This window comes from Aedes albopictus, chromosome 1 (genome assembly GCF_035046485.1).
Source record: "Aedes albopictus strain Foshan chromosome 1, AalbF5, whole genome shotgun sequence".
Lineage (NCBI taxonomy): Eukaryota > Metazoa > Arthropoda > Insecta > Diptera > Culicidae > Aedes > Aedes albopictus.
In genome coordinates, this window is record NC_085136.1 from 66,790,762 (window position 1) to 66,862,850 (window position 72,089).

At 42.0% G+C, this 72,089-nt stretch overlaps 3 protein-coding genes across 3 annotated transcripts in view; 2 read left to right on the forward strand and 1 right to left on the reverse strand.

Annotated features, from left to right (window-relative positions):
• Positions 1–5,272: 5,272 nt before the first annotated feature.
• Positions 5,273–39,692, forward strand: LOC109414711 (serine-rich adhesin for platelets; the record flags this gene model as incomplete). Its single annotated transcript, XM_062844718.1, is given in 4 exon segments — positions 5,273–5,395; positions 5,500–5,557; positions 29,180–29,689; positions 38,104–39,692. Coding segments are annotated over 4 exon segments (900 nt in total), but the record flags the coding sequence as incomplete, so codon positions are not given.
• Positions 11,157–12,825, forward strand: LOC134284985 (uncharacterized protein K02A2.6-like). Its single transcript, XM_062844717.1, has one exon. The coding sequence runs from the start codon at positions 11,163–11,165 to the stop codon at positions 12,444–12,446; it is 1,284 nt and encodes a 427-aa protein (XP_062700701.1). The 5' UTR covers positions 11,157–11,162; the 3' UTR covers positions 12,447–12,825.
• Positions 39,693–50,554: 10,862 nt separating the features above from the next.
• The window catches only part of LOC109414694 (activin receptor type-2B), a 32,170-nt gene continuing 10,635 nt past the window's right edge, over positions 50,555–72,089 (reverse strand). Inside the window, exon 7 of the mRNA XM_062851457.1 lies at positions 50,555–51,621. Coding sequence (XP_062707441.1) covers positions 51,436–51,621 — 186 coding nt within the window. The 3' untranslated portion in view covers positions 50,555–51,435. The remainder of the gene's footprint in view (positions 51,622–72,089) is intronic.

The window sequence follows — 72,089 nt, forward strand, 5'->3', positions numbered from 1 at the left end:
GAGAGTGGCGATCGTCGGTTTCGCCGAAGAAATTTCGCTGAAGGCCTACGGTGAATGATGGAATTGACTGCAGCCCACTCGTTCGCAGTTGTGGGCGAGTGGATGAGCTCCAAGGAACTGGAATTGGCTCACCACAAAATTGAGGTGGGAGTTGTGAACAACCGAAAGTTGGATCAGTAGGCGGTGATCAGTGTAGGCGATTGCACTATCACTTCGAAGCGCTCCGTCAAACTTTAGGGGATGATGATCAACGATAAGCTTACCTTCGGTAGAGTTGATTTTTTTTTTTTTGCAAGACACCCTCCACAGCTATAATTACACTGTCCCAGATAATGTCCAATAGCGCTGCGATATATGCCAGTAAACGCAAGTTTCCTGTAACACAGATACATGCTGACTTGTACTGCAGATAGCGTATCGAAATCGGCGATTTTCCTACCATTGCTAGTGATTGCATATCGTACGGCAAGTCATATCACATGGCGACCATGACATGTTTACTTAACCAGTCAGTGACTCACTGACGTCCTAATAGATTGACAAGAGTTGGCTGTTTGAATTGAATTAAGTTCAGCATAAGCGAGTGAGAAGGAAGGCGTGATTCGGTCTTATGTCCGAGCTTGAGGGATCTGATCTATCCTCATTTTCAATGCATCTCTTGATGCAAGGATTCCATGTATAAAACTGTCAAGGTAACTCGTCACGGTCGCCATGTAGTATAGCATACTGTATGATAGGGAAAAGCACCAAATGAATGTAATATATCAATAAAGTGGATTCAAATAAGATTTTAGTGTCATGTAATGAATGATTGCTACAAGTTCGCACTCTTGTGGTAAACATGAGTATCTTAGCATGCATTATTGATTATACGTTGGGGACCATCCATTAATTACGTACGTTTTTATGGGAGCATGATAGTTTGAGAAATCTTACGTGCCCTTGCCACACAAAAAAATTATAAATGGAGGGAGGGGGGTATCTAACAATCGGAAAATTTCCTTATGTAACAAATGATCAAGAAAATAAACGAAAACGAATGAAAACGAACAAAATAATTACGATAATGATAATGATAATGATAGCTCATATTTTCGTTAATCAGCTTTCAAATTGCTCAAGAGGCTGGCTGATTAAACTCCATATTAAACTCCTTCAGTTCATGCGTATTCGATCGATCGCAATATACGCTGATTAAAAATCGATGAACAACACAGATAGAAATAATGACATTTATACGTCATGTAGACTTCATTTTAGTCATGTAAACTTAGTGTTATGATGGTTTACATGATATATCATGTAAATTTGTGTTATATGTCATGTAAAATCTCAGAGTCATGCGGAATTACATGACATATAATGAAAGTTTACATGATATTTTATGACTTTTACATGACATGTCATGTAAACTTGGGTGATATCACACGCTCCAAACATGTGCATCAGATGTCACAGAATTTTACACTCTTTTTTCGATCTGTGAAGTGATGTGTGGGCACGTTGTATTCGCGGCATTCCTGCAACACCCGACGGATGGTGAACATCTGGTCCGTTGTAGCGCGTTCACCCATGATTCCAGCATGATATTGCTCCATGAACTCTCTTGCAATCGGTGGTAGACGGCGGCATGAAATTTGAGAGAGTATCTTGTAGGCAGCGTTCAGTAGTGTGATCGCGCGATAGTTCCCACATTGCAACTTGTCGCTTTTTTTTGCAGATGGGACACACGATATCTTCCATCCATTCCTCCGGTAATACTTCCTCCTCCCAAATCTTGGTAATGACCCAGGGCTTCTCCACCGTATTTTAGAAGCTCGCTTGGTAGTTGATCTGCTCCAGCGGCTTTGTTGTTTTTCAACCGGCCAACCTCCTCCTCAATCTCTTGGAGGTCAGGGGCCGGAAGTCTTTCGTTCTGCGCGCGTACTCCTAGATCTGTTACCACGCCGCCTTCGGTGCTTGCAACGTCGCCATTGAGGTGCTCATCGTAATGCTGCCACCCCCTCTTGACCACCTCACGCTCGCTCTTGAGAATATTCCCGTCATTATCTCGGCACATGTCGGCTTGTGGCACAAAGCCTCTGCGCGAGCGGTTCAGCTTCTCGTAGAACTTTCGTGTGTCCTTAGCGCGGCACAGCTCTTCCATCGCTTCGCGATCTCCTGTCAAATTATATATTTCTTGTTTGTTGATTTTTTTTCGGTGAAATTAGATTTCCACCCCAGGTAGCATTTTTTAGTACAATAGACTAGACGAGGCTCTCAGAACCATCATAAAACCAAAATGAAAGGTATGAGGTTTTATGACGGTTTTCTAAACCTCTTTAATACTAATTGGTCATCGAATTGTTACTTCGGCGATGCAAATCGCAGAGGAAGTTGCTCTAAAAGACCTTGAAGTAATAAAAAAACCCGCAGGTATTCCTGGAGAGAATCTTGTGTGCATCCCTGAAAAGGTGATGGAAGGATTTTTGAAATTTTTGGAGGAACTCCTGAATAAGTTCCCAAGATCCCAAGAGGAATTCCTAAAGGAATCACAAGAGGAATTGCTGGAGTAATCCCTGGAAGAATTTCCAAAGCAATCACAAAAAAACTATCTGGGAAACCCCTGGAGAAATTTTTGAAAGATTCCCTGAAGGAATGCCTGGAGGAGTTATAGAAGGAATCCTTGAATGAATTCGTGGAGAGCTCTTTTGAGGAACTCCTGAAGACTCCCTGGACTAATTGCTTGAGAAATCAATAGAGCGATTCCAGGAGGAATCTCAAAAGCAATGCCTGGAGGAATTCTTGGAGAAATCTCTGCAGGAATTCCCAGAGAAATTCTGGGTGGAATTCCTAGAGACAACCCTGGAGGAACTCCGTGGAACCTGGAGGAATCCCTAAAGGAATTTTAGGAAGAATCCCTTGAAACTCCTGGATGAACTCTTGAAGGAATTCCTGGAGAAACTACTTGAAGAATTCCTGAAGGAATTCCTTGAAGACTTCCTGGGATAATGGCTGGAGAAATTTCTAGAGCAGTACCTGGAGAAATTCCTTAAGGAATGCTTGGAGGAATCCCTGAAAGAATTCCAAGAGGAACTCCTCAAGAAATCCCAGGAGAAATCCATAGAGGAATCCCTGGAGGAATCCCTGGAGGAATTTCTGAAAGAGTCCCTTAAGGAATGCATGGAAAAAATCCTAAAAGAATTCCTGGAGGATTTTTTGAAAAACTTTCTGGAGGAATGCCTGGAGTAATTCCTGGAAGAATTTCTGAAGGAATTCCAGGAAGAATTTCTGAAAGAATTCCTGAAGGAAATCTTGAAGGAATAGCTGGGTGAACCCCTACAGGAATGCCCAAAGGAAAGCCTAAAAGAATGCCTGGAGGGGTTCCTGGAGGACTCCCGGGAGGAATTTTTATAGCAATCCTTGGAGGAATTTCTTGAAGAATCACTGGAGAAATTCCAGGACAAATCCCTGTAGAAATTCCTGGAGGATTTTCTGAAAGAGTTCCTGGAGGAATTGCTGGATGAGTTATTGGTGGAATATTTTGAGGAATTCCTAAAGGAATTCCTGGAGGGAATTTCGTAGGAATTCTTGGAAGAATTCATGGAAAAATCCCTGAAGGAATTCCTGGAGCCTGAAGGAATTCTTACAGGCATTCCTGGAGGAATTCCTACAAAAAGGCGTGGATCTGGGAAAATACCTGGAAGAATTTCTAGAGGATTTCTGACGGAATGAAGGAAGGAGTTCCTGAAAGAATGCTAGGAGGAATGCCAAGAGGATTCCCTGGAGGTAAAAATCCTGGATGAATTCCTTGCAGAATTACTGGTGCAATTTCAGGAGGAATCCCTGGAACAATTGTTGGAGGAATTCCCCTGAGGAATTCCTGGAGGAATCTGTAGAGGAATTCCTGGATCAATATCTGCAGGACTTCCCGGTGGAATCCCTAGAGGAGTTCCTGGGGGAATTTTTGCAGGAATTTTTGATTTAATCCCAGGAAGCTCCTGAATAAATCCCAGGTGGAATCCCGGAAGTAATCTCAAAGGGAATTTCTAAGGGAATGCTTAAACAATTCCAGGATGAATACCTGTGAATACCTGGAGAAATTCTTGGAAGAATTCCTGGTGGAATCTGAAGAAGAGTTCCAGGAGGAATTTTTAAAATAATCCCTGGAGCTGTTCCTGAAAAAATCCCAGAAGGAATTCCTGAGAGAATCCTTGGAGGAATCCCTGAAAAAAAAAATTGCAGGAGGACTCCCTTAGGAAATCCCAGAAGAGATTTCAAATAGAAATCCTAGAAGAATTTCTGTAGGAAACCCTGGAAAAATGATATGAAGGAATTCATGTCTGCAGTAATTTTTGGATGAAATATTAAAAGAAATCGTTGGATAAACTCATAGAGGACTTTCATAGAATATTTTGATGGAATACCTAGTTTAATTTTTGAATAATATCTGGTAAAATTTTCTGAAAGTAGTACTGGATTCTTCAGAAATGCTTCGAATGATTCCAGTTTGAATTCTTGAAGATATGGAGAGAATATGGAGAAATTCCTAAAAAAAATCTCTGAAACGATCTAAAACAATCGCTGGTAAAATTCCTGAAAGAATCCTTGAAAAAAAAACATTGGAACAATCACTGAATGAATCTCTAAAGATATCGCAGGAGAAATTCTTCGAAGCATCTTTTTCGAAGTTTCTTTGAGAATTTTGAAGGAATTGTGAGGGGAATTCCTGATGCATTTCTTGAAACAATCACTATCGGAACCCCGCAAGACGTCCATGGAGGAATTCACGAAGGAATCCCTAGATAAATACCTGAAGAAATTACTAAAGGTGTCCCTGAAGAAATTCAAAATGATATCCCAGGTTTGTTTGCTCTTTGCATGGCGTTTGTTTGGATTGTATATACCGTTCAACGATATGTTTCTGCTTTGTTTCAATGTGGTTGTTGTATTCACATTCATACAATATTTATGTGGTCAAGAATCACCTGATCGTTAAGATAGTAATTACTTAAGAGTTAGTAATTCTACAAGACCTATCCATGTCACTCTGCAAATATCCACCCACACCCAGTTCCACATTCAATTAACCACCGTAATCTAATCGCACGTCCATAAATTTCGCCCCACCTAGACGTACCTGGACGAAGCCAACGGCAACACGCTGTTGACCCATCCTTCCTCGCCTTCATCGACGGCATCACTACCAACGGCAACAGTCCTAGACCAAGTGTCGCCCAGCAGCACAACTATCGTCGGAACGACGACGACGCCGTCGAAGACCGCGAGCACACTGGTAGCAGCCAACGAAACCCTCATCATTCAATCACCCTCGAACGATGACCTCAGCCAGAGCCTTTCCGAGTACACCGATGCGGACGAAAGCATCTCGGCCCCGACCGAACTACTCGCCGAGGTATGTAGTATGGATTGAGAATTTGCATATTTTATTTGGATATCGATATCACGATAACTATTTATACACTCGATTTTGCTCTATTTTCCCCCACATGTGTGCAGTTCTTGTCCGCGGTGATGTTACGCGATTACGTGAACGCGCTCAAATATTGCAAGCTAAGTATGTGTACACGTTGTAGGTGTAGATAATAGCCCAAGTAACCAGAAGTTCGGATAAAATAGTACTTTTAGAGCTGAGCAGCTCGTTATAGGTAGCTAGAAGGTGAACTAGAAGGTTTTAAGAGCATTTCAGGAAGCCTCCAGGGTTGTTCGCCGGATTTAGATGGCTTAAGAAGAAAATTAGGGTGTTTGGGGACCTTCAGTTAAAAAGGATTTCAGTGGGATTTAGTGGGGTGGGAGGTTTCAGCTGGTTTCATGGAGTTAAAAGCGGTCAAACTTAGATTTTAGAGAATATCAGGCGCGTTTAAGTGCGTTTTACAATAGGTTACAGATGCTTTCAGGCTACTCTACGGATGTTTATTGGTGATTTCTTTGGAGTTTCAGGTGTCTTTCGGGGACGTTCCACGAGGTTCCAAAAGGCTTCAAGGGGATTAAGGAAGTTGGGAGGTTTGAAGGCTTTTCACGAGAACATTTCTGGCAGTTTCGGTGGCGTTTCAATGAGTTACAGAGGGTTTCAGTGGAATTTGGTGGGCTCCATGCAGATTCCAGAAAGCTTCAGGAAGTTTCAGGAAATTCTAAGAGATTACAGTCAAGTTTTAGACGGTTCAGGCGCGTTTCAATGGGTTACAGGAGGTTTGCAATGGTTTCGACGGTTCTAACAGAGTTCTAACAGGGGGTTCCAGAGTTCATCAAAGGATTCAAGAGTGTTTCATGTGGTTTCGTGGGAACTCTATAGAAATACTGGCAGATTTCAGGGGCATTTCAAGGGATTTTAGGGTCACTTTATGATTGCTTCAGAATGGTGCTGGTGCCCCCATCTCTGCAGTGGCAGTCTCTTGATGCCCTGAAGTCCCATGAGATCCCTGAAATTCCGTTGAAGTCTTTATTGAAGTTATCTTCACGAAATACCATACAAGTGTAGGGAAATGTAGCTGCCATAAGGCCATTGATTCAAGTTAGAATTTCAAGAAGTTTTCTGGGATCCTAAGGAGTCGAGATTCTCAGGGGTTTTCCTGGACTCCAGGAGTTTAAAGACGGTTTCAGTAATTAGGAGTTTTAACCTCTATGAGCCGGATTGTTTCTCCTGTGCTGCCGCAACCTCGCTTGCCTCGAACACGTTTGTTATATTCGGTATAATCGCCGGGGTCATATATAGCCTCTCCGGTCTCAAAGGGCTGAAGAGATTTGAGACGTTCCAGAAGAGTTTTAGTGGGATTCCAGAAAACTTTCAGGGAGCTTTGAGGCTTTCCACAATTTCATGTGGTTTCGTGGAGTAATTGAGGATCACAGTGGTGTTTAAAGGGTTCCAGGAGCGCTTCAGGGCTGCAAAATGGTGAGTAGGCCGTCCCTATTTTTTGCAAAATTTGTAAATGTTAAAAGTTCAATTTTGCAAAACGATCGTTTGAGCTAAAAAACCATCATGCAAAAATTTGAAGTCCGTATCTCAAGACTAAGTGGTCCCCCACGGGGCCTAAGATTCTCAAAAATTGTATGGGGTCACAAAAATCATGCATTGTTTTCAACGAAAAAAATACCCTATTCTACTACAATCGATGACCCTAGTGGGACCCTAATGGGCCAAAAATGTGCTCAAAATTGCAATATCTCTTTTCGTTTCTGAGATATTGACGAAAAACTACCTAAAAATGAGCATTTTGACCATTTTCATGAGATCTCTTAGAAAATCTGCCAGATTTTGACCGATAATCCAGAAACTAAAAGAGATATTGCAATTCTGAGCACATTTTTGGGCCTTTAGGGTTCTAAAATCACCGACTGTAGTAGAATAGGGTATTTTTTTCGTCGAAAAAATTTCATGATTTCTGTGACCCCATACAATTTTTGAGAACTCCGTAGGGGACCACTTAGCCTTGAGATACGGACTTCAAATTATGGCATGATGGTTTTAGCTAAAACAATTGTTTTGAAATATTGAACTTTAAACATTTCCAAATTTTGCAAAAATAGGAACGGCCTAATGGTGAGTCGAAAAGGAGAGCGTCAAACATATCTCTGGTCCTCACAATTTCCTACCTCATGCTTCCACGGGTCAAGCGATGACAAAGACCGCCAGCTAAGAGTTGTGAGCTTAGCTGGTAGTGCAGTCTGGGCACTGTTGTCCTTCTGACTTCAGCTAGATTGAGGAGGTACATCTCGAGCGTCTGTTCACCAAGGAGGTGAGGCTCAAACAGCGACTATTTTGGTATCCAGCGGCTGAAAATGAAATTATCCTCCACCGGAAGCTATACCTAAGGTGGCAGCACCACCGCGGTGAATAGGGGACCTTAGGCCAACAACCTACTGTTTCCGAAACCCAAAAAACCGTTACAGAATCCGAAAATAAAAGATTACGAAGTGATTCGACGGCAACGACTTTTAGCGCGAAACAACGTTCAAGAATTGGAACTTGGAATGTATTAACCCTAGCCCAGCAGGGTAAACTGGCACAACTAGCCAATGAGACATGCCGTATGGAGCTTGAGATCCTAGGACTGAGCGAAGTCCGTTGGCCGAACTTTGGAGAACACAGATTGCGTCGGGTCAAATTCTGCTTTACTCTGGCCTATGAGGTGAACACGCTCCTCGCCACCGTGGAGTTGGTTTCCTGCTCAGCGCTCACGCCCACGCTGCGCTCATGAAGTGGGAACCTATTAATGAGAGGATAATTGTAGCCAGATTTAGAACACGGGTTCGAAACCTTACCATACAGTATGCGGCAGGAAAAAATGCTGTAGCAGAGCATGCCATGACTTTGGTATGCTGACAGCAAGCCTAGATTTAAGATTCATTCTATTTCCAACCTTCAAACAATAAAGATAGAACATAACAGTTGGCGACGAGAAGAAAGAAACCCTCGCAAAACCCTCATTATTTTCAAGCTCTTTTCAACCAAGCCAGCCTGAAGATGTCCAACGACGACCTCAAGAACGCTATTCTGCACCTGACCCAACTGATTTCCCACCAGCAGCAACAAATTTCTGCCCTTCAACGGACGAACGGAACGACTGACGGAAGCGAGAAAATCATTGAGTCACTGGCCAGCGGAATTCAAGAGTTCGATTTCGACCCGGATGGACCCATCTTCTTCAACGACTGGTACGCAAGGTATGAAGACGTTTTCAAAGAGGATGGACGGCGCCTCGACGACGCGGCTAAGGTCCGGCTACTTCTTCGCAAGCTAAGCGGTCCGGTGCACGAAAAATACGTCAACAGTATACTTCCCAAGCATCCCCGTGACTACAAGCTGGACGAGACGGTATCCAAGCTCAAGAAGCTCTTCGGCAGGCAGAAATCCGTTTTCCACGCTCGGTATCACTGCCTCCAATACTTCAAGAGCGAAGCGGACGATTTCACTTCATATGCGGCAATGGTGAACAAACATTGTGAAGCCTTCCAACTCTCGAAGCTCTCAAGCGATCAATTCAAGGCTTTGCGATTCATCTGTGGACTCCAATCGCCGAGAGACGCAGACATCCGTGCCAGATTGATTTCCAAGCTAGAAGCAGACGAGATAGCGACCGCAACTGAAGGAACGGCAAGCAAAGTCACGTTGGAGAATGTAGTGGAAGAATGCCATCGGATGGTGAATCTTAAGCAGGATACGCAGATGGTGTAAAGCAAGGATACCCGATGTGTCAACGCCATCGCTCGAAACCAAAAGAAGCCTTCGAAGAGGATTCCCAAAACCCCCTGCTGGAAATGTGGTGATTTTCACTACATTCGTGACTGCCCTTTCATCGATCACACTTGTGGGAAGTGCAAACGTCAAGGTCACAAGGAAGGTTACTGTTCCAGCGACAAGCCCCCCACCTCGAAGAAGCCCACAAATACAAAACCGAAGGAACAATTGAAGTCCAGGAGCATCCACATGGTACGTAACATCAGCAGTAAGCGCAAATTCGTTCCAGTTCATCTCAACGGCGTCAAGATTCAGCTCCAACACGATTCCGCATCTGACATTACCGTCATCTCGGAGCAGACATGGTACATCATCGGAAGACCAACAGCTTTCGCCACTGAAGAGCTAGCGGTATCAGCATCCGGTGATAGTCTCAAGCTTCTCACGGAAATCTGGACGGACATCACGATCGGAGACGCTACCAAGAGAGGAAGAATTTTTGTTGCTGATAACCCCGATTTGAACGTGCTTGGCATCGAAACCATGGACCTGTTCGACCTCTGGTCCATTCCGATCAACAACCTCGTAAGTTCAGTCACCCAACGGCCAGGAGATTCCGTGGAGCAGCTCAAGCGACAGTTTCCTGAAGTTTTCCAAAGCACCCTCGGCCGATGCACCAAGGCGCAGGTGAAGCTTTACGTCAAGCCAGAAGCACGTCCAATCTACTGCCCGAAGCGTCCTGTAGCCTACGCCGCAGTACCGAAAGTAGAAGCGGAGCTCCAGCGTCTCGAAGACAACGGCATAGTTTCTCCTGTTCAATTTTCTGACTGGGCAGCACCAACAGTCGTCGTACGGAAAGCAGACAACATCTCGGTTCGCATTTGTGGAGACTATTCCACCGACCTGAATGAAGCGTTGCAGTCCGACCGTCATCCGTTGCCCCATCCAGACGATATTTTCGCATATTTTCGCTGGTTGCCGTTACTTCACCCATCTCGACTTGTCAGACGCCTACCTGCAAGTTGAGGTCGAAGAAAGTTCAAGGAAACTACTTACGGTGAACACTCATCGAGGACTTTTCCAGTACAACCGTCTTCCACCTGGAGTCAAGTCGGCGCCCGGAGCGTTGCAGCGCATAATCGACAGCATGGTTGCTGGTATTCCCGGAGTCAAACCCTACCTGGACGATATCCTCATTGCTGGCCGAACCAGGGAAGAACACGACAGGTCTCTTCAAGCAGTTCTGGAACGAATACGTGAGTATGGTTTTCACCTGAAGATCGAGAAGTGCCGTTTTGCAATGCCGGAGATCCAGTTCCTCGGGCATATCGTGAACAAAGATGGCATCCGCCCCGATCCAGTGAAGACTGAAGCCATTTCTGAAATGCCCCCACCTCAAGATGTTCAGCAGCTCAGATCCTACCTCGGCGCCGTGAAATATTACGGCCGGTTTGTCAAGCAAATGAAGGAGCTCAGATCGCCCATGGACAACCTGCTCAAGAAGGACGCTCGATGGATTTGGTCGGAAGAATGTCAACAATCTTTCGACCGGTTCAAAACCATTCTCCAATCGGACCTGCTGCTGACCCATTTCGACCCTTCCAAGGAGATCATTGTTGCCGGCGACGCTTCCAAATACGGATTGGGAGCCGTTATAATGCATCGTTTCCCAACTGGAGAGGTCAAGGCCATCGCACATGCATCTCGTTCATTGACGCCAGCAGAAACCAACTACGGCCAGGTGGAGAAAGAGGCTCTGGCGCTGATTTTTGCGGTCACGAAATTCCACAAGATGTTATACGGAAGACGCTTCGTTTTGCAAACCGACCACCAACCCCTCCTCAAGATTTTTGGATCAAAAAAGGGCATCCCAGTTTACACCGCGAATAGACTGCAGCGATGGGCCCTCACTCTTTTGCTGTATGACTTCGAGATTTAGTATGTTTCTACGACGAATTTCGGCCACGCTGACGTCCTATCCCGATTGATGACATCACAACGCCGACCGGATGAGGACTACGTTATTGCTGCCGTCCACGTGGAAACCGAAATCAGAGCGATTCTCGAAGACACCCTGCGGAACCTACCAGTGACGTTCAACATGATTGCAGCCGAGTCACAGAAGGATGCGACCCTCAAGCAAGTTTCAAGTTTCGTTCAATGCGGCTGGCCGTCGAACGTGAGTCAGCTAATGGATCCTGCTGTGAAGAAATTCTACGCCCGGCGTGATGGACTCCAGCTCATCGATAACTGTGTGATGTTTGGCGACAGGATCATCGTTCCTCAGAGGTACCGCAAACAAGTTTTGAAACAGCTACATAGAGGACATCCGGGCATGGAGCGCATGAAAGCCATTGCTCGAAGCTATGTCTACTGGCCGGATGTGGATGGCGATGTGGAGCAATATGTACGTCAGTGCAGAGCCTGTGCTGATGCTGCAAAGTCACCAAGGAAAACTACTCTTGAATCTTGGCCGATTCCTACCAAACCCTGGAGCCGGATACACATTGACTACGCAGGACCGATCGACGGATTATACTACCTGGTCATTGTGGACGCCTTTTCCAAATGGCCCGAGATTTTCCGAACGCGTTCCATCACCGCCTCCTCTACAATCGAATTACTACGAGAGACGTTCGCTCGTTACGGTAATCCAAACACGTTAGTTTCGGACAACGGAACACAATTCACTTGTGAAAGCTTCAAGAACTTCTGCTGCATCAACGGAATTACGCACATCCGTACAGCCCCGTATCACCCACAGTCCAACGGGCAAGCCGAAAGATTTGTGGATTCTTTGAAGCGAGGACTGAAGAAGTTAAATGAGGGAGGAAGACCATCAACTCCAGAACATCTTCAAACCTTCCTTTCCGTGTATCGATCAACACCCAACAAAAGCTCACCCCAAATGAAGTCTCCAGCGGAAGTTTTCCTGGGAAGACCAGTTAGGACCACTCTGGATTTGCTCAAGAAACCGATTCCTGTTCCTGCAATTCCGAACGAAAAACAAAACATCCAGTGCAATAAGCGGCACGGAGCAACCCGCCGTGAATTTCAACCAGACGATATGGTGTTTGCTGAATACCATCATGGCAATCAGAAATCATGGAAACCCGGAGTTATCATCGAACGCAAAGGATCAGTAAACTACAATGTGCTCTTGGACCTTGGTAGACGACAGAGACTAATCCAGTCTCATACGAATCAGCTTCGACCACGTGCAGACAACGATCAACCGGAAGCATCAGTTCCAGACGTTCAGCTGCCTTAGGAGATCCTGATTGAAGAATTTGCAGCTACAACGATCCAGGCAGTACCAAACGATGAAGATGCTCAACCGATTCTTCCTCCGGATGCCAATGACAATTTGGACGAAAACAATGTCGTTGAACCTGATGAACAGCAATCAATTATGTCCCTGACGGATGAATCCGCTGAAGAAGATCTTCCGACTGATCAAGGTTCCTCGGAAGTAGTCAGAGAACAGCCAGCGCGCAACAGAAGACTTCCGTCGTGGTTGGCCCCATACGATATCTTCTAGGAGGGAGATGTAGCAGAGCAAGCCATGACTTTGGTATGCTGACAGCAAGCCTAGATTTAAGATTCATTCTATTTCCAACCTTCAAACAATAAAGATAGAACATAACAAATGCGAAAGTGTTTTTCAACTTCAAACCTCATTTTCGTCCATTTGACATTAACCAATCTATGTTTCAACGTTCCATGATCTATAATAGGCTAGTTTTCTGAAAAGTTAATTAAAAAATTCCCATTTTGGTCACTAACCTTTACAGGGCGGCGCCTGAAGATGAAGACAACCAGAATTTTCAAACCGCAGAAAATCGCACAGGTCGCTAAATTCGCATCTGATAAAACAAAAATTTTGATTTTCTCTACAATATCATCAAATATATGTACTTATTTCATCTGGTATGTGAAACTACATGGTTCTGGATCAGTGTGGTCTGGTTGTTCATCGAATTTGAGCTAATTTTGTTACTGTTATAGTCATTTTGTTTAATGACCATTGGGCGCGCAGTTTATTGATATCCGCTTATTAGGCCTACATTATCACATGTTAAACATCAAATATGTTCTTTTTTTTCAGTGCTAGAATGTAGTCTTTGACTGATACACTGTCATGAAAAAATAGTCATATATATCCCATATTTAGCGTGTAATAGTGCCTTGAACTTTTCGCATTTTTTCCTGCCGCACCCTGTAATCCAATGTTACGCGCCAACCGGTGCTGCCGAATTGCAGGATAAAGAGAACTGTTACAGTCAACTGAATGCTGTCGTGGACAAGATTCCGAAAGGTGATATCAAGATCCTCATGGGCGACTTCAACGCGAAGGTTGGTTCCGACAACTCGGACTATGAGCACATCATGGGACGCTATGGTCTCGGAGAAATGAGCAAAACGGAGAGCTGTTTGCAGAGTTTTGTAGCAACAATGACATAGTGATTGGGGGATCGCTTTTTCCTTATCGACCAGTGCACAAAGTGACATGATGGCGTCACGGAAAATCAAATCGACCACATCTGCATCAGCCGAAAATGGAGACGGAGTCTTCTTGATGTGCGGAACAAACGTAGCGCCGACATTGCGTCCGACCATCATCTCCTAAGGCGAGATCCGACTGCGCATTGCCAGGATCCAGCGGCAGGGGGAGAAAATCGGGCACCGGTTGAACACACACCGACTGGAAAACGCTGCGGTGAAAAGGTACTTCGCCGAGGACTTAGAGAACCGTGATGCGAATATTCCAGAAGGTGGAAGCGTAGAAGATCAATGGAGCGCCATCAAGAACGCCTTCATCGCCACCGGCGAGAATAATTTGAGTGAGCTACGCACCCGGAGAAAGCAGTGGATCACAGGGGAAGATAGAGGTGCGAAGGAACGCCAAAGCCGCGATAGAGCACGCGAAAACACAAGGAGCCAAAGCCGAAGCCCGTCAGCGCTATTCAGCTCTCGAGAAGGAAGTGAAACGCTCATGTAGACGGGACAAAAGAGCGTGGGCGGACTCCCTAGCCGACGAAGGCGAGAAAGCCGCAAACACAGGCGACATCAGTCTCCTCTACGATGTCTCACGTCGCCTTAGTGGGACTAAGATGAATGCTACGATGCCCGTGAAAGACACGCCTGGACAGTTACTGACCGACCCGTGTCGTGGCACAGTTCTCCCACAAATCTCATAAATCTCGTTTCAACATTTCTCGGACTTTATCATAAAACAATATAACTTTCCGTCATAAATTAAACACTTTCTCAGCGTGACACAAAAAACCCGAAACCTCCATCCAAATTCTTTGCCTACCAAAACATGCAGTCAGTAACGAAACCTTTTCCTTGTTTCCATAACCTTCTTAAAGTGCTTCCATATGCGCGCAATAAATTACACGCATATGCAAGACTCGAGTAGTTTACCAAACAACTCTAGCGCGTCGTTCTGCCATTCTTGTTTAACCTACCTACTTCCTATTTTCTGCTGTACTCAAAACTTAGTTCTTAAGTGTCAAGTAAAATAAAATTCATTCCTATTCGTAACTCCACACCGAGTAGTCGCGTTGTGAAGATATATCTCTGTATCCGAAGTCCGACATGCCTCATGGCTGACCGTGACGAGAGATAAGTGATTAAAGTGCGCCTTCGTATAAAATCCATGCGACAGAAGTGCAAAAGTCGTCCAAAAATAATAACCGTCAAAGTGCAGCTTAAGCTATGGGAAACGAATCGTCAACCCCGAAACCGGTGACTCACGAGCAGATCGTGAGTATCATCAACGCCAGCAACGTAAAAGAAAAAGTGCATAGTGAAAAAACCGCCAAATCGGTAGAATTAATCGCATACATTCTACTAACGGTGATATGTGTAGCCACCTTGTTCCTAGTGTATCGACTCATCGTCAAGTACGAGCGAATCAAAAATAAAAGGGTCGTTGATCGGGCAATAAGCCTAAATAACGTCACCACATCTACGGCACCAGCGCATTAATCGAAGAACAAGAACAGACAGTGGACAAAAGTACGCGAACATTTAGACGCTAAACATAGAGGGAGTCAAATTAGTGAAGAGTGAAGAAGAACGATTTAAGTGAACTGACAACATAAGACGAAATGAGTGAAAAGATGAAGATCTGGCTAAGCGTAGCAATTTTGCTAACATCATTAATAGTGGGATACCTTCTGTGGGTATTCCTAAAGGAAGAATTTAGTGACATTCACATCTTACGATGTTGAACATTTACACAACCAGAACCCGAACATAGTGCAATGCGTGTGTGTCAAACCGCTCGAGAAGCATCGGAAAGGTAGCATTGACCAAGAGCAGACTTATGCCGATGTCAGCTGAAACCGCCGCTCTTCCAGAACCAGCACATGCAGCGAAACAACAGGTGGCGATGGACACTGGCAGTAAACGATAAGTAGAACAAATCTTTATAAATCTCCTAATGTTATGCCGAAAAGGGCCATTATCGAAAAAGTAGGAATTCTACTAAAAATAGAACAGCATTTTAGAAAATCTATAAATCAAAATATTTCCAGTAATACTCTTGACGCACATTTTAATAAGGCTATCATTTTATTCGCTGAAATAGATGAGCTTCTTTTAAAAAACCAAGACGAAATTCCAGATAAAGAATTTTTTACTTTTACTAGACAATCAAGAAACGCAATAGAATATATTAAAGAAAGTGTCCGAGTTAGGAAAGTAACCAAAATTAATAATTTAAAACAAGTGGAAATGGCCACCGAAAATCCTTTTGATGCCAAGCTAGCTGCATCGGTCTTGATGCCATTCGACGGCGATGCCGAAAAACTTTCCGCTTTCATTGACGGTGTAAAATTTTTGAAAAAGGTGTATACCCAAGCACAACACGGAACGTTAAAGCTATTCCTTTTAACGAGAATTTCAGGTAAAGCCCGAGATGCATTACCTAACAATATCCAAGAGACTACTATTGATGCGATGATTGATCTCATCAAATCTGCCTGTGAAAGTAAAACTACTGCAGAACAGATATTGGCAAAAATTAAATCAGTCAAACGCGGATTGTCAAAACAACAATATTGTCAAGAAGTGGAAATTCTTTGCAATAAGCTTACCAATATTTACGTGAGAGAGAATGTTCCTCACGCGACCGCTAAAAAGTTAGCCACCAAAGCAGGTTTGGAAACTTTGATTAACAGTACATCTAACGAGACAGAAAAAATAATACTGCAAGCAGGAACATTTTCGACAATCGAAGAGGCAATCCAGAAAGTAAATGAGCTACCGGATAGTGTCGAGTCCAGTAACAGCATGAATCGTGTATTCCACGTAAATTCAAAAAGAATCATGCAAAAACGACAAACTCAGAACCGAGGGAACTATAATGTTGCTCCTCGTGGTTCCCATCAAAGTAATCAGCGTTACGGATCATACCCGATACGTTTTAATAACAATCAAAGTAGACCGTTCCCAAATAACAACAACTACCGTTACCGAACAGACAACCGTGGTCATGCACGCGGTTATCCGCGACAATTTAACAGAATATATTTTGCTGACAATCAATCGAGCTCACCAATGCAAAACGTTTTTCCCAATCCGCCCCCGGGCGTGCAAAGCCAAGGTCAGCATTTCGCAAACGCTAATACAGTACAACCACCGAATATGACTCAACCAAATCAACCTTTTTTTGGAACAGTAGGGCAGTATACACAATCAATGTAGCTGCCTCCAATTTCATTAATGTGCCAATTAGCGTATCTAATAAAAACTGTTCGTTCCTGGTAGATTCAGGAGCAGACATTTCATTATTGAAAACACGATGTATCTCACGTCCAATATCAATTAATCAAAATAATACTTGCGTTTTACGCGGAATAACACCCGGTGAAGCTACTTGCAGAGGAACAATCAATTGTTTTTCTTATATACAAAATACAGCTGTGAATAGCCTGTTTCATCTGATAGAAGACGATTTCCCGATACCAACTGACGGTATACTGGGAAGAGATTTCCTTACTACATACCGATGTGAAATAAATTACGATACGTGGATTTTAGCAGCATACGTAAATAACATCCGACTTGAAATCCCAATTTGCAATAATCTAAATGGGTCTGCGTGGATACCAGCTAGATCTGAAGTATTTAGATTGATAAACAATTTTAATGTTCATGGAGATGTCATAATTAATTCCGCTGAGCTTGCACCAGGCGTGTTTTGTGCCAACGCCATTGTGAATAGTTCCGCACCTTATGCTAAAATTATAAACACTAATGAATATCCTGTGCAACTTGCAAATTTTAATTTAAAAACTTCCAATCTTAACGACTTTTACATAGCTAAAATTGACTGTAATAATACAGATAGAATCGAAAAATTGAATGCAGAACTAAATTTTAACGATATACCTGCATCCGCCAAACAATCTTTACAACAATTATGTCACGAATACAATGATATATTTAGTTTAAAGGATGATTTATTAACGTGTAACAATTTTTATCAACAAAAAATTAGCCTAAAAGATAAATCACCGGTATACATTAAAAACTACCGGAATGCACAGTGTCACAAGGAAGAAATCTGTCGTCAAGTAGATAATTTAATTGCAAACGATATAATTGAACCTTCGGTGTCTAGTTACAACTCACCATTATTACTTGTTCCCAAGAAGTCAACTACTTCCGAAAAGAAATGGAGATTAGTAGTTGATTTTCGTCAATTGAACAAAAAATTGCTTGCGGATAAATTTCCTCTTCCAAGGATTGACGATATTCTCGATCAACTTGGCAGAGCCAAATATTTTTCGACGCTTGATCTCATGTCAGGTTTTCACCAGATTGAGATCGAAAAAAATTCCAGAGAGTTCACCGCGTTCTCGTTGCAGGAACGTGGACATTTTCAGTATAAAAGATTGCCGTTTGGACTAAATATAAGCCCAAACAGTTTCCAACGAATGATGTCAATAGCACTCAGTGGCTTGAGTCCCGAGTGTGCATTCTTGTACATTGACGATGTTATTGTCGTAGGTTGTTCAATTGAACACCATCTGAAAAACTTGAGGAATGTTTTCGAATGTTTCAGGCAAAGAAACCTGAAACTGAACCCTTCAAAATGTAATTTTTTCAAAGCAGAAGTTACATTTCTAGGTCATAAAATCACTGATAAAGGTATCTTGCCTGATAATTCAAAATTTGATGTAATAAAAAATTACCCACAACCTCAAAACGCAGACCAAGTTCGAAGTTTTGTAGCCATGTGTAATTATTACAGGAGATTTATTCCTGGTTTTGTAAATATTTGTTGTCCTTTGAACAAATTATTAAGAAAAAATACAGTTTTTGTGTGGTCAGAACAATGCAAGTCCGCCTTTGAAACATTAAAGACTATGCTACTTTCACCACAAATATTACAGTATCCAGATTATCAAAAACCATTTATATTGACTACAGACGCATCAGATTTCGCTTGCGGGGCAGTTTTGTCCCAAATGCATGGAAGCAATGATCTACCTGTTTCTTTCGCCAGTCGCGCGTTTACAAAAGGCGAAGCAAATAAGCACATCATTGAGAAAGAATTAGCCGCTATTCACTGGGCTATCATGCATTATCAACCCTACTTATTAGGTCGTAAATTTTTGGTGCGTACTGATCACCGACCGTTAGTTTACCTCTTTGGAATGAAGAACCCTTCTTCAAAGTTGACGCGAATGAGGATTGATCTCGAAGAATTCGACTTTGAAGTAGAGTTCGTCCCAGGTAAAAGTAACGTTGTGGCTGACGCATTGTCTAGAATTAATATTACATCAGATAAATTAAAGTCAATTAACATTTTACAAGTACAGACCAGGTCAATGCTACGCAAACCTTGTTTAGTCAACAATAACATACAAAGCAGATTACCGGAGCCTGATCAACTCCACGTGTATGAAGCAGTTAGCAATGAACAAATACATAAACAAAAAAAATTGCAATTTTCATTACATCAAAATAAAAATAAATCAACTATGGCAATTCTTCTCGAAAAAAATTTCAAAACGAGTCTAACTCTAGCGTTAGGTCTCACAATTAACAATGTTAACTTGCCAGAAATATTTAAGCTGATTGAAAAGGGTACCCTACAATTAATGAAACAAAATAAAATCGAAAATGAGTGTATTGCTATTTCGACTAGCGATACCATATTTAATTATATAAGTATCAATGATTTCAAAACAATAGGAAATCAAGTTTTGAAAAATATTAAAATTATCATTTATCATCCTCCTAGAAAAATAAACAACCCAAACGAAATTCAAGCTATTTTACAACATTACCATAGTACACCAATCGGAGGTCATGTTGGTATTAACCGATTGTACAAAAAATTGAAAAATTTATATATTTGGTCAAATATGAAATATTTAGTTACTAAATATGTCAAATCCTGCGAAATTTGTAAAAGGAACAAACATTTTTCGTCGGTTCAAAGTAAAATGATAAAAACTTCAACTCCATGCAAATCATTCGACATAGTTGCAATAGATACGATTGGACCATTCACAATGAGTAGCAAAGGAAACAGATACGCAGTTACTATACAATGCGATCTGAGTAAATACGTCATAGCTATACCTGTTCCGGATAAATCAGCTGACACGATTGCCAGAGCAGTAGTGGAAGGATGTATTTTGATATACGGACCAATGAAAGCAATTCGAACAGATCAAGGTACAGAGTACAAAGGTATCTTTGAATCAGTTTGTAAACTGCTCAATATCGATCGCATTCTAGCAACAGCATATCACCCACAAACTTTGGGAGCGTTGGAAAGGAATCACAGATGTTTAAACGAATATCTGAGAATCTTTGTCAACGATCTTAAAGATAATTGGGATGAATGGTTATCTTTTTACTGTTTTAGTTATAATACTACTCCCAACTCGGAACACAATTACAGCCCTTTTGAAATAGTATTTGGAAAGCCCGTAAATACATTTGATCAGATAAATCTAGACCAAATCACTCCTATTTATAACCACGACTCATACGTAAATGAAATAAGATATAAACTACAGTTTATACACAATGAAATCCTAAGAAAAATCGAGAATGTCAAACTATCAAGAACAGAAGAAGCAAATAAAGATGTAACACCAACAAAATTGAGCATTGGAGATAAAGTGTATTTAAAATTGGAAAATAGAAGAAAATTAGATATTGTACAAGATGGTCCCTATATAATAATAGATCTAGATGAATCAAATGCTACTATAAAACATCAAACAACTGCTAATATTTTGAAAGTCCATCGAACAAGATTAATTAAGCAAAAATCCTGAAAAATCAAGAATAACAGAATGCTAAAACGACCGCATAAAGCCTATAATTTGTCTCAAAATTTAGAATGGTTACACCATTCTTCCTAAGGAGGGAGGTGTCGTGGCACAGTTCTCCCACAAATCTCATAAATCTCGTTTCAACATTTCTCGGACTTTATCATAAAACAATATAACTTTCCGTCATAAATTAAACACTTTCTCAGCGTGACACAAAAAACCCGAAACCTCCATCCAAATTCTTTGCCTACCAAAACATGCAGTCAGTAACGAAACCTTTTCCTTGTTTCCATAACCTTCTTAAAGTGCTTCCATATGCGCGCAATAAATTACACGCATATGCAAGACTCGAGTAGTTTACCAAACAACTCTAGCGCGTCGTTCTGCCATTCTTGTTTAACCTACCTACTTCCTATTTTCTGCTGTACTCAAAACTTAGTTCTTAAGTGTCAAGTAAAATAAAATTCATTCCTATTCGTAACTCCACACCGAGTAGTCGCGTTGTGAAGATATATCTCTGTATCCGAAGTCCGACATGCCTCACCCGGCTGACCAGTAAAAACGCTGGTTCGAGCACTTTGGAAACCTTTTTCAAGTGTCGGTCACGCCATCAACACCTCAGCATGATCCGCGAAGGGTTCAACGCATTACCCGTGTCAACACCGAAGCTCCATCAGTGCAGGAGATAGAGACAGCCATCCGTAGCATGAAATCGAACAGAGCCCCAGGGGTCGATCGCATATCAGCTGAGATGCTCAAGGCTGACCCCGTAGTATCCGTACAACTACTGCATCAATTATTCTGCAACATATAGGAAACCGCGACATTTCCGGCCGACTGAATGCAAGGCGTCTTAGTAAAGGTACCCAAAAAGAGTGACCGGACCGTATGCGATAATTGGCGTGGCATCATGGTACTGTGTATCGTTCTCAAAGTCCTCTGCAAAGTGATCCTTAACTGGATACAGGAGAAGATTGACGCAACTCTCCGACGGCAGCAAGCAGAACTCCGTGCCGGACGATCCTGTGTGGACCATATTGTCGCGCTCCGTATCACTCTGGAGCAAATCAATGAATTCCAAGAGTCTCTCTACCTGGAGTTCATTGATTACTAAAAAAGCTTTCGACCGTCTCAATCACGGAAATATGAGGGACGCCCCCAGGTGCAAAGGTCTTCCTGAGAAAATCATCGGCCTCATTGAAGCACAGTACAGGGCATTTTCGTGCCATGTCCGATCCCATTCGGGTCGTTGCTGGAGTAAGGCAAGGATGTATACTAACATCGCTACTGTTCCTCATCGTAATCCACGAGATCCTGGTAGGTAAGTGCGATTGACCGTGAACCAAATCGTGGATTGCTGGGGAAGCTCGATGATCTTGCCGATCGCTCCTCGGCGGCAGGTCTTACCATCAACAAGACCAAATCGTTGGATGTATACACGGTCAACTCTTCCAGCTTTACGGTAGCTGGGCAATCAGTGGAGAATGTTGGAAGCTTCCAATATCTTGGTAGCCAAATGGCGGCCGATGGTGCACGGTGCACGGATCAAGAAGACGAGGGTTGCTTTTGCGAGTTTAAGAAATGTATGGAAAAACAACCAGATTAGCCGACGCGCCAAAATCCGAATTTTCAACTCGAACGTGAAATCTGTGCCGCTATACGCCAGTGAAACCTGGTGTGTATCAGCGGAGAACACGCAACGGCTGCAGGTATTTATCAACAGATGCCTGCGGTACATAATTCGTGCATGGTGGGGGCTGAAAGTCTCTCAAATAAAGATAAATCAATCAATCAATCGTGCATGGTGGCCTCACATTTGGATCTCCAACGTGGAACTCCATCGTCGATGTCATCAAAAGCCGATAGCTACATAAATTCGGGAGCGAAAGTGGAGGTGGGTCGGCCACACTCTACGCAGGGGCGGAAACGACATCTGCAAGCAAGCGTTAGATTGGAACCCAGCAGGACATCGCAGCAGAGGCAGACCCAGAGGCTCATGGCGGCGCAGCCTCAATAACGAAATCAAGCAAGTCGACAGAAATATGACCTGGTCAAGGCGATGGCTGGCAATCGCCCAAGATGGAAATCTTTCAATTCGACCCTCCTGAACTACCGTGAGTGCCCAGGACTAAAAATAAAGTAAGTTTTTCGTGCCTTTGCTCCGGAAATTCATTCTAGGGAAGTGAGAATTTATGGGATTTTTACAGGATCTTTTGAATATATTCCAAAAGGAACTTCTAGAATAATCTCAATAAGAACTCCTGGAGCGAATGAGCCTTCAAATAAACGATTTGGTAAAAAAAAGAACTCCTGGAACTTCACAAAAGGACCGTCTGGAGAGGATCCCACAAAATTTTCAAAAAATTGGATTTCTAAAATTCTTTAGAAAGAAATCCTTCAAGCAATCCTGAAAATCTTACAGAATGAAGTTCAGAGAGGTTCCCAGGAAGAGCTTTAGGAGGATTTTTCAGAAGACTATGGTAGGATCTCCTAAATAAACCTCAGGAGAAATCCGAGAATAACCCCAAATGATTCCCAGAGGAACTTGTTAAGGATTTTTGTAAGAAAGACCACCCGATTCTTTTTTTTGCACGGGTCTGGTTTTTGCTATAACTCAGTCAATTTTCAACCGATTCTCATGAAATTTTGTATACATGTAGGCACGATTAGTAATATCAGTGTACAAAATTTCATGAGAATCGGTTGAACACTGACTGAGTTACGGCAAAATAACGACCCGTGCAAAAAAAGAATCGGGTGTATACGATTCTCGAAGGAACTATAGGAAGATATCTAATGAGAAATCTTGGAAAATTTCTCAAGATAGAATTTCTAGAGGGAATCCAGCAGAAGATCTTGAGGTAGTTAAAGAACTAGCATATATATGATTTCCAGAAGAAACTTTTGATGAAATCCCAGCAATTTTTTTTTAGAATTCCGGGAAGAACTTCTGCGGTTACTACAGGAAGGAATCCTTGAACAAACTCCTGGAGGAATCTCAGAAGAAACTCATGTTGGATCTTCTAATACAAATCTCAAAGCAAGTCATAGAGAACCCCCGGAGGAGTTTTTGATGGATTTTACGGAGGAACTCATGGACGCATTTCAAGAGCAACTTCTGGTAGCAACAGTTTGAGATAATTACACAGAAAGAAATCATGAAAATTAAACAGCACGTAAGTTAATCATCGACTAAAAATTATACCAGAAGCTACAAAATTACAGCCATTTATCGAGAGATGATACTGTCCCTTCAGTAATCTGCCAATCATGCGTATTGTTTACATTTTTTGAGACATATCCGCTTGAAATTTACATGCAGTAACGTAAACGAGGACAGCTACGCTCAGTCGTCTGCCTCGCTGCGGAGACTGCTCTCTCGCTCTCTGTGGCCGAAGCGGTACAACAGTTTGTTCCTTTATGGTGGAACATGTTTATCTTTGATTGCTCTCTCTTCAGCTTGGTGAGACAGCCTAAAGGGTTTAGGCGTGGACTCTCACTCGGAAGATCTGAGTTCGATTCTCGTATAAAGATTTTTTTTAAGTTTCTCTGAAAAGTCGATACTTAATTTTCACTTTTCTCTCAGCAATCAGCAGTGTAATTTTAAGATTACACATAAATTTCTATCGAACACGATGGAGGTCAATTTGTTACATCCAGTTCGTCATAAATTTACAGATTTTGTTCGTACTGTGTAGGATCTGAATATTTGCATAATCTTCACAATCCGATCTATATCATATGTAAAGGTTACAAATAGTTTTACAAATAATATTTAGTGGTATGCTAATTAATATTAAAAATACAAAAGAGGTAAAATATGTTCTACCCGGATGGTCAAGCCTTTTACGATGGATAATCGAGCCCCAGAAAATGGAGTCCGACCTGTACCCAGAATGTCCTTTACAACTCCTCCTGAAATTTGCCGAGCCATGCTTTGATACGCTCTCTTTGATCCAGGTCTTTTTCCTGCTCGGCCCCAGACGGGAACCTGCCAAAGCCCCAAGCGGCTGGCCTTTAGCCGACGGCTGCTTCCGGGGTGGGCACTCAATGCCTCTTGTGATGACCTGGATCTCAGGGTCGTTAGTTTGAGCTTGGAAAGCTAGCGGACTCCCTTCCCACGCTCTTGGCTCCAGAAAAGGAATTGCGCGGTTAAATAAAAAAGTATCTAATTCAGAAAAATTCAATATTTAATTCTAATTCAGGTTTTAATTTAGTCTCAAAATAAACAGGAAAGTAGAAAATATAGGAAATAGGTATAAATAACGAACCAATTCTGCTCGGGTAGGTCCGGCAACGCACGTGGATGGTCGTCGTGCTCGAAGCTCGATCTTGGACGGATGATCGTCTTCGGTGCTCGCTAGCCGTCGCTGTCGTCGGCGTCGTCGGTGGCGTCGTCGGTGGCGTCGGTGGTCACTGAGGTTCACGGGTAATTCACGCTAGAGTACGTCGACCCAGTCCCACGCGGCACTTCTTCCACACTAGGCACTTGGTTGTGGTCCAGGGCACTTTTCACTCCCCGGCGGTAACGTTGTGCGGTAATATACTTGCACGGAAACTTCGAGGCCGTTAAATTTCGTGGTACAGCTCACTGGCACACCGACGTAGATTTCGTCACTGTTAAAAGTTTTTTGTAATTGCGAAAAATACCCAATCAGTATGTTATTTTCTTGCTACACGAACATGTATCAAGAGGAACCACGTGCCAGCATTCATGTGCGTTAGCGTGGTGCTTTTGTTTGATCAGGTAGGCTATGATAGGGTAGGTGTCAGAATTTTCCATCATCCCGTCGTCGTCACACCACAGCATGAGCAAGAGCATAAGTAGCTTCAGCTGCTGTTTCTACGCCTGATCTACTGCAGTCCTTATCCAGAATAGTCCCAATTCAGATTCGAGCTACTCAGAGGATGTAGAAGCAGCAGCTGTAGTCGCAACGGTAGTCGCAAAAGTTATCGAGAAATGGGTTCTGGCAAAGGTGCCGAAAAGTGCTACTTTTCAGCACTCTTAAGAGTGCCGAAAAGTAATACTTTTCGGCACTTTTGTTTTAGTGAAAAAAGTAGGCCGTTTTATCATTGTAACCGCGAGTGAAAAGTAGGGGAAAATGCAACGCAATTACAAAAAGATACTTATGTGGTCTACTACGGACTGTTAATACTTTAGAATTTCGTTACCGAATAATAAGAGCTGATACATCCATGCATCGGGTTTTTATTCCAGTCGATGTCCTGGTCCCGGGATCCATGATGGGATGACGTGGCATTCATACTGAGGATGGTTGGTATCAATTGAATGGTCGTTTGGTGTCAGGGGGTATTGGATCGTGTGGATTGTGATTTTTCAATTCAAATTTTTATAGGGTTGTAAAGGGCATCTGACACCAAGGAAAAGGAGTAGGAAAGATGATAGGGATAGACTAAATTTAATTCAAATAATTTTTCAATTCATTTTCTTAAGTTCTATTTTTTATTCAATATTATTTAAGACTTTAATTATATAAACACAAATTCATTTCCATTTACTATCTACAAAATATTACATTTTGGAACCTAGTTGACAGGTTACAGCTTTCCCAAAACCCATTTAAAAACCCCTGAAATCGTCATTGAGATCATCTGTTATCTATTGCATCCCTTGTAAGATTTGTCAAAGCGTTGTTTTGACACCCCACCCCCGCTTTGCTCTATTGCTCCTTTCTGTGAACTTTCAGGAGGTGTGCAGAAACGCTCTGGATGCCGTTGCGTGATAAGCGTCAATATCAAATTATCTTATCTGCAATATAGAGCAATAAGCTAGCAAAAGAAACATCTAGAAACTTGAAAGATCCTATCAATTTCCGAAAATCGTAACCCTAGAGGCAAGTATACTATATTAACAATATAGGTCACTCTTACGATTATTTGGCGACTCCTTTTTAGTGAATGTGTCGCCATCAAGCGGCAGAAGAGGTACTACTACACACTAAGGGTCTGTGTCAATTGGCGAATTAAAATTAATTTTTACTTAAATTTGACAGTTCAACACTTAAACTTGACAGTTTTCCTAAGGAAATAATTATCGAACTGTCAAATTTAAGTGAAAATTAATTTTAATTCGCCAATTGACACAGACCCTAAATGCATGCGCCATCCAAATGACGTTTTTTTCTTTCAAGCTGTCATAATCGACTTCTTTCCACTACTCAAATTAGAAAAAAAATATTAGCTCTTCTTTAACATTTTCTGGTTGTACAGGTAGATTTGAGGTTAGGGAATCGCCACTGAATAAACGTAATAAATGGATGCTGCCTTAATAGCTCAAAGTGACCAACATAGGACTCCCTACTTAATTGGTCCCACACCCCAAATTTAACTTAACAAAGCCAAATACTTGAAGTACGATTTGACATGAACCGAAGCACATTGTGTAAAAAGAAAAGAAAACGCGAATGAACTAATCACAGATTCACTTTCTTGACTTTTGCCGTTTTTATAATCAATCGTGTATAAAGTCTTATAAAATCTAGCTTGACCTCAACATAAAATTTCTGTGTTCGATCTCACAAAAAGTTTTGATAATAAAACCCAAAATTCATCAAGGCCATGAAGTCTACGACTGACTTCCAAATTATATACGTTTCTTTACAAAGATACGTCCGAAAACGATGAGAAGACGCTTTGTCAAAGAAAACATGTTCACCTTTTTAACTCCAACCTAAAATGGATTATTGAATTAAAAGTAGTTGTCCTGGTCAACATTATACCCACGTTTTTATATGCAGTTCTATGAAAATTCTGAAAAAAAAAGTTTAAAGTTGTCTGGGTTCTCTCGTATACTTCTCTGGCCGATTTTTTATTCTTATTTTTATCAAACTTAACCTTCCAGGACGCGCGCCATCAAGCAACCGAAACTCCACCATGCCCGCACTATAAACGACAAGCGAGATTTTTTGGTGGTGTTGTACTTTTTACAACAGCGCGCGTCCTGAAGGGATAAACACAGCAGGCATCGTCGTAAAAGATATGTAAACCATTGAACGCGTAATCGAGCTCTACGAGTTTGAAAACCGCATATCCGATTGAAATTGCGACATGCAAATACCATTTTTGCAATTTCTCGTCGTAATAGGCTGTTTTACCGCATGTCAATCTGCCAGGAAAAGGCCTACTTTCCCACACTAAATTAGCAGTGTTGTAATGGTTCATTACAGCACTGATTTGCATTGCGTAATGAACCATTACAGCACTGTTTTCAGTTTTGATCAAATTCTTGATGGTTTCTGGACGCAGGTTTGAAAAAATGTGACAACTGCTCAGTATAACCTGCTATGATCAGATTTTCTTAAACATGACTATGAACATCGGTGTGCAATTTGGTGAACAATTTTTGATAAAAACTATCCTGAAGTGGTAGTTTATGAAATTGCACACCGGTGCAGAACTCGATTTTTACAGCACTCGTCGTAATTATCCAACTCGGCAAGCCTTGTTGGATAAATGTACGACTCGTGCAGTAAAAATCTTCATTCTGCACCTTGTTGCGTAAACTACTATCATCACGTTTAGTACCTTCCATAGCCCATAGGGTCTAGCTGCAACGATCGATTTTCCGAACTTCCAAGAAATATGATCAATGGTTGAATGATCTCTCGGTAAAGTCCTGGTGTAGTATGACTAGGAAAAGTACAGCATTTTGAACAACAACAATAGGGTATTTAAACCATGACAAAGGTAAGAGTCCATCAAGGCGCAGCATTGGTAAAGTTAACTTTTTTCACTTTTTAACGAGTTTTGCGCCATAGAAATACAAACGAGTCATTTCCGTACAGAAAAGTGAATTCTATTGCAGATACGTCTAGAACAAATTATTCGATTAAATTGAGGAGCTTTAATCCGATGAATGTCAGCATGGGCATCAAGAATGATGACATTAAAAGCCATTGTCAAAGAAAAATAGTAACCACCAAGGCAAAATATAAGTTAATTTTGAGGATGGAAAATTAAAATTTTGATGTTAAACGATTTCGGTGTCGTTACAAGCATTCAAATTCTTCTATGGATGTATTCCTAGATGTCATCTAATGAAATATTATTTTGTTTGCGTTTATTGTAAATCGATTATTTATTAATCGATTATTTGAGAACAAAAAACTTCGACACCCCTAATGTTTTTTTTTTCAAGAACTAAAATTGATCAAAATACAATTATTGACTTTTTCTGACAACAGGTGGTGCTGAAATCAATCGCTAACGGTGTCTCCATGTCATTGTATGTAAAAACGTGAAGTTAATATAGTTAATATAGTATATTTGCTAGTAGGACCCTAGTGGGGTCAATGACTCAGACAGGCTCGCTGAGCGTGTACTACGCCATCGTGATGCGCCTAGATTAACATCCTGGGAGGATTAAGCAGCTTTCAAGCTAGCAATAATGCACCTTGCTGGAACTTTCATGCGACGTTCCGATAAAGTTCAGCATGGGCCCCTTAAGCAGCTTCAAGGCTGCTTAAGATGATTATTGCAACTTTATGTAACTTGTAGTTACTCGTGAGCATGCTTTAGGATTTCTTTAGGGTCTCAAGAGCGTTCGGAACATTATCTAAACTTCATGTAGCTTGGAAGTGCGATTTTTATGGGAAGCAGAAGTTCTGGTTACTTGGGGCTGTAGAAGTAAAGATGTAGTTCATCAAAGAATTCCCCGTACTCGTTCTAGTTCTGCAATACGAACCGAACAACAGCACGGCCCGGGACTTCTATCCACACATCCTGTCCAAGATAGCGTTGGAGGCTAGCAACAACGGCAGCAGTGGAGCAGGTGGACCTGGCGACTTCGGAACTGACCAGCAGCAGTCGGGTGAAAGCGATGAAAACGACAACTTCAACTACAGTACCTCGTCGTCCAACTCGGACGACATCAACCTGGACGAGGTGGTCATGGTGTGCAGCAGCGAGAGCGAACAGTCATCGAACTGCAGTTCGTATCTGGATTACTCGAACAGCAGCAGCAACAGCAGTGGCGAGAGTAACAGCGGAGGCGAACTGGACGAGCAAGCGTTGAATCGGATCAACAGTAACAGTACGGAGTCGGATCAGATGCCATCGTCGCAATCGGCCACCGATAACAATACGTCGCATTCGTATTCGAGTTTACTGCTGGAGGAGGAAGAGAAGGACCTGACGCTGTCGGATATCTCCAATCTGAACATCGAGGATGATGAGAATGGTGAGTTGAAAGATTTTTCAATAGCGGAATTCCAGAATCTTTGGCAGGATTCGCTCAGAATTCTGAGCAGGATTCGCTTAGAATCCTAAGCAGCATTTGCTCAGAATCCTGAGCAGGATTCGCTCAGAATCCTAAGCAGGATTCGCTCAGAATCCTGAGCAGGTTTCGCTCAGAACCTGAGCAGGGTTCGCTCAGAATCCTGAGCAGGATTCGCTCAGAATTCTGAGCAGGATTCGCTTAGAATCCTAAGCAGGATTCACTCAGAATCCTAAGCAGGATTCGCTCAGAATCCTGAGCAGGATTCGCTCAGAATCCTGAGCAGGATTCGCTCAGAATCCTAAGCAGGATTCGCTCAGAATCCTGAGCAGGATTCGCTCAGAATCCTGAGCAGGATTCGCTAAGAATCCTGAGCAGGATTCGCTAAGAATCCTGAGCAGGATTCGCTAAGAATCCTGAGCAGGATTCGCTCAGAATTCTGAGCAGGATTCGCTTAGAATCCTGAGCAGGATTCTGTCAGAATCCGGTGTAGGATTCTCTCAGAATCCTGAGCGGGATTCGCTCAGAATCCTGAGCAGGATTTGCACAGAATCCTGAGCAGGATTTGCTCAGAATCCTGAGCAGGATTCGCTCAGAATTCTTAATAGGATTCGCTCAGAATTCTGAACAGGATTCGCAGCGAATCCTGATCAGGATTCGCTCAGAATCCTGAGCAGGAGTCGCTCAGAATCCTGAGCAGGATTCGCTCAGAATTCTGAGCAGGATTCGCTTAGAATCCTAAGCAGGATTCACTCAGAATCCTAAGCAGGATTCGCTCAGAATCCTGAGCAGGATTCACTCAGAATCCTGAGCAGGATTCGCTCAGAATCCTGAGCAGGATTCGCTCAGAATCCTGAGCAGGATTCGCTAAGAATCCTGAGCAGGATTCGCTCAGAATTCTGAGCAGGATTCGCTTAGAATCCTGAGCAGGATTTTCTCAGAATTCTAGGCAGGATTTTCTCAGAATCCTGAGCAGGATTCGTTCAGAATCCTGAGCAGGAGTCGTTCAAAATCCTGAGCAGGATTCGTTCAGAATCCTGAGCAGGATGCGTTCAGAATCCTGAGCAGGATTCGTTCAGAATCCTAAGCAGGATTAGCTAAGAATCCTGAGCAGGATTCGCTCAGAATCCTGAGCAGGAGTCGTTCAAAATCCTGAGCAGGATTCGTTCAGAATCCTGAGCAGGATGCGTTCAGAATCCTGAGCAGGATTCGCTCAGAATCCTGAGCAAGAGTCGTTCAAAATCCTGAGCAGGATTCGTTCAGAATCCTGAGCAGGATTCGTTCAGAATCCTGAGCAGGATGCGTTCAGAATCCTGAGCAGGATGCGTTCAGAATCCTGAGCAGGATGCGTTCAGAATCCTGAGCAGGATTCAATAAGAATCATGAGAGGAATTCACTCATATCCCTGAGCAGGATTCGCTCAAAATCCTAAGGAGGCTTTGCTCAGAATCCTGAGCAGGATTCGCTCAGAATCCTGAGCAGGAGTCGTTTCAAAATCCTGAGCAGGATTCGTTCAGAATCCTGAGCAGGATTCGTTCAGAATCCTGAGCAGGATTCGTTCAGAATCCTGAGCAGGATTCGTTCAGAATCCTAAGCAGGATTCGCAGCGAATCCTGAGCAGGATTCGCTCAGAATCCTGAGCAGGATTCGCTCAGAATCCTGAGCAGGATTCAATAAGAATCATGAGAGGAATTCACTCATATCCCTGAGCAGGATTCGCTCAAAATCCTAAGGAGGCTTTGCTCAGAATCCTGAGCAGGATTCGCTCAGAATCTTGAACAGGATTCGCTCAGAATCCTGAGCAGGATTGGCTCAGAGTCCTGAGCAGGATTTGCTCAGAATCCTGAGCGGGATTTGCTCAGAATCCTGAGCGGGATTCACTTAGAATCCTGAGCAGGATTCTCTCAGAATCCGGTGTAGGATTCTCTCAGAATCCTGAGCGGAATTCGCTCAGAATCCTGAGCAGGATTTGCACAGAATCCTGAGCAGGATTTGCTCAGAATTCTTGACAGAATTCGCTCAGAATTCTGAACAGGATTCGCTCAGACTTCTTAACAGGATTCGTTCAGGATTCGTTCAGAATCCTGAGCAGGATTCGTTCAGAATCCTGAGCAGGATGCGTTCAGAATCTTGAGCAGGATTCGTTCAGAATCCTAAGCAGGATTAGCTAAGAATCCTGAGCAGGATTCGCTCAGAATCCTGAGCAGGATTCGCTCAGAATCCTGAGCAGGATTCAATAAGAATCATGAGAGGAATTCACTCATATCCCTGAGCAGGATTCGCTCAAAATCCTAAGGAGGCTTTGCTCAGAATCCTGAGCAGGATTCGCTCAGAATCTTGAACAGGATTCGCTCAGAATCCTGAGCAGGATTGGCTCAGAGTCCTGAGCAGGATTTGCTCAGAATCCTGAGCGGGATTTGCTCAGAATCCTGAGCGGGATTCACTTAGAATCCTGAGCAGGATTCTCTCAGAATCCGGTGTAGGATTCTCTCAGAATCCTGAGCGGAATTCGCTCAGAATCCTGAGCAGGATTTGCACAGAATCCTGAGCAGGATTTGCTCAGAATTCTTGACAGAATTCGCTCAGAATTCTGAACAGGATTCGCTCAGACTTCTTAACAGGATTCGTTCAGGATTCGTTCAGAATCCTGAGCAGGATTCGTTCAGAATCCTGAGCAGGATGCGTTCAGAATCTTGAGCAGGATTCGTTCAGAATCCTAAGCAGGATTAGCTAAGAATCCTGAGCAGGATTCGCTCAGAATCCTGAGCAGGAGTCGTTCAAAATCCTGAGCAGGATTCGTTCAGAATCCTGAGCAGGATGCGTTCAGAATCCTGAGCAGGATTCGTTCAGAATCCTAAGCAGGATTAGCTAAGAATCCTGAGCAGGATTCGCTCAGAATCCTGAGCAGGATTCGTTCAGAATCCTGAGCAGGATGCGTTCAGAATCCTGAGCAGGATTCGCTCAGAATCCTGAGCAAGAGTCGTTCAAAATCCTGAGCAGGATTCGTTCAGAATCCTGAGCAGGATTCGTTCAGAATCCTGAGCAGGATTCGTTCAGAATCCTGAGCAGGATGCGTTCAGAATCCTGAGCAGGATTCGTTCAGAATCCTGAGCAGGATGCGTTCAGAATCCTGAGCAGGAGTCGTTCAAAATCCTGAGCAGGATTCGTTCAGAATCCTGAGCAGGATTCAATAAGAATCATGAGGGGAATTCACTCATATCCCTGAGCAGGATTCGCTCAAAATCCTAAGGAGGCTTTGCTCAGAATCCTGAGCAGGATTCGCTCAGAATCCTGAGCAGGAGTCGTTTCAAAATCCTGAGCAGGATTCGTTCAGAATCCTGAGCAGGATGCGTTCAGAATCCTGAGCAGGATTCGTTCAGAATCCTGAGCAGGATTCGCTCAGAATCCTGAGCAGGATGCGTTCAGAATCCTGAGCAGGATTCGTTCAGAATCCTAAGCAGGATTCGCTAAGAATCCTGAGCAGGATTCGCTCAGAATCCTGAGAGTGTAGAATTAGCAACTAGTTAAAATACACAAAAATAAAAACAAAAAAAAAATCAGAATCCTGAGCAGGATTTTCTCAGAATTCTGGGCAGGATTTTCTCAGAATCCTGAGCAGGATTCGTTCAGAATCCTGAGCAGGATTCGTTCAGAATCCTAAGCAGGATTCGCAGCGAATCCTGAGCAGGATTCGCTCAGAATCCTGAGCAGGATTCGCTCAGAATCCTGAGCAGGATTCAATAAGAATCATGAGAGGAATTCACTCATATCCCTGAGCAGGATTCGCTCAAAATCCTAAGGAGGCTTTGCTCAGAATCCTGAGCAGGATTCGCTCAGAATCTTGAACAGGATTCGCTCAGAATTCTTGACAGGATTCGCTCAGAATTCTGAACAGGATTCGCTCAGACTTCTTAACAGGATTCGTTCAGAATCCTGAGCAGGATTCGTTCAGAATCCTGAGCAGGATTCGTTCAGAATCCTGAGCAGGATACGTTCAGAATCTTGAGCAGGATTCGTTCAGAATCCTAAGCAGGATTCGCTCAGAACCCTGAGCAGAATTCAATAAGAATCATGAGAGGAATTCACTCATATCCCTGAGCAATATTCGTTCAGAATCCTAAGCAGGATTCGCTATGAATCCTGAGCAGGATTCGCTCAGAATCCTGAGCAGGAGTCGTTTCAAAATCCTGAGCAGGATTCGTTCAGAATCCTGAGCAGGATGCGTTCAGAATCCTGAGCAGGATTCGTTCAGAATCCTGAGCAGGATTCGCTCAGAATCCTGAGCAGGATGCGTTCAGAATCCTGAGCAGGATTCGTTCAGAATCCTAAGCAGGATTCGCTAAGAATCCTGAGCAGGATTCGCTCAGAATCCTGAGAGTGTAGAATTAGCAACTAGTTAAAATACACAAAAATAAAAACAAAACAAAAATCAGAATCCTGAGCAGGATTTTCTCAGAATTCTGGGCAGGATTTTCTCAGAATCCTGAGCAGGATTCGTTCAGAATCCTGAGCAGGATTCGTTCAGAATCCTGAGCAGGATTCGTTCAGAATCCTAAGCAGGATTCGCAGCGAATCCTGAGCAGGATTCGCTCAGAATCCTGAGCAGGATTCGCTCAGAATCCTGAGCAGGATTCGCTCAGAATCCTGAGCAGGATTCAATAAGAATCATGAGAGGAATTCACTCATATCCCTGAGCAGGATTCGCTCAAAATCCTAAGGAGGCTTTGCTCAGAATCCTGAGCAGGATTCGCTCAGAATCTTGAACAGGATTCGCTCAAAATCCTGAGCAGGATTGGCTCAGAGTCCTGAGCGGGATTTGCTCAGAATCCTGAGCGGGATTCGCTTAGAATCCTGAGCAGGATTCTCTCAGAATCCGGTGTAGGATTCTCTCAGAATCCTGAGCGGAATTCGCTCAGAATCCTGAGCAGGATTTGCACAGAATCCTGAGCAGGATTTGCTCAGAACCCTGAGCAGGATTCGCTCAGAATTCTTGACAGGATTCGCTCAGAATTCTGAACAGGATTCGCTCAGACTTCTTAACAGGATTTGCTCAGGATTCGTTCAGGATTCGTTCAGAATCCTGAGCAGGATTCGTTCAGAATCCTGAGCAGGATTCGTTCAGAATCCTGAGCAGGATTCGTTCAGAATCCTGAGCAGGATTCGTTCAGAATCCTGAGCAGGATTCGTTCAGAATCCTGAGCAGGATGCGTTCAGAATCTTGAGCAGGATTCGTTCAGAATCCTAAGCAGGATTCGCTGAGAATCCTGAGCAGGATTCGCTCAGAATCCTGAGAGTGTAGAATTAGCAACTAGTTAAAATACACAAAAATAAAAACAAAAAAAAAATCAGAATCCTGAGCAGGATTTTCTCAGAATTCTGGGCAGGATTTTCTCAGAATCCTGAGCAGGATTCGTTCAGAATCCTGAGCAGGATTCGTTCAGAATCCTAAGCAGGATTCGCAGCGAATCCTGAGCAGGATTCGCTCAGAATCCTGAGCAGGATTCGCTCAGAATCCTGAGCAGGATTCAATAAGAATCATGAGAGGAATTCACTCATATCCCTGAGCAGGATTCGCTCAAAATCCTAAGGAGGCTTTGCTCAGAATCCTGAGCAGGATTCGCTCAGAATCTTGAACAGGATTCGCTCAGAATTCTTGACAGGATTCGCTCAGAATTCTGAACAGGATTCGCTCAGACTTCTTAACAGGATTCGTTCAGAATCCTGAGCAGGATTCGTTCAGAATCCTGAGCAGGATTCGTTCAGAATCCTGAGCAGGATACGTTCAGAATCTTGAGCAGGATTCGTTCAGAATCCTAAGCAGGATTCGCTCAGAACCCTGAGCAGAATTCAATAAGAATCATGAGAGGAATTCACTCATATCCCTGAGCAATATTCGTTCAGAATCCTAAGCAGGATTCGCTATGAATCCTGAGCAGGATTCGCTCAGAATCCTGAGCAGGAGTCGTTTCAAAATCCTGAGCAGGATTCGTTCAGAATCCTGAGCAGGATGCGTTCAGAATCCTGAGCAGGATTCGTTCAGAATCCTGAGCAGGATTCGCTCAGAATCCTGAGCAGGATGCGTTCAGAATCCTGAGCAGGATTCGTTCAGAATCCTAAGCAGGATTCGCTAAGAATCCTGAGCAGGATTCGCTCAGAATCCTGAGAGTGTAGAATTAGCAACTAGTTAAAATACACAAAAATAAAAACAAAACAAAAATCAGAATCCTGAGCAGGATTTTCTCAGAATTCTGGGCAGGATTTTCTCAGAATCCTGAGCAGGATTCGTTCAGAATCCTGAGCAGGATTCGTTCAGAATCCTGAGCAGGATTCGTTCAGAATCCTAAGCAGGATTCGCAGCGAATCCTGAGCAGGATTCGCTCAGAATCCTGAGCAGGATTCGCTCAGAATCCTGAGCAGGATTCGCTCAGAATCCTGAGCAGGATTCAATAAGAATCATGAGAGGAATTCACTCATATCCCTGAGCAGGATTCGCTCAAAATCCTAAGGAGGCTTTGCTCAGAATCCTGAGCAGGATTCGCTCAGAATCTTGAACAGGATTCGCTCAAAATCCTGAGCAGGATTGGCTCAGAGTCCTGAGCGGGATTTGCTCAGAATCCTGAGCGGGATTCGCTTAGAATCCTGAGCAGGATTCTCTCAGAATCCGGTGTAGGATTCTCTCAGAATCCTGAGCGGAATTCGCTCAGAATCCTGAGCAGGATTTGCACAGAATCCTGAGCAGGATTTGCTCAGAACCCTGAGCAGGATTCGCTCAGAATTCTTGACAGGATTCGCTCAGAATTCTGAACAGGATTCGCTCAGACTTCTTAACAGGATTTGCTCAGGATTCGTTCAGGATTCGTTCAGAATCCTGAGCAGGATTCGTTCAGAATCCTGAGCAGGATTCGTTCAGAATCCTGAGCAGGATTCGTTCAGAATCCTGAGCAGGATTCGTTCAGAATCCTGAGCAGGATTCGTTCAGAATCCTGAGCAGGATGCGTTCAGAATCTTGAGCAGGATTCGTTCAGAATCCTAAGCAGGATTCGCTGAGAATCCTGAGCAGGATTCGCTCAGAATCCTGAGCAGGATTCGCTCAGAATCCTGAGCAGGATTCGCTCAGAATCCTGAGCAGGATTCAATAAGAATCATGAGAGGAATTCACTCATATCCCTGAGCAATATTCGTTCAGAATCCTAAGCAGGATTCGCTATGAATCCTGAGCAGGATTCGCTCAGAATCCTGAGCAGGAGTCGTTCAAAATCCTGAGCAGGATTCGTTTAGAATCCTGAGCAGGATGCGTTCAGAATCTTGAACAGGATTCGCTCAGAATCCTGAGAAGGATTGGCTCAGAGTCCTGAGCAGGATTTGCTCAGAATCCTGAGCGGGATTTGCTCAGAATCCTGAGCGGGATTCGCTTAGAATCCTGAGCAGGATTCTCTCAGAATCCGGTGTAGGATTCTCTCAGAATCCTGAGCGGAATTCGCTCAGAATCCTGAGCAGGATTTGCACAGAATCCTGAGCAGGATTTGCTCAGCACCCTGAGCAGGATTCGCTCAGAATTCTTGACAGGATTCGCTCAGAATTCTGAACAGGATTCGCTCAGACTTCTTAACAGGATTCGCTCAGGATTCGTTCAGGATTCGTTCAGAATCCTAAGCAGGATTAGCTCAGAATCCTGAGCAGGATTCGCTCAGAATCCTGAGCAGGATTCGTTCAGAATCCTGAGCAGGATTCGCTCAGAATCCTGAGCAGGATTCAATAAGAATCATGAGAGGAATTCACTCATATCCCTGAGCAATATTCGTTCAGAATCCTAAGCAGGATTCGCTATGAATCCTGAGCAGGATTCGCTCAGAATCCTGAGCAGGAGTCGTTCAAAATCCTGAGCAGGATTCGTTTAGAATCCTGAGCAGGATGCGTTCAGAATCCTGAGCAGGATTCGTTCATAATCCTAAGCAGGATTCGCTCAAAATCCTTAGCAGGATTCGCTCAGAATCCTGAGCAGGATTCGCTCAGAATCCTGAGCAGGATTCAATAAGAATCATGAGAGGAATTCACTCATATCCCTGAGCAGGATTCGCTCTAAATCCTAAGGAGGCTTTGCTCAGAATCCTGAGCAGGATTCGCTCAGAATCTTGAGCAGGATTCGCTCAGAATCCTGAGCAGGATTGGCTCAGAGTCCTGAGCAGGATTTGCTCAGAATCCTGAACGGGATTCGCTCAGAATCCTGAGCAGGGTTCGCTCCGAATCTTAAGCAGGATTCGCTCAGAATCCAGGGCAGGATTCACTCAGAATCCTGAGCAGAATTCATTCCGAATCCTGAGCAGGTTTCGCTCAGAATTGTCTATCGACATTGTTTTTATCTCGACTTCAATTTATAGATTCCGGAGATGGACCCGATGCCACCCCGTCATCCACCAAGCAGGACCCTCATCAACCGCCCTTGGCTCAATCCACCAAAGCTCAACCGCAGCCATCCGTCTCGGTTTCGGCAACTTCGTCGCCCAAATCCCAACCGCTGGCATCGAAGATAGTGGCCATGCTGCGCGCCCGAGTCATACCTTCGCGACACTACTCGACTAACGATTAGAAACGTTCCTGTCTTTCTCTCAAATTTCTCTTTCGCACTCACAGTTCTAGTGCTAGTCTATCTTTCAAGGCAGTTTAGCGTGTAAGTGTGTGTGTAATGTAGGCACAAATTTGCTGTAACAAACAATATCTCCAAAAAAAACAGAACAGAACAGAACTTAGGGCCTTGCTATATATATTTACATACATAAAACTATAATTGAACAAAATCAGTCCAAAGAAACCCATAAAACTGTTGTTTAGCGTGTATTTTACTTCTATATAACTTTTACTCCACCATAAATCGGTATACTCTTGGAAAATTGGCTGATATTTAATCCCTTTTCTATACCTGAATCTAGAGTGAACAACGCCCGCGAGTAGCGCACATGTTGCACACGTGTGTTAATGCAACTGATATGCGACCAAGTTTTGTCGTATAAGGGTTGCACATTGCACTGACAAAAACTGTGATTGTGACATTGTGTTGCTGAGGCGCTAGAAGCGTAACAATCCTAATCCTACGCGGTACGATCAGTTGGCAAAAAGCAAGCGGAAACCAGTAGAACGAGTTAGTCGAAAAGCTGCTTAATTTTCACTTGTAGAACCTCTTATTCCAACCAGGATAATCACCACTCTGGCATTCAGAACCCCCAATCATCATCAAAGCGAGAGACCAACTTCTTCTAAACGGAGGATAGAAATCATTAAACAATTTTAGGTACATTTACAGGAGAACTATTATACTATATAGAACCGTAGTGGGGAGAGCACAGGAAGAGAGCGTTAAGAGATCGAGCTATAAGGGCAATAGCGACGTAACACGAAATGACTGATCATTTATCACTTTAGGTTCTGGATCGATTTTTAGACGGTAGTGAGTAGATAAGCCTCCATTTGAGAAAACGAGAGAAGTGCAAATTTCTGATCTCTGATTGAAGTTCGTATTCGATTCTTTGTCATTCGCACATATCTAGAGAGTGAATAGCTAGTTCCTTAAGAATGTAACTTATTTGAAGGAAGATTAAGAAAAAAAACACTAACAGAGAAACGAGATCTCGCAGGAAAAGTTGCACTGCACAAAAAAAACAAACCAATGAAACAATATACGAACCAGAGTGCAAATCCGTGCTGACCTACAACAAAGTGCAGTAAACGAGCATACAAAACTTAAGTGCGATTGTTTAACTAGTTAAATCTTTTCCGTTTCGGATTATGATCAATAATAACGGCATAATTTTACTCACTATATATTGGAAATTTTGCCATTATTAGATGGGATTAGAAGTACGACAGTCCCAATACAATGGAATAATACACAAATGTAATCTCATCATCGTGTGTACCAGAAAATGTAATAAAGTGTGAAATTAAAACCAATAAAAAAAACTACAGAAGGGCATACTCAGGTTTGTTATTTTAATGCATTTCCACCCATGCCACGTTTGATGGGGGCTTATCTGCAATGATTAGGGCCAAATTATGGCACTTACACAAGGAACCAATGAGAGAGCTGCTTGGGAACAACAGGCATCTTCAGTATGTGAGTATTGATGGTATTCTATTTTTAGGCGACAATGGCGCCTGCTACATCAGGTTGCAGTTCAATGTGGGGATGGGGAGGGAAGCGATGATTGCAATCGCTTGTTGCCAACCGACTATTGAGTCCTCTGCGCCTGTACAAGGTCCTGTGAAAATCCGAACTTTGGAAATGCTCATTTTTGACATAAGGGTTCACACATTGGTGCGTGTATGCCAGGCGTAAAGTGGTATATTGTGTGAATATTACTGTGAAGCGGCACATTTCGCTTGGTTGTATAACTTGTAGGCGTTATATGATAGATTAACACTGTGCTTCTTCTTAGTGTTCTTGAGCGCTTCCATAGTTATTAATAGAAGGGCTTTCGTTACCTGCCATTGCATGAATTTGTATATTGTGAGGCAAGAAGAATGATACCCTATGCACAGGGAGTTGTGAAAATTTTTCCGATCGGAACGGGAATCGAAACCGCCGGCGATCCATAGCCGTTAGCCTAGTGGTTAAGGCGGAAGAACACTACCCATCAGATCCGAGTTTTGTATGATTTAATCCAAGTTATGCTGGCTACCGCAACATTGAAGAGGAAGAGGAAAAAGCATGAGTTTCATTATCCTGTTACGGTATCTCCCACATATACACTACCCGTCATAAGTACGGACTCACAAAAAATAATGCAACAATATTGCATCACCCTGACTCACCTCGATATCTCCAAAACATGAGGACTTACAAAGATGCTGTCTTCAGGAAAGTTATTCAGAAGACCAAAAGCAACAACTTTTCTGAAGGCGACATTTCCATACGTGTGCTGGTTTTAAAGATATCGAAGTGAGTCAGGGTGATGCAATATTGTTGCAATACTTTTTGTGAGTCCGTACTTATGACGGGTAGTGTAAGTTGTACTCGCAAACTTTCTTTTAATGACAGATGACGCCATCACCACAATTCACGCACACGCGCTTACTCACTCACTCACTCACTAACTCACTATTACTCACTAATGGGCTCACTCACTAACTCACTCGCTCACTAGTTCACTCACTTACCAACTCACTCACTCTTTAAATTAGTAACTCACTACATCACTCACTAACTCACTCATCCGCTCATTTATTTACCAACATTTACCAACGCTGCTTCATTTACTAACAGGTTCACTCAGTCACTACTTCACTAACTCACTCACTCACTCATTTGTCCATCTGTTCACTAGACCGTCCCTTATTTTGCAAAAATTGGAAATGTTATAAGTTCGTTAGTGGAAAATGATCCTTTTAGCTAAGAAATGATCGTGTCAAATTTGAAGTTCGTATCTCAAGGCAAAGTGGTCCATCAAGGGGCATAAAGTTGTCAAAAATTGTATGGGACCAAAAAAACATGAAATTTTTTTCGACAAAAAAAAATAAGCTATTCTACTAAAACCGGTGATTTTAGGACCCTAAACGACCAAAAATGTGCTTAGATTTGCGCTATCTCTAATCGTTTTTGAGTTATTGAACAAAATAGGGTATGTTTTCTTCGGAATCTAAAAAAATGGTCAAAAATGCTGATTTTTCTGTTGTTTTTTGTCAATATCTTGTAAACGAGTAGAAATATCGCAAATCTAAGCACTTTCAGGGTCCTAAAATCACCGGTTTTAGTGGAATAGCGTATTTGTTTTGTCGAAAAAAAATTTCATGTTTTTTTGGTCCCATACAATTTTTGACAACTTAAGGCCCCTTGAGGGACCACTTAGCCTTGAGATACGGACTTCAAATTTTGACACGATCATTTTTTAGCTAAAACGATCATTTTACACTAACGAACTCATAACATTTCTAAATTTTGCGAAATAAGGGACGGCCTACTGCTCACTCTTCAATCTACTCAGTCACTAATCAATGTTTCAACTCAGCATTTCACCCACTTCTAAGTACTCATAAAACCCACTTACTTATTACAACTCACACTCTCATTAAATAATTAACTCACTATATTACTTATTAACTCATTACATCACTCATTAACATGCTAACTCACTTACTAACTCACACACTCAGCAACTCACTCATGCATCAAGTTATTAACTCACTACGTCACTCATTAACTCACTCATTTTTTACCCACACATTTGCTCATTATCAGACTCACTCTTTCACTAATCCACGAACTCAACAACTCCTCACTCACTCATTTACTTGTCAGCACAATACATTACTCACTAGCTCACTATTACTCTCACTTGCTCGCAAACTCATTTCTTTACTCACTAACACTCATTTACTCACTAACTAACTAATTTACTCATTTACTCACTAACAGGCTCACTTATTAACAGACTCACTCACTTACTCATTTGCTTATTAATTCTCTCATTTACCCACACATTCACTCACTAGCAAGCCCATTTATTCACTAGTTCACTAACTCACTAACTCACTCAATCATGTGCTTATTGATTCACTACTTCACTTTCTAGCTCACTAAATCACTCACTCTCCTTTCAATTCAACAACCCACTTATCAACTTTCCTCACTAACTCTCAAACTCACCCATTAACTCATTTGTTTACTAATTTGCTAGCTCACTCATTTTCTTCCACTCATTAAATCATTAACTCACTTATTTACCAACTTACTCACTCCTGAAGTCATTAGCACAATCTTTTACCAACTTGCTCACTTACTCAGTCATTCATTCATTCACTCATTTTACTCATTCATTCATTCACTCATTAACTCGCTTTTTTACAAACTTGCTTGTTGCGATTGCGGTGAGGTACTAGGTCCAAATTCAATAAATTTATTTAACCGTGTTTGATAAATTAAAAAATCCCTATAAAAAGAGAATTAACAGGGTATCAACATTTTCTTTTTGTTAGTTTCAACGATGTTCTTACTGTTGGTGATCTAGCCTCGGTCGGATTTCGCAGCAGTCAGTGTGTCGTGGTCTCGTCTAGTCGAGTCCGATTGTGAACTACTGTTATATCTATCTATATATATAAAAATTAGTTCGAAGCTCCTTTGAGGCAACAAAACTAAAGAACGGATGAACCGATCAGCATGACTCTTGCACGGTTCGGTTCGTTTTCATGGTGGCTGTGTTTATATGTATAAAAAGTTACGAAAATCAACTAGATAAGTAACTAAATTGATAAAGTATTGATTTTCCATGAGCTGGGTTGGAAATCAACACGACCGAAATTAAATCAATGAGCTCAGAAGCTGTCAAACCACCAAAAGATTGGCAAGACAAAGTTTGCCGGGACAGCTAGTAAGTTATATAAGTTGGAAATGTTCCTAATAACAGTATAAGTGTATGCTTTCTTACCTTTCAGCCGCCCAAATTCAATAAATATAAGTTGACGATTGCTGAAAAGTTCTCGAGCAATTTCACCTCCTATTTACCAATCGTAATTCACATTAACAACATTATAAAAGATAATAAATTCACTAGCGTTGCCTTACGATGACGATTTGCTATTTTTGGGCTATGATAGACACATTCTTCTCCTGAGTGTTGTTATTTACATTTGTTGGAGCTTTGAAGATCCCTCGAATAGGTTTGGGTGTGGTGCATGCCAGGGCCACATGAATAGGGGGATGCCGACTCAGCGGTTGTCGACTGGACGCACTGATCAATAACTCACTTATTCGCTCACTAATACACTAATTCACATATTCTCTTACTAACATACTCAACATACTCAACCCAAGCAACACACATGTTATATAAGAGTTACGACGGCGCAAGTTTCAGTTGTATAGAAGTTAATTTTACGTAATTCTAACATTGTGTTGGAATAACGTCAAATAAACTTCTATACAACCAAAACTTGCGCTGCCGTAACTAATATATAACATGTGTGTTGCTTGGGAAATTCACGGAACAGCTCTCTGCCCGAAGCTCTATAGCTTTATCAGGCAGCAACTGACTCACTCACTAATTCACTCAATCTTGAGGCAGCTCACACTCACACATATATTTACCAATTCACAAACTTTCTTACTCATTCACCAACTCCTTCACTCAACTGGTTTCTACTTATCCGATTATAAAGAATGTGTTTAAATGAGAAACCACTCTTATGTTGTGTTTCGGCTCCGTTTTGCTTTAAGACATTTGAGCCTTATGAATGAAAGTTTTATAATGCTATAAAAGAAGGTAATAATTTTTGTTATTGGAAAATTTAAAACAAAATCGTGCAGAAAAGACCACAAAGAAAGCAGAAACGTTTTGAAACTTTTATCGCGTTTTTCTCAGTTTCAAGTTTTTCAACATGGGACAACTTGCATAGAGCGGCAGCGTACGACTCAGCGAAAAGAAATGAGCATTGGTAGATAATGTCAGAGCATGGTTTTCCGGCAAACATAATTAGGCTGACACGCGCAGCGCTGGATGGCACGGTAAAGACTGGGTATGCTGCGCAATTCAGATCCCATTGTGATCCACTAGCCTCTGCCCAGCAACTCCTATCCCTACCTCCTCGAGGTACCGGCTGGAAACTACGAGTGACCTTAGGAAAGATCGGGTAACCAACCCCGGTGGGAACTTTGGTCGTAGGCTGACAGGGAAGGGGGGAGAGCGGCTCACAACAGCGTCTGACCCCCATGTTAGGGGCGGCTGATCTACGTCCGAGTGCCAGGGAAGGACTCTAAGCTCAACTGTGCACTATGGTCCTCCGGAAAGTACTTAGGAGGTTGGTGTCAGCCATAAAGAATCGTTGTAACGGAAAATCAGCAACAGAATAATACGAACCGAGACCTACGGCAATGACCCCAGCGAACAAAAAGGACTTGCGGTTGGAAACTCGGTACGTGGTTCTCTCAACTTCATTGGGAGCACCCGTATACTCGCCGATCTACTGAAGGACCGCGGGTTCGGCAAGATCCATGGTGCGAACGTTTAGAGGTAATCATACCATCTACCAGAGCTGCGGCAACACACGCGAGCGGGGAACAGCTTTCATCGTAATGGGTGATATGCAGAGGCGCGTGATCGGTTGGTGGCCGATCGACGAAAGAATGTGCAGGTTGAGGATCAAGGGTCGATTCTTCAACTTCAGCATAATAAACGTGCACAGCCCATACTCCGGAAGCACTGATGATGACAAGGTCGTATTTTACGCGCAGCTAGACCGTGAGTACGATCGCTGCCCAAGCCACGACGTCAAGAACATCATAGGTGATTTGAACGCTCAGGTAGGCCAGGAGGAGGAATTCAGACCGACGAGCGCCCACCAGCAGACGAACGAAAACGGCCTACGACTCATTGATTTCGCCGCCTCTAAAAATATGGCCATTCGTATCACCTTTTTCCAACACAGCCTCCCTTATCGTTACACCTGGAGATCACCACAGCAGACGCAATCTCAAATCAACCACGTTCTGATTGACGGACGGCACTTCTCCGACATTATCGACGTCAGGACCTATCGTGGCGCGAACATCGACTCTGACCACTATCTGGTGATGGTCAAACTGCGCCCAAAACTCTCCGTCATCAACAATGTACGGTACTGGCGACCACCACGGTACAACCTTGGAGCGACTGAAACAACCGGATGTCACCTCAGCATACGCGCAGAACCTCAAGGCCGCGTTGCCAGACGAGGACGAGCTCGATGAAGCCCCTCTAGAGGACTGCTGGAGTACAGTGAAAGCAGCCATCAGCGACGCAGCTGAGAGCACCATCGGGTACGTGGAACGGAATCGAAGGAACGAATGGTTCGACGAAGAGTGCAGTACGGTTTTGGAGGAGAAGAACGCAGCTAGGGCGGTTATGCCTCAGCAAGGGACCCGACAAAACGTGGAACGTTATAAACAGAAGCGGAAACAGCAGACCCGCCTCTTTCGGGAGAAAAAGCGCCGCATGGAAGAAGCGGAGTGTGAAGAAATGGAACTGCTGTGCCGTTCCCAAGAAACACGGAAGTTCTATCAGAAGCTCAACGCATCCCGCAACGGCTTCGTGCCGCGAGCCGAAATATGCAGGGATAAAGACGGAGGCCTCTTGACGGACGGACGTGAGGTGATCGAAAGGTGGAAGCAGCACTTCGATCAGCACCTGAACGACGTGGAGAACGGAGACGCGGGAGCCCACGGCGACGGAGGAAACGACGACGCCAGTGCAGCGGAGGACGGAAATGAACCAACTCCCACGCTGAGGGAAGTTAAGGATGCCATTCACCAGCTTAAAACCAACAAAGCAGCTGATAAGGATGGTATCGCAGCTGAACTCATCAAGATGGGCCCAGAAAAGTTGGCCACCTGTCTACTTACATCGGCTGATAGTCAGGATCTGGGAAACCGAACAGTTACCGGAGGAGTGGAAGGAAGCGGTAATCTGCCCCATTCACAAGAAAGGCGACCATTTGGAATGTGAGAACTTCAGAGCGTTCACTATTTTGAATGCCGCCTTTCTTCCGCACTTTGCTATCCCAGATCATCTTCCGCCGTCTTTTACCTAAAGTAAATGAGTTCGTGGGAAGTTACCAAGCCGGTTGCATCAACGATCTGTTGGAGCTATCACACAGCGGAACTAAACAACAGCGGGACGAGAAAGGAACTTTCCGGACCGGAGTAAAAGCAAACTACTTGTTTACAGTTTGACGATACACGAACGAATGAATTTATTCTATATTTACATTCAAGACTATAAACAATAACACTATCTGACAATACACGGAACTACAAATCAACCCAAATTTAAGTTCTGTTGACGCAATCCCGCACCTCCGTGGAATTACTCAAATTTGCGTCAAACAGCGATAGTGGTCACTAGGTAAATCTCATTTGATCGCTGCAAAAATAATTATCACCCAGTGGTAAGTTATTTTCACCCAGCGGAGGCCTTATTTGACGCAAATTTGGGTTTAGTCAAGATAACCCAAATTTGGCTTCTTCCACGGAGCCGCACGGATATGTCGGTGCTTCTCTCTTCGTTTTTGACAACATTCGTGTGGGGTGAGGGAGAAAACAACCCAATGCTGAGTAAAAACTATAAGCTGTTTAGCCAAATTTGAGTTTTTAGAACTTATTCTTTGGGTTTAAATATTTTTCAGTGTACACAACATGACCATGGTGTATCCATTAACATGAAAGTTGTCTCGATTACGAGGGGTGCTCGAGTGCACAAATTACATATTTCCAACACCCCCTCTCAAGTCGACAACCCGAGAAATTCTTCGAAAATATCACAGATACTATCTTCGAAAGTCCAAATCATCACAAAACGTACAGGAAACTTCAGCAATGTTCATCTTTTCAAGGTCAGATCGCCAACTTTTGGCTCCAATTAAACAAAATCATCAAACTAATACAACAACAGTTCTCTCTCACTCAATAAACGTCTAGAACAGTCAAATTCCACAATCATCAGTCGTCAAACAACATTGTCAAAACACTTAAAACAGATTTTTCTAATTAGGCAACCTCATTACCTACACGGTCTATATCGTCCACGATACTTTCTTCTACTTCTTCTTCTTGTTCGCTTTCCTAACTTGCTCTGCACTTTATTGTCTTTCGACTTCATCACATTCTTCCGAGCATTTTCCTCACTAATCGCCTTCCCGTTTAGCGCCATCTTCGTGGTCTCCGCATCCGTCACGCTCCCTATGGCCGCATCCGCATCACGTCGCCTGCATTCACACCAAACATCCAACTCGTACAGCTTTCCTGTATGGTGCCCGACAGCCACTACTTCTTTTTTCTTCTCAATGTTCACTCAGTCGCCGGCAAAGTGGACCTGCAACCCGGATCTCGCCACACGATTCCCCGAGAACAAATTGCTCCGTAATACGGGGAGGTACAACACTTCCTTCGCTTCACATTTCTTCATCGTTTCTCAGACGTCAGCAAAGAACACAACATCACCAAAAAATTTCGCAGTCATCTTCTCGCCGTTCGCCACAAGCACTTGCACCGGCTGCTCCAAACGTCGCATCACTTTGAAGAAACTGGGATCCTTCACCATGTGGTCCGTCGCACCAGAGTCTAGGAACCACTGCATTTTCACCAGCTCTTCTTTTTCTTCCTGCGACGCCATGAAGCAAACGTCCGCACGATCCGAGGTACGTTTTTCTTCAACCACCATGTCTGATTTACTGTTTTGTCGTTTCACAACTTCGTACTCACTCTGATTCACTGGCAAACGTACACGACAGTCGGCTTGTTTATGTCCAATTTTGCCGCGCCGGAAGTACTTCAACGTTCTCCACACATGCCTGCTCGTCATGGCAACACCTTCATTTTCTCGCTCATTTTCGGCCACAGGGGCCAACAAATTCTTCTTCAGGTTCACATCGAGCAACCGCTTCTTCACGAACGCCAATGTCACACCACCGGGAAGCGTCTCGATGGCCGTCACTACCGAATCGAACGACGCAGGCATTGTCAGCAACAAATGGCAAATTGCATCGGGCTCTTCCACTGCCGCACCGCTCTCCTTCAACTCGCGAATCAACCGATCAAACTTCAACAAATGCTCCGACAAATCACTATCAGCCCCTCTTCATACTTTAACCGGAGGAGCTGTTTCCTAATGAACAATTGCCCGGCAACACCACAACGCTCGAACACCGCCTTTAACGTGTCCCAAATTTGTTTTGGATTCGCACAGTCTTTCACAAGCTCCAGCTAATTATCCGCGATGGCCGAAACGATAATCGCCTTACACTTTTTCTCCGCGGCTCTTCACGCCACCATTTGCGTTTTCTTCTCCGTTTTCACTTGCGCGGAATCGTCGGCCATCTCACGCAACTCGTCCATTCCATCGTGTCCGGTAGACACAATCCATTAGCCCGTACTTGTCGAGGACGGTCTCCATCCCTAACTTACAGCTATGGAATCTGGACCCGTCGAACGCGGCGACTTTCGCTTTCTGGTCCATACCTGGGCCCATAGCCTGTTGGAACTATCACACAGCGGAACTACACAACAGCGGGACGAGAAAGGAACTTTCCGGACCGGAGTAAAAGCAAACTACTTGTTTACAGTTTGACGTTACACGAACGAATGAATTTATTCTATATTTACATTCAAAAATGTATTTATTTCTATATATTCTATATTTACATTCAAGACTATAAACAAAAAAACTATCTGAAAATACACAACATGACCATGGTATATCCATTAACATGAAAGTTGTCTCGATTACGAGGGGTACTCGAGTGCACAAATTGCATATTTCCAACACGATCGTTCGGCAAATCCTTTCAAAATGCTGCGAATACCAGGTCACAAAGCATCGATTCTGTTCATCGCCTTCAAGGCAGCGTAAGACTTCCACAGCGCACAGAGCTATGGAAAATCATTCCCGAGAACGGCTTCTCCGGGAAGCTCACTTGGCTGATTAACCCTAAAAGGGATACCTTCATGGCCTCAGTTTCGTCAACTCGCTGAGTGTGTTCCATCAAAGACGAGCTCTGAAAGGCGCCTGGGGTCCAATGGACCCCAGGTATCCCTTTTAGGGTTAAAGCGACGATGAACAGTGTTCAAAACTGGGTAAGGGTTTCGGGCGATCACTCTAGTTCGTTGGAATCTCGCCTTGGACTACGACAAGGTGATGGACTCTCATGCCTGCTGTTTAACATCACCCTGGAAGGTGTTATGTGATTAGCCGATCTCAACAGCAAGGGTACGATTTCTACGAAATTCGACCAATTTTTCTGTGGCATATTATTGATAGAACAATTGGAACGGTAGCCGAACACCCGCCTGAAAAGTGAAGCAACAAACGTCGAACTGATGGTGAACGCGTCAAAAATGAAGTACATGTTGCCAGGTCGAACCGTGAATGGCAAGACAAGCGTAGACTGGGATATCGGAGCTGGTGGAGGACCATCTCTACTTCGCATCCTCATTAACGGCAGACAACAACGTTAGCCGTGTTTTGGAAAAAAACATCCCAGAGAAATCTCTACAGGAATCCCAGGAAAAAAATCATGAAAGGACCTCTAGAGGACATTCTAGATTATAGCCTGGAGAAATTTTTGAAAGAGTCCAAGTAGGGATCCTTGGCAAACTCACTAACGCAATTTCTGGATAAATCCATTGAGCAATCTCAGTGAAAACTACTGAAGAAAACCCAAGTGGTATTCCTGGAGGAGTTACTGGAAGAAATCTATGCAAGAATTTCTGTAGGACTCTGTAGGGGATACCCGATACAAGAGCATTCAGAATCTGCAGGAAATTCAAAAATAATCCCTTGTTGACTGACATTGCCAGGAAGAATTTCTTAAAGAGTTTCAGGAGGATTCCCTGAAAGATTACCAGCAGAATTCTCAGAAAAATCCCTGTAGAAATCTCTACATAAACTCCCCGTGGCATCCCAACAAGACTCTCCGGAAGAATTCTTGGAGGAATCTCATAACCATTGCAAGAATTGCTTATGGAATCGCAGAGAAAACTTCTGTAGGATGTCAGTAGACATCCCAAATGTAATTTTAGCAAGAATTCCTGAAGTAGGAACAGGAGTTCCTATATTTCCTGGATAAAATCTCTGGAGAAATAGTTGGAAAATTACAGGGGGCACCGTAACAGTAACTCGTAGTATTTAAGCACCAATTTCAGGAGGAATCTCAGGAAAAAAGACGGTTTCTGATATTTTCTGTTCTACTGATTGGCTACATAGGATGACTCTGAAAGCCATAGATGTTTATCGTAGTATCTCTTTCACCTTTCAATTCACCAGTTTATGTTTCAGTAAGGAATGGTCATCAAAAAAGCGTTTAACACTTCAATTTCGATGACTAATACTAAATAGATTGACCTTTATTGAACTAATGATGGCATACAAGTACACACTATTGGAGGAAAATTGTTTTAAAAAGTATATCCTAGCGAACATCTCCACGTTGCGACGATCTGCAAGTCTTGCAGACCTACTTACACGGACGTATGTATGCTTATCGTACCTAGTCGTTTCATCAAAACTGAATGCATAAACGGTTGCGTCTGATTAAAGTAATATGAAATAATCCATAAAATCTAATAATTCACTGAGACGTTAAACTTGATTTTCGTTAAAATTTTACTTTTTGAGGTGATTAAAAAATCCGGTCCAAACATTTTGGTTCTTAATTTTGTTTCGACGAACTATCCCCGGGATAGGTGTCGCCATCTACACTACTATAGCTTAGCAGTGACTCAGTCCAAACTTTATTTTGCAGTCCAACTTTCAACATCTGTTTGCCCGATCCACTTTGCGAAATCGGGAAAGGCCTCTTTCCATGTCGACTACGTCCAGCTGCTTGTTGTATATTGCTTTCCCACTTAATAAAAGCATGAATTTTGATAATAGTTTATAAATCCCTGAACGTCAAGTTCGTTCGTAAGTCCAATTCGAAGGCCTTAGGTGGTCTTCCACGTTCGATACTACCTTAGTTTGTTGATTGATATCTGCTTTAAAAACTAGTTATTTTCCGACAATGGACGATCCTCTTATAAAAAGCATGGTTTTCCAACGTAAAAGAAATCATGCGTGGCTTACGCCGGTAAAAGCTATGACGCGATGGGGGATGACCCCCCACGCGGGATAAGAAGATTCCGGAAGTTCCGGTTTTAGCGATGAATCTCTATCAAATGATTGCAGTAAGTGTCCATGCCTCTCTCTCGCTCTCTCTTACACACTTTCCGAAGCAACCTTCGGTGGCAGGTCGTTAGTGGTGTTGGTCTCGATCAGCAGCGGTGTCATCACCTGATACCGGCTGTGCTGCGAAACGCGCTCCATCACGCAGGAAGACGAGAGTCGGGCTTCGGCGTCGTGGTCCCAGCATTCCTCCATCGTATCGCACAGGGCGTTGAGACCCTAGAAAATGATAATTGTTATTATTGGTTCTCTTGATAAGATTAAAAATAGATTTCAATTGGATTATGTTTGAATTTTGATTGAATTTGATTGGATTTCGATTCAATTTCGATTCGATTTCGATTCGATTTCGATTTCGATTCGATTTCGTTTCGATTTCGATTCGATTTCGATTCGATTTCGATTCGATTTCGATTCGATTTCGATTCGATTTCGATTCGATTTCGATTCGATTTCGATTCGATTTCGATTCGATTTCGATTCGATTTCGATTCGATTTCGATTCGATTTCGATTCGATTTCGATTCGATTTCGATTCGATTTCGATTCGATTTCGATTCGATTTCGATTCGATTTCGATTCGATTTCGATTCGATTTCGATTCGATTTCGATTCGATTTCGATTCGATTTCGATTCGATTTCGATTCGATTTCGATTCGATTTCGATTCGATTTCGATTCGATTTCGATTCGATTTCGATTCGATTTCGATTCGATTTCGATTCGATTTCGATTCGATTTCGATTCGATTTCGATTCGATTTCGATTCGATTTCGATTCGATTTCGATTCGATTTCGATTCGATTTCGATTCGATTTCGATTCGATTTCGATTCGATTTCGATTCGATTTCGATTCGATTTCGATTCGATTTCGATTCGATTTCGATTCGATTTCGATTCGATTTCGATTCGATTTCGATTCGATTTCGATTCGATTTCGATTCGATTTCGATTCGATTTCGATTCGATTTCGATTCGATTTCGATTCGATTTCGATTCGATTTCGATTCGATTTCGATTCGATTTCGATTCGATTTCGATTCGATTTCGATTCGATTTCGATTCGATTTCGATTCGATTTCGATTCGATTTCGATTCGATTTCGATTCGATTTCGATTCGATTTCGATTCGATTTCGATTCGATTTTGATTCGATTTCGATTCGATTTCGATTCGATTTCGATTCGATTTCGATTCGATTTCGATTCGATTTCGATTCGATTTCGATTCGATTTCGATTCGATTTTGATTCGATTTCGATTCGATTTCGATTCGATTTCGATTCGATTTCGATTCGATTTCGATTCGATTTCGATTCGATTTCGATTCGATTTCGATTCGATTTCGATTCGATTTCGATTCGATTTCGATTCGATTTCGATTCGATTTCGATTCGATTTCGATTCGATTTCGATTCGATTTCGATTCGATTTCGATTCGATTTCGATTCGATTTCGATTCGATTTCGATTCGATTTCGATTCGATTTCGATTCGATTTCGATTCGATTTCGATTCGATTTCGATTCGATTTCGATTCGAGTTCGATTCGATTTCGATTCGATTTCGATTCGATTTCGATTCGATTTCGATTCGATTTTGATTCGATTTCGATTCGATTTCGATTCGATTTCGATTCGATTTCGATTCGATTTCGATTCGATTTCGATTCGATTTCGATTCGATTTCGATTCGATTTCGATTCGATTTCGATTCGATTTCGATTCGATTTCGATTCGATTTCGATTCGATTTCGATTCGATTTCGATTCGATTTCGATTCGATTTCGATTCGATTTCGATTCGATTTCGATTCGATTTCGATTCGATTTCGATTCAATTTCGATTCGATTTCGATTCGATTTCGATTCGACTTCGATTCGATTTCGATTTCGATTCGATTTCGATTCGATTTCGATTCGATTTCGATTCGATTTCGATTCGATTTCGATTCAATTTCGATTCGATTTCGATTCGATTTCGATTCGATTTCGATTCGATTTCGATTCGATTTCGATTCGATTTCGATTCGATTTCGATTCGATTTCGATTCGATTTCGATTCGATTTCGATTCGATTTCGATTCGATTTCGATTCGATTTCGATTCGATTTCGATTCGATTTCGATTCGATTTCGATTCGATTTCGATTCGATTTCGATTCGATTTCGATTCGATTTCGATTCGATTTCGATTCGATTTCGATTCGATTTCGATTCGATTTCGATTCGATTTCGATTCGATTTCGATTCGATTTCGATTCGATTTCGATTCGATTTCGATTCGATTTCGATTCGATTTCGATTCGATTTCGATTCGATTTCGATTCGATTTCGATTCGATTTCGATTCGATTTCGATTCGATTTCGATTCGATTTCGATTCGATTTCGATTCGATTTCGATTCGATTTAGATTCGATTTAGATTCGATTTCGATTCGATTTCGATTCGATTCGATTCCGATTCGATTTCGATTCGATTTCGATTCGATTTCGATTCGATTTCGATTCGATTTCGATTCGATTTCGATTCGATTTCGATTCGATTTCGATTCGATTTCGATTCGATTTCGATTCGATTTCGATTCGATTTGGATTCGATTTCGATTCGATTTCGATTCGATTTCGATTCGATTTCGATTCGATTTCGATTCGATTCGATTTCGATTCGATTTCGATTCGATTCGATTTCGATTCGATTTCGATTCGATTTCGATTCGATTTCGATTCGATTTCGATTCGATTTCGATTCGATTTCGATTCGATTTCGATTCGATTTCGATTCGATTTCGATTCGATTTCGATTCGATTTCGATTCGATTTCGATTCGATTTCGATTCGATTTCGATTCGATTTCGATTCGATTTAGATTCGATTTCGATTCGATTTAGATTCGATTTAGATTCGATTTCGATTCGATTTCGATTCGATTCGATTCCGATTCGATTTCGATTCGATTTAGATTCGATTTCGATTCGATTTCGATTCGATTTCGATTCGATTTCGATTCGATTTCGATTCGATTTCGATTCGATTTCGATTCGATTTCGATTCGATTTAGATTCGATTTAGATTCGATTTCGATTCGATTTCGATTCGATTCGATTCCGATTCGATTTCGATTCGATTTCGATTCGATTTCGATTCGATTTCGATTCGATTTCGATTCGATTTCGATTCGATTTAGATTCGATTTAGATTCGATTTCGATTCGATTTCGATTCGATTCGATTCCGATTCGATTTCGATTCGATTTCGATTCGATTTCGATTCGATTTCGATTCGATTTCGATTCGATTTCGATTCGATTTCGATTCGATTTCGATTCGATTTCGATTCGATTTCGATTCGATTTCGATTCGATTTCGATTCGATTTGGATTCGATTTGGATTCGATTTCGATTCGATTTCGATTCGATTTCGATTCGATTTCGATTCGATTTCGATTCGATTTCGATTCGATTTCGATTCGATTTCGATTCGATTTCGATTCGATTTCGATTCGATTTCGATTCGATTTAGATTCGATTTAGATTCGATTTCGATTCGATTTCGATTCGATTCGATTCCGATTCGATTTCGATTCGATTTCGATTCGATTTCGATTCGATTTCGATTCGATTTCGATTCGATTTCGATTCGATTTCGATTCGATTTCGATTCGATTTCGATTCGATTTCGATTCGATTTCGATTCGATTTCGATTCGATTTCGATTCGATTTGGATTCGATTTGGATTCGATTTCGATTCGATTTCGATTCGATTTCGATTCGATTTCGATTCGATTTCGATTCGATTTCGATTCGATTTCGATTCGATTTAGATTCGATTTAGATTCGATTTCGATTCGATTTCGATTCGATTTCGATTCGATTTCGATTCGATTTGGATTCGATTTCGATTCGATTTCGATTCGATTTCGATTCGATTTCGATTCGATTTCGATTCGATTCGATTTCGATTCGATTTCGATTCGATTTCGATTCGATTCGATTTCGATTCGATTTCGATTCGATTTCGATTCGATTTCGATTCGATTTCGATTCGATTTCGATTCGATTTCGATTCGATTTCGATTCGATTTCGATTCGATTTCGATTCGATTTCGATTCGATTTCGATTCGATTTCGATTCGATTTCGATTCGATTTCGATTCGATTTCGATTCGATTTAGATTCGATTTAGATTCGATTTCGATTCGATTTCGATTCGATTCGATTCCGATTCGATTTCGATTCGATTTCGATTCGATTTCGATTCGATTTCGATTCGATTTCGATTCGATTTCGATTCGATTCGATTTCGATTCGATTTCGATTCGATTTCGATTCGATTTCGATTCGATTTCGATTCGATTTCGATTCGATTTCGATTCGATTTCGATTCGATTTCGATTCGATTTCGATTCGATTTCGATTCGATTTCGATTCGATTTCGATTCGATTTCGATTTCAATTCGATTTCGATTTCGATTCGATTTCGATTCGATTTCGATTCGATTTCGATTCGATTTCGATTTCGATTCGATTTCGATTCGATTCAATTTCGATTCGATTTCGATTCGATTCGATTTCGATTCGATTTCGATTCGATTTCGATTCGATTTCGATTCGATTTCGATTCGATTTCGATTCGATTTCGATTCGATTTCGATTCGATTTCGATTCGATTTCGATTCGATTTAGATTCGATTTAGATTCGATTTCGATTCGATTTCGATTCGATTCGATTCCGATTCGATTTCGATTCGATTTCGATTCGATTTCGATTCGATTTCGATTCGATTTCGATTCGATTTCGATTCGATTTCGATTCGATTTCGATTCGATTTCGATTCGATTTCGATTCGATTTCGATTCGATTTCGATTCGATTTCGATTCGATTTCGATTCGATTTCGATTCGATTTCGATTCGATTTCGATTCGATTTCGATTCGATTTCGATTCGATTTCGATTCGATTTCGATTCGATTTCGATTCGATTTCGATTCGATTTCGATTCGATTTCGATTCGATTTCGATTCGATTTCGATTCGATTTCGATTCGATTTCGATTCGATTTCGATTCGATTTCGATTCGATTTCGATTCGATTTCGATTCGATTTCGATTCGATTTCGATTCGATTTCGATTCGATTTCGATTCGATTTCGATTCGATTTCGATTCGATTTCGATTCGATTTCGATTCGATTTCGATTCGATTTCGATTCGATTTCGATTCGATTTCGATTCGATTTCGATTCGATTTCGATTCGATTTCGATTCGATTTCGATTCGATTTCGATTCGATTTCGATTCGATTTCGATTCGATTTCGATTCGATTTCGATTCGATTTCGATTCGATTTCGATTCGATTTCGATTCGATTTCGATTCGATTTCGATTCGATTTCGATTCGATTTCGATTCGATTTCGATTCGATTTCGATTCGATTTCGATTCGATTTCGATTCGATTTCGATTTCGATTCGATTTCGATTCGATTTCGATTCGATTTCGATTCGATTTCGATTCGATTTCGATTCGATTTCGATTCGATTTCGATTCGATTTCGATTCGATTTAGATTCGATTTAGATTCGATTTCGATTCGATTTCGATTCGATTCGATTCCGATTCGATTTCGATTCGATTTCGATTCGATTTCGATTCGATTTCGATTCGATTTCGATTCGATTTCGATTCGATTTCGATTCGATTTCGATTCGATTTCGATTCGATTTCGATTCGATTTCGATTCGATTTCGATTCGATTTGGATTCGATTTCGATTCGATTTCGATTCGATTTCGATTCGATTTCGATTCGATTTCGATTCGATTTCGATTCGATTTCGATTCGATTTCGATTCGATTTCGATTCGATTTCGATTCGATTTCGATTCGATTTCGATTCGATTTCGATTCGATTTCGATTCGATTTCGATTCGATTTCGATTTCAATTCGATTTCGATTTCGATTCGATTTCGATTCGATTTCGATTCGATTTCGATTCGATTTCGATTTCGATTCGATTTCGATTCGATTCGATTTCGATTCGATTTCGATTCGATTTCGATTCGATTTCGATTTGATATCAATTCGATTTCGATTTGATTTCGATTTCGGTTTCGATTCGATTTAGATTTGATTTCGATTTGATATCAATTCGATTTCGATTTGATTGCGATTTGATATCAATTCGATTTCGATTCGATTCGATTCGATTTCGATTTCGATTCGATTTCGATTCGATTTCGATTCGATTTCAATTCGATTTCGATTCGATTTTGATTCGATTTTGATTCGATTTCGATTCGATTTCGATTCGATTTCGATTCGATTTCGATTCGATTTCGATTCGATTTCGATTCGATTTCGATTCGATTTCGATTCGATTTCGATTCGATTTCGATTCGATTTCGATTCGATTTCGATTCGATTTCGATTCGATTTCGATTCGATTTCGATTCGATTTCGATTCGATTTCGATTCGATTTCGATTCGATTTCGATTCGATTTCGATTCGATTTCGATTCGATTTCGATTCGATTTCGATTCGATTTCGATTCGATTTCGATTCGATTTCGATTCGATTTCGATTCGATTTCGATTCGATTTCGATTCGATTTCGATTCGATTTCGATTCGATTTCGATTCGATTTCGATTCGATTTCGATTCGATTTCGATTCGATTTCGATTCGATTTCGATTCGATTTCGATTCGATTTCGATTCGATTTTGATTCGATTTCGATTCGACTTCGATTCGATTTCGATTCGATTTCGATTCAATTTCGATTCGATTTCGATTCAATTTCGATTCGATTTCGATTCGATTTCGATTCGATTTCGATTCGATTTCGATTTCGGTTCGATTTCGATTCGATTTCGATTCGATTTCGATTTCAATTCGATTTCGATTTCGATTCGATTTCGATTCGATTTCGATTCGATTTCGATTCGATTTCGATTTCGATTCGATTTCGATTCGATTCGATTTCGATTCGATTTCGATTCGATTTCGATTCGATTTCGATTCGATTTCGATTTGATATCAATTCGATTTCGATTTGATTTCGATTTCGGTTTCGATTCGATTTAGATTTGATTTCGATTTGATATCAATTCGATTTCGATTTGATTTCGATTTGATATCAATTCGATTTCGATTCGATTCGATTCGATTTCGATTCGATTTCGATTTCGATTCGATTTCGATTCGATTTCGATTCGATTTCGATTCGATTTCGATTCGATTTCGATTCGATTTCGATTCGATTTCGATTCGATTTCGATTCGATTTCGATTCGATTTCGATTCGATTTCGATTCGATTTCGATTCGATTTCGATTCGATTTCGATTCGATTTCGATTCGATTTCGATTCGATTTCGATTCGATTTCGATTCGATTTCGATTCGATTTCGATTCGATTTCGATTCGATTTCGATTCGATTTCGATTCGATTTCGATTCGATTTCGATTCGATTTCGATTCGATTTCGATTCGATTTCGATTCGATTTCGATTCGATTTCGATTCGATTTCGATTCGATTTCGATTCGATTTCGATTCGATTTCGATTCGATTTCGATTCGATTTCGGTTCGATTTCGATTCGATTTCGGTTCGATTTCGATTCGATTTCGATTCGATTTCGATTCGATTTCGATTCGATTTTGATTCGATTTCGATTCGATTTCGATTCGATTTCGATTCGATTTCGATTCGATTTCGATTCGATTTCGATTCGATTTCGATTCGATTTTGATTCGATTTCGATTCGACTTCGATTCGATTTCGATTCGATTTCGATTCAATTTCGATTCAATTTCGATTCGATTTCGATTCAATTTCGATTCGATTTCGATTCGATTTCGATTCGATTTCGATTCGATTTCGATTCGATTTCGATTCGATTTCGATTCGATTTCGATTCGATTTCGATTCGATTTCGATTCGATTTCGATTCGATTTCGATTCGATTTCGATTCGATTTCGATTCGATTTCGATTCGATTTCGATTCGATTTCGATTCGATTTCGATTCGATTTCGATTCGATTTCGATTCGATTTCGATTCGATTTCGATTCGATTTCGATTCGATTTCGATTCGATTTCGATTCGATTTCGATTCGATTTCGATTCGATTTCGATTCGATTTCGATTCGATTTCGATTCGATTTCGATTCGATTTCGATTCGATTTCGATTCGATTTCGATTCGATTTCGATTCGATTTCGATTCGATTTCGATTCGATTTCGATTCGATTTCGATTCGATTTCGATTCGATTTCGATTCGATTTCGATTCGATTTCGATTCGATTTCGATTCGATTTCGATTCGATTTCGATTCGATTTCGATTCGATTTCGATTCGATTTCGGTTCGATTTCGATTCGATTTCGGTTCGATTTCGATTCGATTTCGATTCGATTTCGATTCGATTTCGATTCGATTTTGATTCGATTTCGATTCGATTTCGATTCGATTTCGATTCGATTTCGATTCGATTTCGATTCGATTTCGATTCGATTTCGATTCGATTTCGATTCGATTTCGATTCGATTTCGATTCGATTTCGATTCGATTTCGATTCGATTTCGATTCGATTTCGATTCGATTTCGATTCGATTTCGATTTCGATTTCGATTCGATTTCGATTCGATTTCGATTCGATTTCGATTCGATTTCGATTCGATTTCGATTCGATTTCGATTCGATTTCAATATGATTTCGATTCGATTTCGATTCGATTTTGATTTCGATTCGATTTCGATTCGATTTCGATTTGATTTCGATTTAATATCAATTCGATTTCGATTCGATTTTGATTCGATTTCGATTCGATTTCGATTCGAGTTCGATTCGATTTCGATTCAATTTCGAATCGATTTCGATTCGATTTCGATTCGATTTCGATTCGATTTCGATTCGATTTCGATTCGATTTCGATTCGATTTCGATTCGATTTCGATTCGATTTCGATTCGATTTCGATTCGATTTCGATTCGATTTCGATTCGATTTCGATTCGATTTCGATTCGATTTCGATTCGATTTCGATTCGATTTCGATTCGATTTCGATTCGATTTCGATTCGATTTCGATTCGATTTCGATTCGATTTCGATTCGATTTCGATTCGAGTTCGATTCGATTTCGATTCGATTTCGATTCGATTTCGATTCGATTTCGATTCGATTTCGATTCGATTTCGATTCGATTTCGATTCGATTTCGATTCGATTTCGATTCGATTTCGATTCGATTTCGATTTGATTTCGATTCGATTTCGATTCGATTTCGATTTCGATTTCGATTTCGATTCGATTTAAATTTGATTTCGATTCGATTTCGATTCGATTTCGATTTCGATTCGATTTCGATTCGATTTCGATTCGAGTTCGATTCGATTTCGATTACGATTCGATTTCGATTCGATTTCGATTCGATTTCGATTCGATTTCGATTCGATTTCGATTCGAGTTCGATTCGATTTCGATTCGATTTCGATTCGATTTCGATTCGATTTCGATTCGATTTCGATTCGATTTCGATTCGATTTCGATTCGATTTCGATTTCGATTTCGATTTCGATTCGATTTAGATTTGATTTCGATTCGATTTCGGTTCAATTTTGATTTGAATTCGGTTTGATTTCGATTCGATTTCGATTCGATTTCGATTTGATTTCGATTCGATTTCGATTCGATTTCGATTTCGATTTCGATTTCGATTCGATTTAGATTTGATTTCGATTCGATTTCGATTCGATTTCGATTTCGATTCGATTTCGATTCGATTTCGATTCGAGTTCGATTCGATTTCGATTCGATTTCGATTCGATTTCGATTCGATTTCGATTCGAGTTCGATTCGATTTCGATTCGATTTCGATTCGATTTCGATTCGATTTCGATTCGATTTCGATTTGATTTCGATTCGATTTCGATTCGATTTCGATTTCAATTCGATTTCGATTCGATTTCGATTCGATTTCGATTCGATTTCGATTCGATTTCGATTCGATTTCGATTCGATTTCGATTCGATTTCGATTCGATTTCGATTCGATTTCGATTCGATTTCGATTCGATTTCGATTCGATTTCGATTCGATTTCGATTCGATTTCGATTCGATTTCGATTCGATTTCGATTCGATTTCGATTCGATTTCGATTCGATTTCGATTCGATTTCGATTCGATTTCGATTCGATTTCGATTCGATTTCGATTCGATTTCGATTCGATTTCGATTCGATTTCGATTCGATTTCGATTCGATTTCGATTCGATTTCGATTCGATTTCGATTCGATTTCGATTCGATTTCAATTCGATTTCGATTCGATTTCGATTCGATTTCGATTCGATTTCGATTCGATTTCGATTCGATTTCGATTCGATTTCGATTCGATTTCGATTCGATTTCGATTCGATTTCGATTCGATTTCGATTCGATTTCGATTCGATTTCGATTTCGATTCGATTTCGATTTCGATTTCGATTTCGATTCGATTTAGATTTGATTTCGATTCGATTTCGGTTCAATTTTGATTTGAATTCGGTTTGATTTCGATTCGATTTCGATTCGATTTCGATTCGATTTCGATTCGATTTCGATTCGATTTCGATTCGATTTCGATTCGATTTCGATTCGATTTCGATTCGATTTCGATTCGATTTCGATTCGATTTCGATTCGATTTCGATTCGATTTCGATTCGATTTCGATTCGATTTCGATTCGATTTCGATTCGATTTCGATTCGATTTCGATTCGATTTCGATTCGATTTCGATTCGATTTTGATTCGATTTCGATTCGACTTCGATTCGATTTCGATTCGATTTCGATTCAATTTCGATTCAATTTCGATTCGATTTCGATTCAATTTCGATTCGATTTCGATTCGATTTCGATTCGATTTCGATTCGATTTCGATTCGATTTCGATTCGATTTCGATTCGATTTCGATTCGATTTCGATTCGATTTCGATTCGATTTCGATTCGATTTCGATTCGATTTCGATTCGATTTCGATTCGATTTCGATTCGATTTCGATTCGATTTCGATTCGATTTCGATTCGATTTCGATTCGATTTCGATTCGATTTCGATTCGATTTCGATTCGATTTCGATTCGATTTCGATTCGATTTCGATTCGATTTCGATTCGATTTCGATTCGATTTCGATTCGATTTCGATTCGATTTCGATTCGATTTCGATTCGATTTCGATTCGATTTCGATTCGATTTCGATTCGATTTCGATTCGATTTCGATTCGATTTCGATTCGATTTCGATTCGATTTCGATTCGATTTCGATTCGATTTCGATTCGATTTCGATTCGATTTCGATTCGATTTCGATTCGATTTCGGTTCGATTTCGATTCGATTTCGGTTCGATTTCGATTCGATTTCGATTCGATTTCGATTCGATTTCGATTCGATTTTGATTCGATTTCGATTCGATTTCGATTCGATTTCGATTCGATTTCGATTCGATTTCGATTCGATTTCGATTCGATTTCGATTCGATTTCGATTCGATTTCGATTCGATTTCGATTCGATTTCGATTCGATTTCGATTCGATTTCGATTCGATTTCGATTCGATTTCGATTCGATTTCGATTCGATTTCGATTCGATTTCGATTCGATTTCGATTCGATTTCGATTTCGATTTCGATTCGATTTCGATTCGATTTCGATTCGATTTCGATTCGATTTCGATTCGATTTCGATTCGATTTCGATTCGATTTCAATATGATTTCGATTCGATTTCGATTCGATTTTGATTTCGATTCGATTTCGATTCGATTTCGATTTGATTTCGATTTAATATCAATTCGATTTCGATTCGATTTCGATTCGATTTTGATTCGATTTCGATTCGATTTCGATTCGAGTTCGATTCGATTTCGATTCAATTTCGAATCGATTTCGATTCGATTTCGATTCGATTTCGATTCGATTTCGATTCGATTTCGATTCGATTTCGATTCGATTTCGATTCGATTTCGATTCGATTTCGATTCGATTTCGATTCGATTTCGATTCGATTTCGATTCGATTTCGATTCGATTTCGATTCGATTTCGATTCGATTTCGATTCGATTTCGATTCGATTTCGATTCGATTTCGATTCGAATTCGATTCGATTTCGATTCGATTTCGATTCGATTTCGATTCGATTTCGATTCGAGTTCGATTCGATTTCGATTCGATTTCGATTCGATTTCGATTCGATTTCGATTCGATTTCGATTCGATTTCGATTCGATTTCGATTCGATTTCGATTCGATTTCGATTCGATTTCGATTCGATTTCGATTTGATTTCGATTCGATTTCGATTCGATTTCGATTTCGATTTCGATTTCGATTCGATTTAAATTTGATTTCGATTCGATTTCGATTCGATTTCGATTTCGATTCGATTTCGATTCGATTTCGATTCGAGTTCGATTCGATTTCGATTACGATTCGATTTCGATTCGATTTCGATTCGATTTCGATTCGATTTCGATTCGATTTCGATTCGAGTTCGATTCGATTTCGATTCGATTTCGATTCGATTTCGATTCGATTTCGATTCGATTTCGATTCGATTTCGATTCGATTTCGATTCGATTTCGATTTCGATTTCGATTTCGATTCGATTTAGATTTGATTTCGATTCGATTTCGGTTCAATTTTGATTTGAATTCGGTTTGATTTCGATTCGATTTCGATTCGATTTCGATTTGATTTCGATTCGATTTCGATTCGATTTCGATTTCGATTTCGATTTCGATTCGATTTAGATTTGATTTCGATTCGATTTCGATTCGATTTCGATTTCGATTCGATTTCGATTCGATTTCGATTCGAGTTCGATTCGATTTCGATTCGATTTCGATTCGATTTCGATTCGATTTCGATTCGAGTTCGATTCGATTTCGATTCGATTTCGATTCGATTTCGATTCGATTTCGATTCGATTTCGATTTGATTTCGATTCGATTTCGATTCGATTTCGATTTCAATTCGATTTCGATTCGATTTCGATTCGATTTCGATTCGATTTCGATTCGATTTCGATTCGATTTCGATTCGATTTCGATTCGATTTCGATTCGATTTCGATTCGATTTCGATTCGATTTCGATTTCGATTCGATTTCGATTTCGATTTCGATTTCGATTCGATTTAGATTTGATTTCGATTCGATTTCGGTTCAATTTTGATTTGAATTCGGTTTGATTTCGATTCGATTTCGATTCGATTTCGATTCGATTTCGATTCGATTTCGATTCGATTTCGATTCGATTTCGATTCGATTTCGATTCGATTTCGATTCGATTTCGATTCGATTTCGATTCGATTTCGATTCGATTTCGATTCGATTTCGATTCGATTTCGATTCGATTTCGATTCGATTTCGATTCGATTTCGATTCGATTTCGATTCGATTTCGATTCGATTTCGATTCGATTTCGATTCGATTTCGATTCGATTTCGATTCGATTTCGATTCGATTTCGATTCGATTTCGATTCGATTTCGATTCGATTTCGATTCGATTTCGATTCGATTTCGATTCGATTTCGATTCGATTTCGATTCGATTTCGATTCGATTTCGATTCGATTTCGATTCGATTTCGATTCGATTTCGATTCGATTTCGATTCGATTTCGATTCGATTTCGATTCGATTTCGATTCGATTTCGATTCGATTTCGATTCGATTTCGATTCGATTTCGATTCGATTCGATTTCGATTCGATTTCGATTCGATTTCGATTCGATTTCGATTCGACTTCGATTCGATTTCGATTCGATTTCGATTCGATTTCGATTCGATTTCGATTCGATTTCGATTCGATTTCGATTCGATTTCGATTCGATTTCGATTCGATTTCGATTCGATTTCGATTCGATTTCGATTCGATTTCGATTCGATTTCGATTCGATTTCGATTCGATTTCGATTCGATTTCGATTCGATTTCGATTCGATTTCGATTCGATTTCGATTCGATTTCGATTCGATTTCGATTCGATTTCGATTCGATTTCGATTCGATTTCGATTCGATTTCGATTCGATTTCGATTCGATTTCGATTCGATTTCGATTCGATTTCGATTCGATTTCGATTCGATTTCGATTCGATTTCGATTCGATTTCGATTCGATTTCGATTCGATTTCGATTCGATTTCGATTCGATTTCGATTCGATTTCGATTCGATTTCGATTCGATTTCGATTCGATTTCGATTCGATTTCGATTCGATTTCGATTCGATTTTATTGGGAGTGCGCAAGAAGAACGTCCAGTTCGGTTGATGGTTGGAAGAAAAGTGAACATTTATTAATTCAAATAAAACCTATGACTACTAGGATTGACGCAGCTTACTGCACTTCAACACTCCTCCTTAAGCTTGCGTCTTCAGTTGAGTAAACCCATCGCTTTTCGGTTACGTTCAAGCTTGACTCGTTGTAGTGGCTTGGTCAAACCATCGGCAACCTGCTCCTCAGTGTTGACGTAGTTCAACTGGATGATTTTCCGGTCCAACGCATCACGGATGTAATGGTGCCGGATGTCTATATGTTTCGTCCGGGGTGTGTATCCGCCATTCCGCGCGATACAGATTGTGCTCTGATTGTCACAGCGTAGCTCGATTGCGTCCGTCTCACCAAACTGCGACACCAATCCTCTCCACCACGACGCCTCTTGTACCGCAGCCGACAATGACATGTACTCCGCCTCACAGGTTGAGAGAGATACAGTGGACTGTCGTTTACAGCACCAGGATACTGCTCCTCCTTGCAGCAGGAATACGTACCCACTCGTTGATCTCCTGTCATCTAGATCAGACGCCCAATCCGCATCGGAATATCCAACTAGCTTTGAGTCGCCGACCGCAGAATATTTCAGTCTAATCGTTTTTGTCCCTTTCAGGTACCGGAACAGATGCTTGACTGCTTCCCAGTGCTTCGGTCCATAGCAACAGTTGAAACGACTCAGGAGGTTCACGGCAAAAAGTATATCCGGACGCGTACACTGTGCCAGATACATTAGGCATCCGACGGCCTCCTGGTACGGAATATTCTTCATCCGCTCAGTTTCTTCCGGCGTATTCGGGGACATCTCCTTTGACAACTTTTCAGCGGTGTTCATCGGAGTTGACACAGTCTTCGCATCTTGCATGTTGAACCGTCGAAGCATGGAATCGATGTACGCCTCCTGATCCAATGATACTGAGCCTTTCGCACGGGTGATGCGAATGCCCAAACAGCTCACCGCAGGTCCCAAATCCTTCATTCGGAATGTACTGCTGAGCTTGGCCTTCAGGCTGTTCTTCAGGGCTGCATCGTTGGAGAAAATCAGCACGTCGTCAACGTACACTGCAACGAACAAGACTTTTCCGTCCTCGATCCAGTAGTAAAGGCATGGATCAAACTCGGATTGGTGAAGTCCCAGCTTCTTCAGCGCAGCGTCTAGCTTGGTGTTCCAGACCCTACTGGATTGCTTGAGACCATAGAGCGCCTTGTTCAAGCGGCACACCAGTTGACGTCCTCCGGGCTTCACGAAACATGGCGGTTGTTCCATGTATATTTCCTCCTCTATATCTCCTTGGAGAAACGCGGTGATGGCATCCATCTGGTCCACCTGAAGGTTGTATTTGGCTGCCATGGCGAACAAGTACCACAGTGAACTATGACGAACGACCGGGGAATAGGTCTCGTCGTAATCCACCCCCTTTCGCTGCGAGTACCCCTTGATTACCAAGCGAGCTTTGTAACGGTCCACTTTGCCACTAGCGTCGTGCTTCGTTTTGTAAACCCACTTGCATTTGATGGCCGACCGCCCTTTCGGTAGCTCCGTCAACGTCCAGGTGTTATTGTTGATCAGCGCGTCGTACTCCTCCTTCATTGCCGCCGTCCAGCGTCCGGAGTCGTCTCTGGACAATGCCTCCTGGTGCGTCACCGGATCATCGTCGCTCCTCCTAGCTTCGGCTTGCGTTGCGGATTCCGTCATTCCGCTGAACTGATCCTGGTTGGCGGTACACGTGGGCTGCCCGGCATCATCGGCATCGGTATCACGGGTGGTTCTGTGTGGGGGATTGATATGCGGTAGACCTCTATTCGGTAATTGAAAGCCATTATACTTGCCTGGTAGCCTGTGCTCCCGACCACTGCGCCTCAACACCTGTGACCGAGGTGGATTTGAAGATTGTTGCGGTGGGAGCACGGATGTCACTTCGATCACGGAATCTGTTGACGTGTTACTCTCACTGCTGTCTTCAATCGCATCGCTTGTTTCACAGTCGGTGAAAAACTCCTCGTCTTCCTCAGGTTCGTTGAGCTGCGGTTGCAGCGGGGCTTCTTCCGGGGATAGCGAAACTACTTCCTCGATGTCTAGCTGCACCAGCGTACGACGTCGTGGAACTTCCTGCTTCACATCATCGGTTGCACGTTTGCTTTCGTTTACGAATGTCACTTCCCGACTCTTGATGATGTTCCTTGATTTGGGATCGTACAGCCTGTACCCTTTGGTTTCTTCGTCGAAACCAGTCAAGATACACTCGTGGGACTTCGGATCCCACTTCTTCCGCTTCGGCTTCGGAATGAACACCATCGATTTCGTTCCGAAAATTCTCACGTGGGACAGGTTCGGCTTCGTTCCCGTCCAGGCCTCTTCAGGGGTAACGTCGTGACCGTGAGTTGGAGATCGGTTCAGCAAATACACGGCCGTCGAGACAGCTTCCGCCCAGAAAGCTTTTGGTAGTCCTGCTTCGAACAACATGCACCGAGCACGCTCCACAATCGATCGGTTTGCTCGCTCTGCCATGCCATTCTGCTCCGGAGTGTAGTCGTTCGTTCTTTGGTGCCTTATGCCGTGCTGTTTCAGATACGCCTCGAAACCACGGTTCACGTACTCCTTCCCGTTGTCCGTTCTCAACACTTTGAGCTTCCTGCCGGATTGGCGTTCCGCCATCACGTGGAATTCTTTGAACACCTTCAAGACGTCCGACTCAGACTTCGACTTGAGGAAGTACACCCACATGCGCCGGGATTTGTCATCTACGAAAATAATGTAGTAACGACTACCGCCAAGGGAACTCACCTCCATTGGTCCGCATATATCGGAATGAACGACGTCCAATTTCTCGGCAGCACGGGAGCCTTGCTTGCTTAACGGGTGCCGACACTGCTTACCCATAGGACAAACTTTGCAGTTCCCATGGTTACCGTTGTTGATTTTCATTCCGTCGACCAAACCATCGGCTAACCGCCGAATGCTGTTGACGTTCAAGTGGCCCAATCTCCGATGCCAAACCTCCAGGCTCTCGGACGACGAACAAGCTAGCGCGCTTTTCGTGTCCTGTCGATGCTGTTCCAGTTTGAAAAGATTGTTGTCATGGATACCTGTAGCAATCACGTCGCCATCCGTATCGACCACTCTGCATCCGTCGTTGGTGAATATCACGGTGTGCCCCTTCTTCACAATTTGGCTCACAGACAGAAGGTTTGCGCTGAGCTCCGGCAACAGCTGCACTTCCTTGACCGGAATGGCCTCTTGCTGGCATTGTGGCTTGAGTACCGTCGAGCCCGTCGCTATCACCTTCATGGTGCCTCCATTTGCTGCTACCACTGTACCGGCAGAACGCTTCATGTTCTCCAGCAGATTGCGGTTCCGGGTCATGTGCACGCTTGCACCTGAATCGAAGAACCACTGATCCTGGTCGCTGTCGTTGAACGTCGAAAGTACAGTGCAAAATGCGTTGCTCTTGGGTGCTGCACTTTTGCAATCTTTCGCGATGTGCCCGAATTTGTGGCATTTTCGACACTTCGGACCTCTTGGGGGATCCACCTGCTACCGCTTTTACCCGTAGCCAGTGCCGAATCCACGCACGGAACCTGGACCTCTTGGAGCAACTTTGTTTTGATGGCATCTCCGGTGATCGGTGTTCCTGAGTTCTCGAGGGCCATGATCATGGGACGATACTCATCGGGGAGCCCGGCCAGCAATAACGTGCCAACCCACTCTTCAGAAATCGCAAATCCAATCCCGTCCAGCTGGTGCGCTGTCGTCACGATTTGATTGACGTAGTCGGCCATGGAATCACACGATGACAGCTCCGTTTTGATCAGCTTATGGAGAAGCCCGACTCGCCTGGTAAGACCCGAGTCCTCGAAAGCTTTCTCCAGTTTGGACCATACTTGCTGAGCTGTTCCTGCTTCCCGGACGTGGACGTAGTTCACCGGTTCCAACAGCAGGATGATCTTCGCACGCGCCTTCCGATCCTTACCAGCTTCTACCGCTTCAAAGGTACCATCATCCATCCGCGCCGGTTTCACCGCACTCCAGAGATCTTCGAGCTCCAAGTAGGTTTGCACCGCAAACTTCCAGGTTGCCCAATTCTCGCGACCGATGAGGCGTTCAATCCCGGGCAGGCTTGATATCGACTGGTAACTTCCGGTTCCGCTTGATCCGTTTGCGCTGGAATTCATCTTCACTGCTTGATGGAAAAATCTTCTTTTGAAAAAATCTTGCTGACTTTTAGAAACTTTCTAACAGAACGTTCGCACGTCGGCCCATAACCTATTGGGAGTGCGCAAGAAGAACGTCCAGTTCGGTTGATGGTTGGAAGAAAAGTGAACATTTATTAATTCAAATAAAACCTATGACTACTAGGATTGACGCAGCTTACTGCTCTTCAACAGATTTCGATTCGATTTCGATTCGATTTCGATTCGATTTCGATTCGATTTCGATTCGATTTCGATTCGAATTCGATTCGATTTCGATTCGATTTCGATTCGATTTCGATTCGATTTCGATTCGATTTCGATTCGATTTCGATTCGATTTCGATTCGATTTCGATTCGATTTCGATTCGATTTCGATTCGATTTCGATTCGATTTCGATTCGATTTCGATTCGATTTCGATTCGATTTCGATTCGATTTCGATTCGATTTCGATTCGATTTCGATTCGATTTCGATTCGATTTCGATTCGATTTCGATTCGATTTCGATTCGATTTCGATTCGATTTCGATTCGATTTCGATTCGATTTCGATTCGATTTCGATTCGATTTCGATTCGATTTCGATTCGATTTCGATTCGATTTCGATTCGATTTTGATTTCGATTCGATTTCGATTCGATTTCGATTCGATTTCGATTCGATTTCGATTCGATTTCGATTCGATTTCGATTCGATTTCGATTCGATTTCGATTCCATTTCGATTCCATTTCGATTTCGATTTCGATTCGATTTCGATTCGATTTCGATTCGATTTCGATTCGATTTCGATTCGATTTCGATTCGATTTCGATTCGATTTCGATTCGATTTCGATTCGATTTCGATTCGATTTCGATTCGATTTCGATTCGATTTCGATTCGATTTCGATTCGATTTCGATTCGATTTCGATTCGATTTCGATTCGATTTCGATTCGATTTCGATTCGATTTCGATTCGATTTCGATTCGATTTCGATTCGATTTCGATTTCGATTTCGATTTCGATTCGATTTCGATTCGATTTCGATTCGATTTCGATTCAATTTCGATTCGATTTCGATTCGATTTCGATTCGATTTCGATTCGATTTTGATTCGATTTCGATTCGATTTCGATTCGATTTCGATTCGATTTCGATTCGATTTCGATTCGATTTCGATTCGATTTCGATTCGATTTCGACTCGATTTCGATTCGATTTCGATTCGATTTCGATTCGATTTCGATTCGATTTCGATTCGATTTCGATTCGATTTCGATTCGATTTCGATTCGATTTCGATTCGATTTCGATTCGATTTCGATTCGCTTTCGATTCGATTTCGATTCGATTTCGATTCGATTTCGATTCGATTTCGATTCGATTTCGATTCGATTTCGATTCGATTTCGATTTCGATTTCGATTTCGATTTCGATTTCGATTTCGATTTCGATTTCGATTTCGATTTCGATTTCGATTCAATTTCGATTCGATTTCGATTCGATTTCGATTCGATTTCGATTCGATTTCGATTCGATTTCGATTCGATTTCGATTCGATTTCGATTCGATTTCGATTCGATTTCGATTCGATTTCGATTCGATTTCGATTCGATTTCGATTCGATTTCGATTCGATTTCGATTCGATTTCGATTCGATTTCGATTTCGATTCGATTTCGATTCGATTTCGATTAAATTTCGATTTCGATTTCGATTTCGATTCGATTTCGATTCGATTTCGATTCGATTTCGATTCGATTTCGATTCGATTTCGATTCGATTTCGATTCGATTTCGATTCGATTTCGATTCGATTTTGATTCGATTTCGATTCGATTTCGATTCGATTTCGATTCGATTTCGATTCGATTTCGATTCGATTTCGATTTCGATTCAATTTCGATTCGATTTCGATTCGATTTCGATTCGATTTCGATTCGATTTCGATTCGATTTCGATTCGATTTCGATTCGATTTCGATTCGATTTCGATTCGATTTCGATTCGATTTCGATTCGATTTCGATTCGATTTCGATTCGATTTCGATTCGATTTCGATTCGATTTCGATTCGATTTCGATTCGATTTCGATTCGATTTCGATTCGATTTCGATTCGATTTCGATTCGATTTCGATTCGATTTCGATTCGATTTCGATTCGATTTCGATTCGATTTCGATTCGATTTCGATTCGATTTCGATTCGATTTCGATTCGATTTC

Excerpts from the sequence above, each read along its gene's own strand:
- LOC134284985 (XM_062844717.1), top strand. The coding sequence starts at position 11,163 with ATGACATCACAACGCCGACCGGATGAGGACTACGTTATTGCTGCCGTC.